The following is a 72089-nucleotide window of genomic DNA, read 5'->3' as shown; positions in this document are numbered from 1 at the left end:
CAGGGAAAAGGAACTTCTTGCAATTCCATAAAAACAGCAGAATAGCGCCATATACGCAGCTACTTCAGAGAGTAACACACGTTGTCCCACGCTAAGATCACTGCGCAACTGGACTGGCGCGTTATGAGAAGAGAGACAATCCTTGAGACTCCTGCAGACACAGCTACACTGCGGTACGGATAGTAACTGCGTCACAGTTTCAGAGTGAAATGGAACGGCGACTGGAAAGCTGCTACAAAGTTGAGCTGCGCGAGGCAGTCCGATTCGTGTGGGCAAAACATCTGAACTGCACACAAACTGACCGTGAATTCTGGCTGTGTGCGTACAAAATACAATGACGCGTCCCGCTGTATTTAAATGGTGTCATCAATTTAACCAATGCTGAACGGCTGTGTATGATGCTGATAGGAAAGGAAGACCATCGATATCGACTTCGACTATAGACGACAATGTCTAGATCATCGAGGAACTGATTCAAAGAAATCGCGGTTTCCTGCGATGAAGACATTCACGTAGCAGTTCTGGAAAGGCTCCGTGACCAACGAGCCGATTTCTGTCATCGAGTAATTGAATGACTGGGAGAAGGCTCCGAGACCTATTTACAGAGATTTGGTAACTATGTTGCTAAACTGTCTCATGTATCTGTGTCAGTTTGAAGTGTAGGAGAGCATTCAATAAAAGTTACTTGGCCTATCATGAGAATCTCTAACTTACTATTTGAGGGCGCCTCGTACGTAAAATTTTCTTCAAATTTAAATGGCTCTGAGCACTACGGAACTTAACATCTGAGGTCATCAGTCCCCTAGAAATTAGAACTACTTAAACCTAACAAAACTAAGGACACCACACACATCCATGCCCGAGGAGTGACCGTAGCAGTCGCGCGATTCCGAACTGAAGCGCCTGCAACCGCTCGGCCACCACATCCGGCTAAAATTATCTTATTGTATCTTCAGATATAATAATAAACTAATAATTTGCTGTGATTGCACATTTATATGTTTCAGTTGCCAGGTTTTTAAGTAAACGTCAGCAAATTAATCCGCGGAAATAAGTCATTATGAGGATGGAAAAACGTGTGGGAGTACTTATGTAAAGTATATGCTATGTGTCCTAATATTTTAGTGAATATCAAGAAGTTTTGTAATTTAATATTTCAGTTTTATTTGGTCACAGAAAAAACTTTGTCCACCGACATAAAATTTTCACTCATGATATCTAAGCTCAAGATCCAGGAGGATACAAAATATTTTTTGATTTACAGGAGGTAAAAACATGATTATACGAAATTTGTGTATTATCTGTGATTACATAATGGTGATAGTGCCCATGTGTATGCTTCGTTTCTCTTTCTCTCCTGAGTTGGGTTTGGTATACTCTGTACGTAGGTGATATGTGAATATTTATTAGCTACAAACCATGGCCCTTCGAGGAAATTATACAATAAATTGAAATCACTGTATGCTCTACTTATATTCTGCTTACTCAGCATATATTATTTTGTATTTGTACCAAGCTTTTTGGAGTGTGGCTCAATAAACTAAAGCCAAATAAAGCAGTAATAAAATTCCTACGAGGTAAAACTATAATGGGTGTTGTCTGTTATATTTATGCCAGTTTCAGATAAATCAACACTTTGTCTACTCTGCGACCCAGTTGGTTTCAGCCTATTTGGCAGATTAATGTACGAGTGCTGTTGTATAACAAAGATCCGATCGGTCGCGAAATGGAAAGCACGGTGATAGTCAAAAATGATTTATTTGGAAGAGGTGGTTGTTTTTGGGGATGGGACCAAACAGCGAGGACATCGCTCCCTTCGGATTATGGAAGGATGGAGAAGGGAGACGACCGTGCCCTGTCAAAAAACCATCCCAGAATTTGCCTTAAGCGATTTAGGGCAATCACGGAAATCCGAAAAATCCGGATAGCCGAACTTGGGTTTGAACCGTCGTCCTCGCGACCGCGAGTCAAGTATGCTAACCATTGCGCAACATCCATCGGTTCGCGAAACATGACTGCACCATCCACCTACTTCTCTACATAGTCGCCGTTCAGCGTTAGACAAATGTCGCATCTTTGTACTACATTTGCAATACCCTAGCCTTAGATGGCAGCTGCCTGCGCTTTCAGAGAATTCTATACGCCGGCCTGCAGTCTTGTCTAGCCGGGACTGCATGGTGAATGACCTGAGACCAGTACAAGGCGCCGATTTGTTGCACGTGTCGCAACGCTAGTCTCTGTTCCATGTGAAACTAACTCTTCCTTATAGAGAGCGGTTCATTTGAGCAGAGACGATACTCAGAGGGAACCATTTTTGGCTGTAGGGCAGGTGATCAAACACTTTTCAGCGAAAACGCTGCAGGAACACCTTCACCGCCGCTGCATTGTATGGCCAGAAATGACATGAAGAAGGAAATGCCTAGCACGTTACGTGAGCTGCATGTGATAAGGCGAAATCTCTCGGCAGGCACTTGTTCTTGGTGGGGGACACTATTTCCTGTGAATTTTCACTTGCTCTCCGTGCTCTGGCAACTGAAAAGAGTCACATGACGCGATCGACGGGCATAACTGGGACCCAGCACACCTTAATAGTGGAATAGCCTTCGTGAGAGAGGACTACCAGTAATTTGCTGAGATTAACGACACCGAAAGAGGAACGGAATGGGTTTCGTTAATGCGTCTATTGCCCAGCGGCCCACATAAATCTTAATCAGCTACGACGTTTATTTTAAATGTGGACGAGTAGGAAGAACCGCGCACGTTGGCGGAGAAGTTAATACACTGGAGTTTCCTAAGTTTCCAGCTTTTCAGCGATCTCAGCTGAAATTTAGCTCATTTCCGTAAGTCACTTCAGGCAGATGCCAGATCGGTACACCTGAGAATAGATGATCCTTACGGTGGCACATCTATGTCTTATCCGCACGTCACCCACGTTTTCCTTTCAACTATATTGTGATACTGTGATCCGCCGCATAAGCTAAAGTCCCATCACAGCTCGAGACATCCTTTTGATCTGTTGGCAAATTTTATTATCGTTAGTCAATAGTTCCACTCCTAGTAATTAAGTCTCCATCTTCCAAATTCGTACCTGGAACTCAAGAAATTCACTCAATATTTCAAGAGGAAAATCAATAACTTCCCACACAATAGACGGTTCACAGGTATCGTCTTTTTTGAGTCTGTGATGTCTCCCAAAGTAGTGAAGCTATTCTATTATCGACAACGCTAAACAATTACCTTCACTGCATTAGTCATAAATTTCAGTAAATGTATCAACAACCAATGCATAGTGGATAAACATTTGAGATTCGGAAAATAACTGCTAGTTGCGTTTACTATGAGTCGTTGCGTTGTCAATGTACACCTCAGCACAAAATGCAGCTGTAGCAAGATGATAAAATACGGTGGCATTGCCACACGTTTTTTATGATAGTAGATCTTTTATTACATATGCACAACACACTTAGAGGCGTTTAACTAATTATATTACATATAAACCTTTTCTGTGACTGATATACCGCTGTGTCCGAATAAAAGACTAAATATGGAGATTTCAGGAACATGCAAATAACATTTACAAACCCTGAATCCTCTTCTTACTCACAGTACTTAGCTATAAAATGCTGTGACAGGAACGAAAATTCTTATGTGTTGTCGACGCGACATCGTACCGACGTGCAAGGTACTGTACCTCGACTTCCCAACAGCTAAAAATGACATTATCACATTTTTCTGAGCATGTCAACCTGTATGAAATATTTCGAATCACTTTCACTAAACAACAATGTTATTGCTATGCTGATCATAAGTTGCTATACGAACGTAGTTTCTTCGCAGTGGGAAAACAAAATTCTGATGTTGTGAGGAAGGAGTGGTAATGATTTATAGCTGTAATATCTTTTATTTTCCATTCAAAGCCATCTTCTTGTGGATTTAACACAATTTTTTTTGTGGTGATTGCACATACAGGTTTTACTAAATGAAAATAAAATTCTTAACTGGAATGCTGATTTTGCTACCACAGTGCTACATTGGGATTACGCGTGATTAAGGAATTAATCAATCGCATTCAGATAGTCTTGGTTATCAAAAAGTTTAATTTGGTTGACACCGGATGAAAGGCAATCTATTTGCATAGCACATACTGCAAAAGACTTATCTTTGATGGCGGTAGGTCGGAGAAGTACTGATGAACCACTGTACCGGACGTAGACTCACTACGCTTGGGAGAAACACGAACACATCAGAGACAGTGAGAGAGAGCTAAAATTTAGCAACCTCTTATTCCCTATTACTGCATCTACTCTGTGGACTGGTGATACTAGTTTCACGTGAATTAGCTCAAGCAGTATACGTTGCTCACATCGACAGTTTTATAGAGACTAAACAGGCCATACTGCGAGTCCCTTAAGTGTTAATTCTTTGCAGAGTTAACAGTCTCCCGAATATCGCCTTAAATAATCGGAATGATTTATTCGGTCTTTCGGTTGACCATACTGTCACCGAAATGGTAGATCATTAGGAGAAAACCAAACTAATGAATTCGATTTTCAGAAAATCTTCCACCACGGATGATCGCAATAGGGTACAGGACAAACGCCGAGGTGGTAGTTTGAGACAAGTTATCACGAAAAAGAAAATCAACTAAAATCGCTCATCAGAGGAAACACATTGGGACCTGATAAGATGCTGGAATATTCTGTAGAGATTACTCTAAGGACTTGTGATCCGTCAAGTAACTCTTTATCGTAGGTCGTCTGAGCAACTGAGGTTGTCAACGTATTGGATAAGAACTGCAGGCCATTCCCGTTTTCGAGAAGGATCGTCGGATAGATGCACATAATTATATCACTGTATTGCCAAGACAATCTTTCGGAAAATAGTGGAATATTTTTTTTATATTTATGCATTATTAAGCTTTTGCAGGAAGAAAGTTCAAAAAGAGACTTCTGGAAACACAGACCTTGATCAGCTTAGTGGTTAACGTCGAACGTTCCTTGAGGATACACGGTGGTGAATCTATCGTCTATAGAAAGGTTGAAATGCCAAAAGACTATAAGCAAAATGGAGAAAGTTTTGCAGTGAATCATTTAGTGGCACAGGAACAGGTAGTACCGTGAAAATTCTTCTCATTGTAACACATTGTGTATAGATAGTTGAAGTCCATTATTGTTCGATTACGGTACTGGCGATATATCAATGGAAACTGAAACAACGATAAAACACGCAGAAGCGGCGTGAAGTCGAGTGATGGTGTACAAATAATTGTAGGAAAAGCAGATCCCAATCTGAGATTCACTAGAAGAGTGTTGAGGAAATGCAATTCATCCACGAAAACAGTTACTTACAAAAGCCTTGTTAGACCAATGCTTCAGTACTGCTGATTACTCTATGCCCTTTATCGTCTTGGAGTAATAAAAGAGTTGCAGGAGATCCATCGGAGAAGGATATGTGTCGTCTCGGGATCGTTTAGCAGGTGCGAGAGCGTTATGCAAATGCTCAACTCCAGTGGGAGACGGTAAAAGAGTTGTTGTGTACCGTGGGGAAGCTACTGTTAAAATTGTGAGAGAGTAAGTTCCGAAGAGAATCGGACAGGATATTATTTTCTCGCTTCCAGCTCTCGCGAAGTCATAATGATGTGAAACCCTGAGTGTTTTAGAGATGTTACGGTAGCGAGCTATTATGTTATCTTCTCAAGCACCTTTCGCGAATACAACAGGAAAGGTGGGAATTCAGAAGCACTCTCGGCCACACGCCGTAAAGTGGCTTGCGGAGTATAGATTTCTATGTACAGTGACAGGCGATTCACGCTGGAGACTGTGAGTCCCACATACGAAGTTCTATATTATTCTGATTAGGACGTATGAGATAATATCATTCAACAGTAACGGTTTTTTTGGTTGATGCACACAGTCGAGGTTTCTCCTTAGACGTTGATGATGGCTCATTGTAAACAGTTATTGGTCACTTACCTCCACTGGCTTCATGGTTTCCTCTGATATCTGCCTCTCTTCAGTAATAAACCTTTTTTCGGTGACGACTTAACTCCTTCTAGCACAGATGTGCACCTCACTTCACTTTTCAGCAGATTCTTTTTCTACAATCAACGATACGCACCCCAATAGCTTAAGTTCACCAGGCAGACAAATGCTAGGCAACGCACGCACGGCGTTCCACGATGTTTCATTGTTGTGAGCCTCGCCTGGACACAATGCTGAAGAGTTGCCATCGTCTGTGACTGTAGAAAACTTTCTAACCATACGCGATTTGTTTGTAACTGTCTGTTATCCATTACAACAATCCTCGTAAGAAAAGAAGAAAACATAAAAAATTTATTTCTTCATCACCGAAAATCCGTAATCTTATTTAAAGTTCGCCCAAAACAACAAACTAAATGGGTAATAGAGACATTCAGCAAAACCCACATTTTTCTCAGTTAGTTTAGCTAGAACCGTTTCTCGGTTTATTTTATTGTGATCAGATCGAAACATTTTCATATTGTGATATTCTGGCGAAAATGAGTACGAAATATGATTGAAAGAAACATTCGCCGTGAAATTTGTAAATTTATGCATTAAAGCAACGCGACAATCTATAGTTCCTTCAGTGTATTGAAATTTATTTCTGATTTTGGAGAAAACAACTGACACTGAATGGCGTGAGCGTCAAAATCACCTGATCGTGAGGGGTAAATGTCGTGTTAAGAAGAGTGAACAGTAGCACACATTGATAATACGTTCAACGTGTTAAGAAATTAACGAAGGAGTAATGCATATAGTTGTTCCTACATTAAGTCAACTGGACACGTTGGGCGTATGAAGTACTAAATAGCAGAGCTCCCTGTGAAGTACTCTAATTGAAAATGGCGTGTACACATTCGATTGCATGAAAAGTATGGGAAACATGAGAAAGAAAGAGAGAAGGAAAGAAGACAGCGTAAACGTTCCAGATGAAAAGGATGGGAACAGAGTAACTGAATGAATAAAGTCGTTTCATAGTAAGGGAAAAGGAATGGACCAGGGCGAAATGTGCAGATACGTTTCACATCAGAAATTATACTTGTACCCAAAAGTTGAGAGTAATAAAGAAATGGCAAAACGCTTTTAACTGGATAACTGAAGAGCTACAGAATAAAATGAACTTAATCATGCGGATGTTTATCTCACAAATATATCCAAAACCTTTAAACAACAACCTTCATAATTCGCAATTACTCATTTAAAAGAAAGAAGTATGTATAGGAAATTTCTTCCTTTAAAAACCTTACATTTAATATGCTACGTGATTATCCTCCTGGGCCTTATAGTGGCGTGTCACGTTTTCGGTCAATACGTTTCAGATTCAGAGACGTAGCTGTCATTTTAGTTTGTGAATACTTTCCATCACGCAAAACTTACGTCCCGTCGCAGTTCGATGTGAGCACTTATTACCACGAATGAGAAGCAACTACGAAAAACCGTCCATTAAGTATGGTCAACTCTACCAAGGAAAAATTATGCTTGTGGTTGCAGTATCTCACGATAGACATCAGTTTCTCTCCGTGGATAACCAATAAAGATGTACAGCCACGGAGAAAATTGCCTTCCCATAACCGGTCTGAATCACAGCAGCCGTTTATCTTGATACCAACGTAGTCTAAGCGCAAATATTTCACGGACATATAGTAATCTTCTGCAAGAGAGACATTAAAATCCTCAATGAAGTAGCAGCAATTGGCCAAAAGGAGTTTTCTGCTGTCACTGAGACCAGAAATAACGCTCCGCAGTGCAATCGTAATCGCTATTGTGGGCTAGAGATCGATAGTTTGGGCTCACAGAGCCACAAAGGTTAGGACAGCCCAGACTCTACGGCGAGCACAGAGAAGCGTACTCCTGCACCGGACAGGTCCGAACAGATCAACACCGTCTGCGCTGCGGTGATCATGGGCTTGCTATCTCTAGACCTAAGCTTAAAAGAGGCAGGTCCACAATTTTGGCTGACAAATGGCGAACATGATAAGTTAAAAGAGATACTGGAAATATGAGCCACATCGAATAAGAAAATGATTGCATGCATTGATAGAGAATGACGTGAAATCTGGGCAGGGCAGCAATAGCTGTAAGGACGTGGTCAATACCTAACTGCTTACTAAGGTACACTTGTTAACGTGGAGTAATCGGCACCCTGACCAAATCGTCTAAGAAAGTGCCATCAGCCTACATGTTACAAACAACGAAAGGAACGTCTTTGTCAGTACTACAGTCTGTAACATAATAAGGAATGAGCAACTGTGGAATCAGCTGAATTCAGTTAAGGATAAAACATCAGTTTATGAACTACAAGCCCACGTAGCAGAGAGGCAATGAAGACAAGGCCACGCATCATGAAAACGATTCACAACACGGCAAAAGATACATCGACGACAACTTTCCAGAAGCAGTCAGGAGATGAGCCTCGAACAGGCCAAGGATGGATTTTCTGAGGCCCCAACAGCCACCTACAACTCACCACACCTTTGGTGACACAGCAGCACAGCCCCTGTGAGTCCTGAGTTGCACCTCAGTGCGGTATGGGATAACTATCCAGACGATAGCTTGGTTCTAATACAAAGTACTGTAGTGTAGTGTAGTATAGTGCAGTGTAGGACGTAGGTTGCAAGTGCTACTCTGAGATGAAGAGGTTGGCACAGGAGAGGAATTCGTGGCGGGCCGCATCAAACCAGTCAGAAGACTGATAATCCAAACAAAAAAAAAAAAAAAGGTTTTCAATCTAGATTGTGGCCTCTGTATGTGTATGGGAGGGGGCAGGTGGTTCAGTCCGATTTCTCACAACTCTTGTGAAGCTTTTGGCGTTACAGGTAGATTCTCAAACCATATCTGTGTCCAGTAAATATTAGTGGGGGAGTGTTTCGTGATTGCTCATATCATGCCTGTCACGCAAGGCAATCGCTTTCCCTTTTCCACATGCCCCAAGGAGATCTAAATCCACTTTATTGCTACCCTTGTCACCTATACCAACTGCCAGACATATGCTCTATACTTCCGGATGCCACTCTTTCACACTCTTTCACTAAATTCCAAGCCTTTTCCAAAGGCTTTGTGCTTAGTGAACTCCGTGAGTTTTTCCCCAGTTTCCTTCTTAGTACCTGCTAATCACCACACAGTCACGTAAATCACAACTCTTAACTAGGAGTACATTACCCCAGGAATATATAGCATAAAGGATAATTGTCAGAACCTCACCCTTTATCCCTAAGCAAATAATGTTAAGTGAACTACACTATAGTTACAAAATTAAACTTGAGAATGCTAAAGTGGAGTTTTAAGTTAATCCATCAGCGTGAAGGGATGATCAACAGCCTGATATCTGCGGTGTTCTGTATGCCTTTCACGGCACCGGTTTCTGGGTCGACAACTAGGTAGCGGTGGTCACCCAGACGTTATATGACTCCGCAGGGACCGTCATACAGCGGACAGATCTTGACTACTTTCTTTTCTGAGAGATCATAAGGGCGATGGTTTCTGACTAGAATCAAATCGCCTTCCTTAAACGCAGGATGCTCGGCTGTCTGATCATGTGCGGCAGTGAGTGTCTGTCTTTCGTCGGAGTGCTAGTATGTCTGTCGTTGGGACCAAACTTTAAGCCAGAAAATGAGAGGCTTGTCAGTCTGCCAGTAACAGATCTCAGCTAATGGTCGCCCAGTCGGGGCTGAGTTCCTGCATCTGAGTCTGCGCGTCAGGCCGCCAGTCTGCTCGAGTTGCTCGGGAAACGGTCATTGGCGGTTGGATCTGTCGGTTGGTCGGTCGCACACTGAGACACAAGATGACTGGTCCGCCTTCGGCGTCGGCGCATGTGAGGTCCCCACTTGAGTCCAGTGGGCCGCGCCGTATAGAAACGGGTAGTGGCTTCGCGGTCGACACGAGAGCAACAGGAGTCAAACCACGACATCGGGCTGGCCGGGGCAAGCTGCGACAGCGTGAGACGGGACCTCTGCGCGCCTTCCTGTGTCCGTTGAAGCGGCTGGCAGCGGACGGTTCGGGAGAGCGTTCTGGAGGTGCTGCGCCAGGTCTTCGCCAGAAATCGCAGTTCATTAGAAGTTAAGGGATTCTTGATATATTGTTTCAGTTTATAAACTGCGTTTAATTGGCCATCAGGATAAGCAAGTCGGTATTTCATTCACCACATACCTTCTGCATCGTCTAGAGCCTTTCAAACATTTGTGAAATAATTGGTCTTTCTACGCTGCTCTGAGACCAGGAATTGTTTCAACTAACCTTAACTAGATTCGTCTAGGTTAAAACATGCTTAAAAATACTGATATCGTCTAAATTTTTAAAACTGAGTATACTGTGGGACGAGGTTTCGGTATATAACGTAGACATTGTCGAAGTTTCATGTTTCCTTTTGCACAATGTTGTTCTGGCGTAACCACAAGCGCTGGAACGGAGCTGAAGAACGCAAGAGACGAGAAGGCGGTGAAATGACGTCGGCCAATGGTGCGCTGATTAGGACCGCACCACGACAACAGCGGCCTCTACAAGAGGAGAACATAAGCGCCACTCCTGCCAACCTTGGCCGCTCAGTATTTGGACAGCATTGACACGGCCCAGCACAGAGTGCTACGGTAGCAGTGACGTGTGATCCATATCAACTGCTTGCATTAACACTGTGTATAGCAAGGGACACTTATATGCATGTCGCCCATCGCTTGCGACCACTTGTTCTAAATACAAGTTAAGTTTCGTCATTCTTCTTATTTGTAGTGAAAACTATTATTATAATTTTGCTTGAATTGCTGTATAGCATTCTGAGAACGCAGAATCCTTTAGGCACCCTATATGAGACGCGTGGGCAGAGCCCCCCCCCCCCCAATGTCTATAATTGTCTAACACCCACTGATCCAAACTGACTGAAGTCACACGATATCTTCATTGAATTTGGTCCTAATTTTTTTTAACATAACGGTGCAGTAGGAATTCTAACTCAAACATCAGAACGGCCGATGAGGGGATAAAATTTAAACATGTGTCTTCTCATTCATTTTGATTTTAGGGCAGTTGGGGCTAATGAGCACAGGAATATTGGATGGTGTGGTGGAATGCACGTTAGGGAGAAGTTTGCCTAAGTAGTCAATTCCAAGTATCATTTGCTCACGAAATGGAATGAAAACTCACCTCCTGTAAACACTTATAATGTACAAAGTCCTTTCACTATATATCTTTGAGGGGTGTCTGCTTTGTTTTAGTCAACAGTATTCTGTAAGGATTAGGTGAATTGAAAAGTACAAAATGGAGACTCAAGTGATACAAAAATCCAGACCTTAAAGAGAGCAGAAGACAAACTTCACCACCTCTAGAATAGATGAGCTGTGAAAACTAGCTTGCAGCCGACAATGGAAAGGACTGGATGAGGAACAAGGCCTTCCCTAATTGAATCTAATTAGGCGACCAGATATTTATCACTCGTGAAGTGCCCAAAAATGCTTCCAACAAATGAATTAACGATCGTACTTACTTCCTAACACGGAATTTAAAGTGAGCACAGCAGTGGCGGTCGCACTCGACAGACTCCGAACAGCGTCTGCTGACTCTGAACAACTTTCAGTCTGCAGCAACTCCGAGGACAGAGACAGATAAAACCTTGGAAGTGGCGAACTGACCAGTCGACAAAGCGACTCTGCAGTGGTGTCGAGCGTCTCCTCCAGTCAGGAGACAGCAGACACAGCACCTGGTTTCTCATTTCAGTATTTCCTAAGCATCAAAAATTGAAGCAATCGTTTTTCTTGCGCAGCGATCTTCAAGGAACCAATCGTGAAGCCACTCGTTAAGAATGAACAAGCAGACCGAGCTTCGCCCCTCTGCTCGCATCCGCTAGACTGCAGACACAACGTAGCCTCTTGGAAAAGATCGAACGGCCATTCCAAGGTCCAAGACGGGACCGTAGAAGACCATCTAAATTTATCGATGTGCGTGCGTTCGTATTTACACAGACATTCTCACAACCAACCAATCATCCATGTTTCGGAAAGGTGGGTAAGGGTACGAAATATGTTGAATATCGAGCGTAATAAAACCGAGCATAAGTCATATCCGTCCCCAGTGTGAATTCTTCCCCTGGTATGATAAAAAAATCTAAGAAAATGCAAGCAGAAAAGAGACAGTCTGCAGAACATAACAAAGTTACTGCACCCTTCCTACGTAAAACATTTGTCTTCCCGAGATACAACAATAATTATAATGGTCAAGGGAAATCTAAAATGGTTATCTCTGATACGCACCTTTCATCAATTAAATTAAGTACAAATTTTGTAGTTAAGCAGAAGTGAACAATCCTGATAGTAATGAAACAAAATATTGTCATTGTAGTATATACTTTTTTCGTATACTAGATGCACCAAAGATAACGATTAGCGTCCTGTCTTTGAGCACGCGTCATACATCTACAGCCCGCATCTCGTGGTCGTGCGGTAGCGTTCTCGCTTCCCACGCCCGGGTTCCCGGGTTCGATTCCCGGCGGGGTCAGGGATTTTCTCTGTCTCGTGATGGCTGGGTGTTGTGTGATGTCCTTAGGTTAGTTAGGTATAAGTAGTTCTAAGTTCTAGGGGACTGACGACCTAAGATGTTAAGTCCCATAGTGCTCAGAGCCATTTGAACCATTTGCCATACATCTACATCATACTCCTCAAGCCACCAAACGGCATGGAAGGTAAATCTGGCGGCACTAAAAGATCAGCCATTCCTTGTTACACGAACGAATAATGTGTGTCTCAGCTTCTTCTAGTTTATAAACACAAGCTCATTTCTTATCATTCTATGTTTCACAGATGGCGAAATGTTGTGTGTTGCATGACACTTGTAACTTCATCTACGTTAATTGAACATGAGAACGACCAATTCTCTATCAATTTGGACCATCTAGATTCATAAATGCTCTAACGTATTGAGCCTTGGTAATTACAACATTAGCTAAGTAACTGCACGTGCCACCTGAGGCAAATTTTTGTGTATCACTAGGCTATACTGGAAACCACTTCATAATCCTTTGCAATAATATCGTTGGTGTGATAAATAATCTGGTCTCGAGTATTAAGATTTGTTTGATCTTTTCTATATAGATTATCTCCATCGACTTAGAGATTTTACACATTTAATGTGTCCTTCATACGACCATGATGAAGTTGCCAAAACAATAATCTTCCGTTTTTTGGTATATACAATTCTACCCCAAAGAAGAGCATGAATGAAATGGGTGCTCAGATTTATAAAATAGTTAAGATAGTACACGTAAATTACATACCTGTAAGTTAGCTATTGAGAGCAACCTTAAGCTTAAGCTTCTTACAGTAATTCTATTGATATGCTAGCTACGTATGTTTCATTTACATCACATCCACAGCGAGGTCTTGAGTTAACATTTTACACTATTTAGTATCATATTTTTGTATCTTGTATTACTTTCACATATTAGCTGTTGATGTTCACTTACATCACGATAACAGTGGGGCCATAGCTTTGACTAAGTCATTTCATTTTTGTGACGATTTACATTTGTCTCTTATGCAAGAGCTTTTTCAATCCAAATATTTTGCACAACTTCTACTGTTAATTGTACATAATTTAAATCATATTACAATCATGTCTTCGTTATGGGTAACATCTTTCAGGTATCATTCCTGGGAACTTCTCGCATTTTACTAAATCAGTGTTGCACGTATAAAAGTATTACTAATGTTGTTAATCAATATCATATAATAAAATTACCCTCACAGACATTGATGATAACTGTGGGAGGAACATGTTGAAATTTATCAAGACTATTCATCAAATAAATTTTCTGTTATTTAGTCGTTATTGAAATATTTTATTTCTGATTGTACTTGCAAATAATTACGACTTCCTAGCAGTAGAGGTTATGAAAAGCGGTCAGCTGGGAATGTGTTCTTCTTTTTAGTTCATAAAAAAGTTTATAGCCTGTTCTCCCGTTTTAAGAGACTCTGATGAAAGTTGTCCATTATATTTGGATATTTGCAAAATTCTATAGATTCGGTATGTTTCTACTCAGTTATCTGCAATTGATTTATTCTCTCGCCTTTGAACCTACTGATTGACTTTCGTTATGTGATCTGCTGTGATAGTGTACATAATAAGGTTAATAAGAGCAAGAGGGCCCCAGCCAACGAGGTAATCAGGGCTAAAGTCATTGGCCATATACACTCCTGGAAATTGAAATAAGAACACCGTGAATTCATTGTCCCAGGAAGGGGAAACTTTATTGACACATTCCTGGGGTCAGATACATCACATGATCACACTGACAGAACCACAGGCACATAGACACAGGCAACAGAGCATGCACAATGTCGGCACTAGTACAGTGTATATCCACCTTTCGCAGCAATGCAGGCTGCTATTCTCCCATGGAGACGATCGTAGAGATGCTGGATGTAGTCCTGTGGAACGGCTTGCCATGCCATTTCCACCTGGCGCCTCAGTTGGACCAGCGTTCGTGCTGCACGTGCAGACCGCGTGAGACGACGCTTCATCCTGTCCCAAACATCCTCAATGGGGGACAGATCCGGAGATCTTGCTGGCCAGGGTAGTTGACTTACACCTTCTAGAGCACGTTGGGTGGCACGGGATACATGCGGACGTGCATTGTCCTGTTGGAACAGCAAGTTCCCTTGCCGGTCTAGGAATGGTAGAACGATGGGTTCGATGACGGTTTGGATGTACCGTGCACTATTCAGTGTCCCCTCGACGATCACCAGTGGTGTACGGCCAGTGTAGGACATCGCTCCCCACACCATGATGCCGGGTGTTGGCCCTGTGTGCCTCGGTCGTATGCAGTCCTGATTGTGGCGCTCACTTGCACGGCGCCAAACACGCATACGACCATCATTGGCACCAAGGCAGAAGCGACTCTCATCGCTGAAGACGACACGTCTCCATTCGTCCCTCCATTCACGCCTGTCGCGACACCACTGGAGGCGGGCTGCACGATGTTGGGGCGTGAGCGGAAGACGGCCTAACGGTGTGCGGGACCGTAGCCCAGCTTCATGGAGACGGTTGCGAATGGTCCTCGCCGATACCCCAGGAGCAACAGTGTCCCTAATTTGCTGGGAAGTGGCAGTGCGGTCCCCTACGGCACTGCGTAGGATCCTACGGGCTTGGCGTGCATCCGTGCGTCGCTGCGGTCCGGTCCCAGGTCAACGGGCACGTGCACCTTCCGCCGACCACTGGCGACAACATCGATGTACTGTGGAGACCTCACGCCCCACGTGTTGAGCAATTCGGCGGTACGTCCACCCGGCCTCCCGCATGCCCACTATAAGCCCTCGCTCAAAGTCCGTCAACTGCACATACGGTTCACGTCCACGCTGTCGCGGCATGCTACCAGTGTTAAAGACTGCGATGGAGCTCCGTATGGCACGGCAAACTGGCTGACACTGACGGCGGCGGTGCACAAATGCTGCGCAGCTAGCGCCATTCGACGGCCAACTCCGCGGTTCCTGGTGTGTCCGCTGTGCCGTGCGTGTGATCATTGCTTGTACAGCCCTCTCGCGGTGTCCGGAGCAAGTATGGTGGGTCTGACACACCGGTGTCAATGTGTTCTTTTTTCCATTTCCAGGAGTGTATATATAGGGCGTTAGAAAAAGGTACGGCCAAACTTTCAGGAAACATTCCTCATACACAAAGAAAGAAAATATGTTATGTGGACATGTGTCCGGAAACGCTTACTTTCCACGTTAGAGCTCATTTTATTACTTCTCTTCAAATCACATAATCACATTAATCATGGAATAGAAACACACAGCAACAGAACGCACCAGCGTGACTTCAAACACTTTGTTACAGGAAATGTTCAAAATGTCCTCCGTTAGCGTGGATACATGCATCCACCCACTGTCGCATGGAATCCCTGATGCGCTGATGCAGCCCTGGAGAATGGCGTATTGTATCACAGCCTTCCACAATACGAGCACGAAGAGTCTCTACATTTGGTACCGGGGTTGCGTAGACAAGAGCTTTCAAATGCCCCCATAAATGAAAGTCAAGAGGGTTGAGGTCAGGAGAGCGTGAAGGCCATGAAATTGGTCCGCCTCTACCAATCCATCGGTCACCGAATATGTTGTTGAGAAGCATACGAACACTTCGACTGAAATGTGCAGGAGATACATCTTTCATGAACCATATGTTGTGTTGTACTTGTAAAGGCACATGTTCTAGCAGCACAGGTAGAGTATCCCGTATGAAATCATGGCGGTGAATCGAGGAAGTACAGTACATACTGACGAAACTAAAATGAGCTCTAACATGGAAATTAAGCGTTTCCGGACACATGTCCACAGAACATCTTTTCTTTATTTGTGTTTGAGGAATGTTTCCTGAAAGTTTGGCCGTAACTTTTTGTAACACTATATATATATACGTGTGTGTGTGTGTGTGTGTGTGTGTGTGTGTGTCAGACACTTTATTAACAACAAAACTCCCCTGGGCAAATCTAACCGTTATGCACTACGAAATGCTGGCAGTGGGCGAGCCACGTTGGCTAGTGCAAATCTGTCTAGCTCAGGGCAGACTGACTCTCAAAGAATACGATTCTTTGAAATAGCTTGCGTTCTGTTTGTGAAATATCTTTATCTTGCTGTCGGTAGTTCATTCACCGAATAAGCTGTACCTGACATGATCTTCTAATATCCGTTGAAAAACTGATATTTGTAAGGGTGTGCTAAGGACAACTTGTGATTCATGTTACTTTAGGTGATGTCATAATGGGGAATTTTGTGTATATGAGGCACAATAATAGCCCAAGTAATAAATTATTTTAGTAACAACAACACCTGTCGGCAGCTGGGGGCACAGGGAAAGTATTTGCAGTTAAAGAGTGGTCCAATACGTCTGTTATAGTGGGCAATAGTGGCTCAATAATAAGCTTCACCATTGGACTGCGATGCCATCGTGTCCGGTAGACACTGACCCGATACTCTTGATTGCATTTTTTACCACACTGCAAGTAACATGCTATAGATACAACTTTTCGTGACTAGAGTCGTTTACTCCCTTGAGATAATCAGTGAGTCTCTGTTTTGTTTGTAGTTCAATTGTGTTTCGAGTTAATGTGAAGTATCGATTCATTTTTTTCGGGTGGGACAGTTGGAACAACTGCAGCTTTTGCTTTGCCTACACCAAGACCACGCAGCTTTTCCTGTAGGTCAACTGGTCTACTTCTGTTGTACGTTAATTTCTGGCCATGCCTGCGTTTTACATCTCTCGCCGCTTGGCCGACTCTTTTCTGCTTCTGCTTGTAAGCGGATGGATTTTCACCTGTGGAGCACTGTTTGTATGCCCGATATGCAGCTTCTCTAGTTCCTCAGTTAGCCAGGGTACAGCCTTCCTGCTTACGTTTCCTATCTTTAGGGGAGTATATTTGTTGTAGAGTTGAATAGCTTTGTTAGTAAATTGATGAAGTTTTCGTTTATGTCCGAGAAGGGAACAGGAGACGTCCCCTAAACTATTTATAGCGCCTCAGTTGAGTTTCAGATAAATTAACGAGTTTGAAGCGTCGGTATGTAGTCAGTTATGATTTCTTTCTGGACCATTCTACCGATTACGTCATGAAAATTATGTACGGGGAGACAAGCCGGGTACAGATATTTGAGAGGTATGAATTACTCTGTTTGGGGATGTTGCTGAAAAATTATTTATGAGATTGTGACTACTGTTCATATGATGGTTAGGAGCAAGCCGAAATAGCGGCGCATTTGAAGAAGAAAGCATCCTCTTAAATTTCACACAGAGAGTGTGCAAGGGCGAAGTCCCTGCAGTCGTGCTGTTCGTCTTTGCCCTCGGTGGCTCAGATAGATAGAGCGTCTGCCATGTAAGCAAGAGAGGACGGGTTCGAATCCTGGTCGTGGTACACATTTTCAGCTGTCCCCATCGAGGTATATCAACAACACCTGTCGGCAGCTGGGGGTTTCAATTAATTATCATTTATTCCAGAGAAAATACACGGTCATTAATGGTAGCTGTTCTTTCGAGAACAGTTACTATGTTCATATATATAATTTTTGATCTTCCTATGCACTTAGCACCTCAGCGAAAAAAGAGGAAATCACCAACTCGGAGAAATGTGCAAGAAGCGTCGTCTAATTCGGAAAATGTTATGTAAGTTGCATTTTGTTTGTACTTTCATCGAAACGATTGCAACGAAACTTGTTGTGCACAAGTCTGACTGACTTACACGTATAATTTGATTCCATCTGAAACTACATTTAGCTCAAGATTGGTTTAGTTTGAATAAAAAGCTGAATAGTATCGTTGAGGAAAATTTTTTGTTAACAGACAATTGGAAGGTTACTCAGATCAAAATGTTTCATTTATTTATTTACCTTTGTTTCCATATCATTACATTATCTACAGTGTGTGTACTTGTAACATAGGACAAGTCAGTGTAATCTAATACTTAAAATACATAGTCTACATATTAAAATATAGAACATAAATTTGGTAATAATGATAGTAGGCTGCATAGATTTTTCTCTCGATTAATATTTAGGTCTTAAAGCTATTCGTATATTCCTTAACGACAGATCATACACCCTACACTATGTGATGCATAAAATTTGCTTCCATTAAATAATCCTTTAGCTCTTTCCGAAATACCTTTTTAACCATCCTGCCCTGTATACTCTTAGGAAGTAAAGTTTTACAACCGAGTACCAGGGAGCTTTCTCAGTAGTTCACAGTTTGTGTGGCATACTTCTACGTTGGCCTTTATTTGTTGTCATGTGAATGAACACATGGTTTTTTTCCTGGCAATACACTGGCAACGATTTACGAAATTCTTCTGTACATGTAAATGGATGGTAACGTTAAAACTTTTAGATTATGGTAGGCAGTTCTGCATGACTCAGTTTTTTTATTGAAGATGGTCTTAGTTTCCTTCTTCTGCAATGAATAAATTATTTTTGTATTATTGCAGCTGGAGTTTTCCCACGCAGAAATTCTCTACTGTAAGTGTGGTTCTAAAGGAGCAAGATATACTGTACACAGAAATAGTCGGTTAGCATAATGTGCAAACTGTTTCATGATAACATAATTAGCTGATTGTGTAATACGTTGTATAACTGTAGTTGTTAGCAGTAAAATGTAAAATTTGTGTTCAAAATCAGTGCAGGAAATTTTGTCATCATATTGCTTCTTCTTAGTCCTGTCACAGATCTACATCAACTAAAATGGCCAACAACTTTCATAAAATCGTATATAGGGGATTACACAAAGGAACCAGTAACTTTATCTCCAAATAAACCGACTAATTTTGTGGAATTTGCGACATGTAGACTTGAAGTGACGAAGAAAAAATTACGTTTAGAGAGACAGAAACGCCGTCATTTAACAAACAAATTCGATACTGCTCCAGTAACTACCCTCATAATTAAAACAGCTGACATGGCGGAGGTAAACCAATACTTGCAAATGCTTTGTCTTATTACCTGTATATCGCTACAAAGATATGTTTACTGTTTTGTATGTTGTACATTTAATCTTTCAAACACAAGTGTTGGAGCTTAAGGGCAGTAGTATACACCTGCCACACTCTTACTAAAATTACTCTAAATGCACATTTTACTACTAATACGTTGTCCACTTGTCTAATTTTAGGCAAATTTGTTATTCAGTTGTTATCACAAGTTGTACCTTTTCTGTTTGTAGAATATTTTCCCGCCAGTTGTTGTCCATCTATTGAGTAGCTTTAAAGGAGAATATGGAAAGGACTACGCTAAAGAGCTATGTAAATTTGCACTCACTTTTAACTTTTTTCAAGCCTAGCCTATGACAACGTTAGAGAAATTTTTGAAAATACGTTACCATATCCTAACGAAAATGGCACCAAGGAGGAAATGGTAAATTATAGTTCTGTGCAGAAGAAAAACTGCACTTACCTTGAAATCACGCCATGTTAAAACTAAGGGCAAACAAAGTTGTGGTGTCTCTCATGATGAAATAAATGCCCATCAGCATGCACACAGAATTTGATGGTCAGTGGTTTGTTGGAAATGCAGATTGTGATGCTGAAGCTAGGTGTGATGACTTATCCGAGGTAAAAGATGGCTTGGTCTTCGAGGCTGTTGCACTGAAAGACTACTGCAAAATTCCAGTGGGGTATTTTCTTTCATGTGGTTTGAGGGGTAGTGAAAGTAACAATTTAGTTCTGGCTTGTCTTGATTTCCTGAAACACATAGATATTAACGTGCTCTTCCTATGATTTGATGTACCGCTGTTAACTTGGCGATGGCTCATTATTTGGGGGATGAACTTAGTGCAGACGATGTGAAACCAAGATTCATAAATCTATCAACAGATATAAAAGAACGTATTCCGTTGGATGCTTGCCACATCACACAACTGGTGAGAGACTGTCTTGCCACAAAGGGTATAATTTTCAAAAATTAACTGAATGTAATGCAGTTATTTTGTGGAATTATGGAACTTACAGAGGCAAGAGGGATTGCATTTGGGGACAGAACTAAAAAGAAGCCGTATTAATTGGCACAAAGAACCCATGAAGGTTAAACTTGCTGAAAAGACATTTAGTGGAAGCGTAGCCAATGCTAATGAATACTGTGACAAAAATTTGTGAATGTCCCAGTTTCAGGGCTGTGAGGCAACAGCACTCAATTTATTCGACATATTAAGCAGTAGGAACCTATATTGCAGGGGATACAAAAGACCTCTAGCCCCAACTACATACAGTGATGTACGCACATAAGTAAAGGATGCGAAATATTGGCTGTTTACATTAAAAGAATTTGTTGGGGGAACATTACTGGTGCATTCCACAAGATGAATTGGGTTTATATGCATGATCATTTGTGTTCATCGCTAGTTGTGTATGACAATATTACGAGTAGATTTGCACAAGGAATTACATTTTTATTGGCACAGAAACCTAGTCGATCACTTGGAAGTACCAGGTGATCAAAAAGCCAGTATAAATTTGAAAACTGAATAAATCACGGAATAATGTAGATAGAGAGGTACAAATTGACACACATTCTTGGAATGACATGGGATTTTCTTAGAATCAAAAAATACAAAAGTTCAAAAAATGTCCGACAGATGGCGCTTCATCTGATCAGAATAGCAATAATTAGCATAACAAAGTAAAACAAAGCAAAGATGATGTTCTTTACAGGAAATGCTCAATATGTCCACCATTGTTCGTCAACAACAGCTGTAGTCAAGGAATAATGTTGTGAACAGCACTGTAAAGCACGCTCAGAGTTATGGTAAGGAATTGGCGTCGGATGTTGTCTGTCAGCAACCCTAGAGACGACGGTCGATCATGATACACTTGCGACTTCAGGTAACCCCAAAGCCAACAATTGCACGGACTGAGGTCTGGGGACCTGGGAGGCCAAGCATGACGAGAGTGGCGGCTGAGCACACGATCATCAACAAACGCCGCGCGCAACAGGTCTTTCACGTGTCTAGAAATATGGGGTGGCGCGAATAAAACCTATGTCATTCCAAGCATGTGTGTCAGTTTTTACCTCTCTATCTACATTATTTCGTGGTTTATTAAGTTTTCAAATTTATACTGACTTTTTGACCACCCAGTATTTAATGGTGGGGGAGGTGGGGGGGGGGGGGGGTCAGAATTATACACCCACAGCTCAGCAATTTGAAGCTACTTTAAAGAGACTTCTGGTCCACTTCCAAACTGGAAAACCTACAACTGCAAATTGTTCTACCAACGATGCCGTTCTCAGCGTAACATAAACTAATCTGTAAATGAAGAAGTTGAATGCAATCAGTTGCCATCTGTTCCAGGGATGGCATTAATAAATAGTGACCATGGTTATATAACGCATCTAGCTATCTCACTTGATATCTGAATAATGTTGTCGGATACATTGCTGGATTTGTGGCCAGGAAATTCGTCAAAAAGTTAAGTGCAGTATTTTCCAATTGGTACTATGTCCAGTGTCCCACTGGCAGAGGTCAGGAAAATTATAACACAGGTACCTTGTCTATTCCATCGAATAACGTTGTTTATATCTGTAAAATGGGTGAGAGTATTAAAGCAAACATCCATTTTAAATGTTAAAAACCCCTTGAAAAAATTGTTCACAGCAGCTTTACAGAACTTAAGCAATGAAGTTTTCCTTAGTTGAATGAACATATCACAAACTGTCCTCCCTTCGCAAGGTAAACAAAGCTGTACTCACTGAGTATTTTAAAATTAGGCTGCATTATGAAATGACACTCTGCAGTGAGAGACCTCGTGACACTAGCATTAGGAGATTCTGCACCAAAAGGTACTGTTTGACTATCAGGGATCGAGTGTTTTGAAAATATGTGTATGTTCTGGTATTGATAGAAGTCCAATTCCTACAGATAAATTGTAGTTTGTATTACTTTCACATATTAGCTGTTGATGTTCACTTACATCACGACAACAATGAGGCCATAGCTTTGACTAAGTCTTGTACAGTCTTAGACATAAAAACTGACCGCCGGCCGGCCGCCACAGAAACTAAGTCCGAGTCGTTCACTTAAGGTGGCCAATAAAACTGACCGCCCCTGACAATCCGGCCATCTGCACAATCTGGCAACACTGTAAGATGCCGAAGTGTTAGGAGGAAGTGTCGTCTACTTCCGAGTTCATATCGAGGGAGTGAGCCCGTGGTCTTGCGGTAACTGTCGTGCATTCTAAACTTAAAATAGCATGTTCGCGTCCAACTGTATTTTTTTTTTTACCACATTTCGGTCTAAAGTTATGAGTCTGATTGAACATCGAAGACAATTCGCTTAACATTCTACCCACCCGCAATAACAAGTACTCCAGAAACAATTCCGCAGGACAGCTCGTGTCTGCGTCGCGATCATAACAGCTTACGCTCGAGCGTTTCCTCACCCTGCACTGGCTACCGGCCACCGGCCAGACGCCACCCGCCGCCTGAAATCCGGCGCCGCCCATGTGAAGCCGGCGCCACGCTGTCAGTGTATGTATCAATGCCATTTTTGAATTTGAAGTTCTGGTTATCATCGTGCAGCTGAGCATTGGATTTTGCATACTTGAATATCATGAACGACAGTTAAGCATTGTAAAATTGAGTCGCAAGTGAAAAAAGGTGTAAAATGTGCAACACGACGTTTACTTTTGGTATAACAGAGGGGTGAATGTAGAGGAGGCAGCTAGAAAGATTTGAACTGTGCGTGGAGTGAGAGCTTTTGGGAAAAATACGCCAGAAAAAGATATACTTGTTTCAACAAAGATCGTTCTGGCATGAATGATTTTCTACACTAAGGAAGTCTCGACTATTGGTATATGTGACAGATTGCCACTTTACCATCATGCGACATTTGCATTCAACAGGCAAAGTTGAGAATTCTGGTGTAGGAGTACTGCATGTTCTAATTCGAATCAACAAAAATCAATGGAGTGACTATTGTTGAACGTCATCAGGTCGATCATTGAGTATTCCTATGCAATACTGTTACTGGTGACGTGTTATGATGCCTTTATCGTTAACTTCCTCAGAAGAAATGTAAGGTTGAGCCCCACCAAAAGACGTAGACTAGAGTAAAGTGTAGTGTGAACATAATATTTTATATCTGATAGCTCCAAAAGTGTGTTTTGGGCTACGAATTCTGCCCCAAGGGGTGTGTGCAACACAGCTGGAAGTCCTCTCTCAAGCACTTGTCCCTCTCGTCATATATTCGTAAAATTTTACCTTTCCCGCTCTTGATCGATCAACTGTCAAGGCAATTCATTTCTAGACGAAAATACTCTTAAAGCTACACTTATTTAATGCCATCGTTAGAAACAGTGGGTTTCTCCAGGCGTAGAATTGGCAAACAACTTTAGCATAGTCAGATTGTTGTAGATATCATGAAAGAAAATTCGGCTGCTGATTAATTTCTCTTTGATGATTAATGTTGAGATTAGTAAACTAATGGAAAATGCAATTAAAATATTCCCTGTACTAATACAAATTAAATTCAGCTTACTACAGAAACATCACGACGGCAATCTATCTTAGTTAAATGGACACCCCAGCTGCAAACAGGCGTTGATGTACTTCATTGGCGACATGTTGAAAATGTGTGCCCCGACCGGCGTTGCCAGATTGTGCAGATGGCCGGATTGTCAGGGACGGTCAGTTTTATTGGCCACCTTAAGTGAACGACTCGGACTTAGTCTCTGTGGCGGCCAGCCGGCGGTCAGTTTTTATGTCTAACACTGTACATTTTCATTTTTGTGAGGATTTACATTTGCCTCTTATGCAAGAGCTTTTTCAATCTAAGTGTTTTGCACAACTTCTATTATTAATTGTAAATAATGTAAATCATATTGCAATCATGCCTTCGATATGGGTAACATCCTTCAGGTATCATTTCTAGAAATTTGTTACATTTTACTAGATCAGTGTTACGTGTGTAAAATTGTTACTAATGTTGTTACTCAGGAGTATAGAATACAATTGCTCTCACAGACATTGATGATAATTACAGGATGAACATGTAGAAATTTGTCAAGACTATTTATCAAACAAATTAACTACTATATAGTGGATAGTGAAATATTTTAATTCTGATTCTACTTGCGAATAAGTACGATTTCCTAGCGGTAGAAGTTGTGAAAAGCGATCAGGTTGGAATGTGTTCTTCTATTTACTTGTTAAAAATGTTTGAAGCCTGCTCTCCAGTTTTAAGAGCGTCTGATGAAAGTTGTTCATTGCATTTTGATATTTGCCAAATTCTATAGATTCGGTTTGTTTCATCTCAGTTATCTGCAAGGGATTTTTTCTCTCGCCTTTCAACCCACAGATTGACTTTTCTTATGTGATCTGCTGTGACAGTGCACATGATAAGATTAACAAGAGCAGGAGTGCCCCAGCCAACCAGGTAATCAACTTCAAAGTCATTGGCCATATAAAAGCAGAACAATAATGAAGGCTGCTTATTCATCTGCCCATGACTATGGTATGGATATGTTGTTCTATCATATAGCGTGAAATAATGTGTTGTTGCAAGTGCCTGCATTTACACATGCTGAGGAATATATATTACACATGGAAATTATTGCTGCTTTCACATACACACAGGAACAGGTTTGTGCCTTTATACACACACACACACACACACACACACACACTTACACACACACACACACACACACACACACACACACACACACACACACAACTGGGCAATAAATGCAGGCGAGGCACTTTCAAGAACACAAAGGGTTTTGTGAAGACAGAGATTCGAATCAAGACGAACACGATCTGGTCGCCCGTCTACAGCACATAGCGATGCAAACGAGGAGCGTGTAAGGCTTTCATTGCAAGCGGCTTGCAGCTGTGTGTGGGACATCAGGAGAACTCAATTTGAATCTTGATGTGTCTTGAGATTTTATGCGAAGATTTAGGCAAACGGAAAAATACTGCAAACTCGTCCCTCAAACACTAACAGACGAACAGAAAGAGGGAAGACGAAGAGATTCTGCTAAAGTACTGGATAGAGTCATTCCACATTTCGGTCAAAAATTATTGTTAGTGATTAAGTTTGGTGCTACCGGTAGGAAACGACAATCTTCGAGAACAAAGACAATGTTGAACACATTCTTTGATACTAAAGGATAAGTTCGCCTGTAGTATGTTCCTCCAGGTCAAACAGTGAACAAAACTGCTTACATCGAAGTCTTGAAAGGTTTGCGACAAGCAATTCGACATCGCCGCCCTACTTTGCGGCATTCACAAGACTGCTTCTTACTGCATGACAACGCAAGACACCTCACTGCTTCATCTGTTATCGAGTATCTGTTCAGTCATTCTATTATTGACATCCCACATCCACCATATTCTCCCGATCTCTCGACTTCAAATTTTTTCCTTGTTTCCGCGAATGAAGAGGTTACTGAATGGAAAGTTGCATCAAGATATCGCAGACATCCTATTAGCTTTGAGAAATGAACTTAGAAGCACCACAACTGGAAATTTCCCTGCTTGCTTCCAAGACCTCCAGCAACGTTAGTAACCGTTAGTAGGTAGACAAGGGGACTACTTAGTTCGGAGCTAGGATCATGACTTGCCAAGCGCAGTTTTCTATTCTTTAAAAACCTTATCCTAAGCATTTCTGACAAACTGACTATTTTAAACATCAAATATAAAGTACACTGCTCGTTTTTAGTGTCGGGGTCTGAGAATCGTCACTGAGAGTAGCCCGACCTCATTATAATAGTTGAGAATTATTCATTTTCGCAGGAGGGCAAACTTTATGCAGGACTTACCCAACACTAACTGTAGCAATTTAAAGTACAAGAAAAATATTGACTATACAGAAATCATACAGTCTCTAATAACATGAGAACAACATTTAATTGCAAGACACATCTTTGTTTCAGTGAATATAAAAATATATCAGCTCAACAATTGTTCTTTTGGATAACATTCCCGCCGGCCGAAGTGGCCGCGCGGTTCTGGCGCTGCAGTCTGGAACCGCGAGACCGCTACGGTCGCAGGTTCGAATCCTACCTCGGGCATGGACGTGTGTGATGTCCTTAGGTTAGTTAGGTTTAACTAGTTCTAAGTTCTAGGGGACTAATGACCTCAGCAGTTGAGTCCCATAGTGCTCAGAGCCATTTGATAACATTCCCTAACCTTCAAAGTCTTTCTGGTGGCCGAGCGGTTCTGGCGCTACAGTCTGGAACCGCGCGACCGCTACGGTCGCAGGTTCGAATCCTGCCTCGGGCATGGATGTGTGTGTTGTCCTTAGGTTAGTTAGGTTTAAGTAGTTCTAAGTTCTAGGGGACTTATGACCTCAGCAGTTGAGTCCCATAGTGCTCAGGGCCATTTGAACCATTCAATGTCTTTTAAATGTCTCTAACTATAATTAACGTCTGCACAAAATATGTGTTGAGGAACACTCTTCAAATAATGTTTGCTTTGGTCCTTATTACAGGTAATTTTTTAATAGACAGTCAATTCTCAGACCAAATTCTATAAACATGGTAGGCCGCTAAACAGTCACTTTTCACAACACCATCCACATTAGCATTGACGTTGATAGTTTTCCCTCAATGAAAATAAAGCTGATAACTATTCAGTGTACTCAGCCTCGGCAAATTCACTGTACGCTAGCGTTCTGTGATGACTGCTAGTTCTTCTCATTCTTCTGATGGCTTGATTTTTCTTTTCTCATGCATTTAGTCACCGTCTAATTTTACAGTCTTGAATCGCCTTTTTTGATATTTTTTCTTTCTATCTTTTTGCTTGAAATAGTCTTGTGTTGCATATCCTCTTCTTCGTTTATATCGTTAACATCGGTGTCTATTCTTAAAACTCTGTTCGTCTCTGCAAGGTCAAACAGCATTCTTCTACTCGTTACGATAATTCTAAGCTCTACATAAAAACTAGTGACTTTCGTCACAAAGAAACTCCCTCACTTTCCTCGAAACTACACTACTGGAAATGGAAAAAAGAACACATTGACACCGGTGTGTCAGACCCACCATACTTGCTCCGGGCACTGCGAGAGGGCTGTACAAGCAATGATCACACGCACCGCACAGCGGACACACCAGGAACCGCGGTGTTGGCCGTCGAATGGCGCTAGCTGCGCAGCATTTGTGCACCGCCGCCGTCAGTGTCAGCCAGTTTGCCGTGCCATACGGAGCTCCATCGCAGTCTTTAACACTGGTAGCATGCTGCGACAGCGTGGACGTGAACCGTATGTGCAGTTGACGGACTTTGAGCGAGGGCTTATAGTGGGCATGCGGGAGGCCGGGTGGACGTACTGCCGAATTGCTCAACACGTGGGGCGTGAGGTCTCCACAGTACATCGATGTTGTCGCCAGTGGTCGGCGGAAGGTGCACGTGCCCGTCGACCTGGGACCGGACCGCAGCGACGCACGGATGCACGCCAAGACCGTAGGATCCTACGCAGTGCCGTAGGAGACCGCAACGCCACTTCCCAGCAAATTAGGGACACTGTTGCTCCTGGGGTATCGGCGAGGACCATTCGCAACCGTCTCCATGAAGCTGGGCTACGGTCCCGCACACCGTTAGGCCGTCTTCCGCTCACGCCCCAACATCGTGCAGCCCGCCTCCAGTGGTGTCGCGACAGGCGTGAATGGAGGGACGAATGGAGACGTGTCGTCTTCAGCGATGAGAGTCGCTTCTGCCTTGGTGCCAATGATGGTCGTATGCGTGTTTGGCGCCGTGCAGGTGAGCGCCACAATCAGGACTGCATACGACCGAAGCACACAGGGCCAACACCCGGCATCATGGTGTGGGGAGCGATCTCCTACACTGGCCGTACACCACTGGTGATCGTCGAGGGGACACTGAATAGTGCACGGTACATCCAAACCGTCATCGAACCCATCGTTCTACCATTCCTAGACCGGCAAAGGAACTTGCTGTTCCAACAGGACAATGCACGTCCGCATGTATCCCGTGCCACCCAACATGCTCTAGAAGGTGTAAGTCAACTACCCTGGCCAGCAAGATCTCCGGATCTGTCCCGCATTGAGCATGTTTGAGACTTGATGAAGCGTCGTCTCACGCGGTCTGCACGTCCAGCACGAACGCTGGTCCAACTGAGGCGCCAGGTGGAAATGGCATGGCAAGCCGTTCCACAGGACTACATCCAGTATCTCTACGATCGTCTCCATGGGAGAATAGCAGCCTGCATTGCTGCGAAATGTGAATATACACTGTACTAGTGCCGACATTATGCATGCTCTGTTGCCTGTGTCTATGTGCCTGTGGTTCTGTCAGTGTGATCATGTGATGTATCTGACCCCAGGAATGTGTCAATAAAGTTTCCCCTTCCTGGGACAATGAATTCACGGTGTTCTTATTTCAATTTCCAGGAGTGTATCACTCTTTCGCACTGGGTTGAATTTCTTGTCCTGTCTGTTCGTCATTAGGTTACCGAGTCCCATCAGCGACTGACCCCTTCCATTTTTCGATTCCTCCTTATTAAAATTTTGCACAGATAAAAGTTTTCCTGCTAGACGAAAGCGATCTCTATAATTGTAAACTGCATACAGTCCAAAGTGCTTGTAACATTAGAATATCTAAAATACTTAAATTTAATTTACACTTAAATACAAAATAACAAAAAACTAGTGGTATAACTTATATCACATTATCGTTACATATTTAATGAATCATGAAAATGCACTTCGTTATTTGGCGGAGAAAATGTCCATTACAGTATCACCATGGAATAAGGAAAGAAGCAATCAGCGGGAATTTGTAGTTAACAGAGGAGATATAAAGCAAACAGAAATTACATACATACCCAACTGACTGGCAAATATTTCTTTACGGACTGCCTTGCTTCTTGAATGTCTTTTACACAAGAAGAATCTATTTGATGATTTATGTAAGGGATGTCTGACACGATAACTGTTTGCTACCTCACTATACTCACATTCACTGCCAGAGTTTCAAATGTTTCAGTTTGTTCCTGTAAACATCATACGCATCACCAAGTATTGGAATCTATTGATTTTTTGATGCATTGCGTTTCATTAAAATTTCGCGCATACAACCACCATGATTTGCTTGTAATGTTTGTCATTCTCTTTGCGTGGTTGTCTGAACATAGGGTATTTTATTATGATTCATAACAGAAGGCTTTATTTCGGTTCCAATATATTGGCTAATTGCAGGCACTTTTTCTATAGTTGGTTACTGAAGCACATTTCACTGTAAGACAAATAGTCAGCCTCATGACATAATTGGAGCTGTTAGTTTTTTCTCTGAAGTAGGGCATTAATATTTACTGTGAGATAGAGACTGATTTCTTGTGATATTTGATCTTTTATTTATTTACTGCGGTTATTTATACATTGCGAAGTGTCAGAAGCGCTTGTTATTCGTTGAGTTACTCGAGAATGGCATTCAAATTGAATCGACGAATAATTTAAGAAAGCATTTAACTACCGTACTTTTTCTTGTGCTTTCAAACACTTGCGGACCGACGAAACGGACGACTCCTTACAATTTTATCTTATGTAGCGTATTTATTTCTGTCTTCTATTCCACCAGGAAAATTATTCTTACATCACATAGCTATGTAGTCTGTGTTTTGATAGCTTAGTAGTTTGTCTGATGGATTAGTTTCCCATCAGGAATGTACCGAAATAGTTTTTACATTCACTCTATGCATTCCGTGTATTTCGAGTAGCAAAAGTGAGACGTGTCTATCAACAAACCAATAGTGCAAAGAACGTTCATCGCAGTCTTCCTCCAAATTTTATTTTCTATTTTTATTTCAGCGACAGAGATACTTTTGTGAACTTTGCGCTCTGCTATGGTCCATTCATACGTTCCACCGCAGTGCGGACGAAACATATCGGCTCAAGAGGCGTTGGCCTTTTCATCTCTCTATTAGGTTGCCAGTTTTCGGATGTCATATATGCCGAGCGACATTACCTCTCCTCCGAAGGTTCTGATCGCATTCAATTGATGCTGTATAAGTAGGGTGAGGATAGCAGAACAGGTTTACGAAAATGACCTCACTCAAAGTTATGAATAAGGTGAGATCAGTGCAGCTGGCGTACACAACGAATAACAAAGATCAAGCAGAGCCAGGATTAACAGAGCTAAAATCATTTTGTGCCGACCTATCACCCAGTTCTGCACTAGGGGATATTCATGGCTGCATACACAGGATAAAATCGCAATTTTGGTATGATCTTGGCAAGATGCAGTACAATTAATTAAACTGACGTTAAAGAGCCAACACTTTCCATGTCTATAGGGAATAAAAATTGTACTCTTACATTAACGCGTATGTATTATGCACACTGAACCATACAGCTATCCATACCTGACAATAATGGGAGACAAACCTCTTCCCTGAGAGCTTGCCATTTATTAACAGTTTTTGTTCTAAATGTCTTTCCTGAAGTAGCTACCCCGTATATCAACGGAAGATGGAGGTGAGAAATTCGTATAGAGCATGTATACAATATTCCTAAACAAACTACGAGTAGAAAGGTACGGTACTCTTGGAAGGCGTAAGGAGAATCACAGAAAATATATTACAAATCTCTTAAACATCAGATTGAGGGCGCCGATTTATATCGGTACGAACGCGCAATCTTCAGATATGTACGCATCTGCTACATGGAAGTAAGCTTCGTAGGAGAAAGTAGATTATGAGAGTTCTTCGCAAAGTTCCATCAATGTTTTATCTAAGGGAGTCCTAAACATCTTATGGCTGGTATATACCCCCATATAAGTTGTTCACAAGTGTGGACAAATTTCCAGGACATGATTTTACCCACAGTCATTGGAGATATGGTACTACATCTCATTACACACACTCATCGAACCCACTCTAAAAATTATAAAATTAAATTGAGCTTCTCAGCATCTTATGAAGTGTGTCATTATGAAGTGAATGTGGTATAGTAAACTAAGCTAAAATATGCGCCACTGTCGGAGGTACATGTTTACCCTATTTATGGCACTGTACTCAGGTTTTCAAGTGTCTTAGACTGTCTTGAACGCACATCGTAGTGGTTGGTGGTAATACAGCTGCATATGGTGATCAATTACAAGTAATGTATCCTGTGGCAACAAGGATACATATATATATATATATATATATATATATATATATATATATATATATATATATTATTTCTCTGAATGGCATCTGGCTGTGTACGAAATGAGAAGTGTACTATACCCACGTCTATAAGACTACATGAAATGGCCCAGCCGTGAGGTGACAATGTATTTGGTGCTGTGGACGAGGGGCTTACGTGTTTGGCATTCGGTTGACAGCCGGCTGTGTTGTTTTATTTTAAATAGCTATCATTGATTAGTTTCCAGGATGTAAAGCGTCTACTATTGCTTGCTATTAAATACAGGAAAATGAACTTCTTAGAAACTATGTTCGTGAACTCTCATTTTACAGCAACACACTTAAAGAACTAGACAACAGTTGACGAAAAACAAAAGATTTATTTTTTGTCTATAAATGAGAAAAAGATTGGTAATGAAAATTCAAAACTCAACAAAAATAAAACTCGAACACAAGAACAAAGAACAAAACTGAACAAATAACTCAAAGAGAACAAAAAACTCGAAACAAACAAGAACTATTGGAACAAATAAATCTTTTCTTCAGTTGCTGGAAGCAGCAACCGAAGCATGGCTGCTGAGATCCTCGGCTGCCCCTTCCTCCACTACCTTACGAGGTTTTTCATTATCAGCAGCGTCCACCTAGGCAAACAGCATAGCTATAGTTGGGACAAAATCAGTCTTCACCTAGGACTTACGTAATAAAATAATAGTAGCAAAGTATAACCAGACACTGTGACGAACAAACAGTTAATATGGAATACCATTCTTGTTATTACGCGTGTATTGCAAAGAAGAGAAGAAATAAAAAGAAGCTTTAACGATATTCATAACAGCTGATAGCTAATAAATAATACACTTTTACATGTCGTCTCCGGTCTGTTACAATTTATAAACTTGTAATTGGGGTATTTAGCAAACGATGTTGAGGCAGAGTGAATGCAGCCATAGGCCGCCTTTAGAGGCATCTGACTGTCACAGAGCAGCGGACAAAATATAACATGGAGCGTCTAAGTGCTGATAAGAAACGCTTAGTCCTGTTCTCCACAAGAAGACAAGACCTGGGTGGCCGACTGAAAATCAATAACACAAAGATACAGGGGACCAACCACGTCAAATATCCAGGTGTATTATTAGACAATAAATTTATATTCAACTTACACATACAAGTTAAGAAAGGGAAGACGATCAGACTAATTGATGCCCTACATGACTTACTAGACAGCGAAAACGTGATCGTCAATATAAAAATTAGACGTTATAAGGCACTTACGATTAAGGCCATGACATAAAGAAGTTCGTTTTGAGGCACAGTACACCAGACAAATATAAATTTTTTTTAAATCATATGAAAGAGATGCTTGAGACTCATTTTCAAAGAACTCCGATGGTCTAGAGCCAGAGACTTACATAATGAACTTAATGAAGTCATTCATGATAGGCTAGTTGGTTGAACAAAGCAGCATTAAACTGCTTGAGAAAATTGAAAATCTTAGACCAATCTCACAACATTTATAATATACGAGCACATTCAATCGCCAAAGATGGCCTCATGTACGAGTTCCACGAGTAATGATAGAAGATTTCGAGTTGTAGCAGCAGAGTATAATCAAATCCAGGAAAGGAGCACAACGTCGTGTTGACGTCAGAGAAGCACTAAAATGACACTAAGAAGTCCAGCCTTCAGAGAATACCGTAGGGCTGCTAACCGTTAAAAAATATAAAAGAGAAGTAAATTGTTTACAAACAAGAGTCTTCTTCTATCGCACAATGTTCAATGGGATACCGCTGAAGATCTCTCTATTAGCAACGGGACTTTAACTAGATACACACTGATACGATTTCTGGCAGGTTATTAATTAAGTTGTCCTTTCAATGTAATTCCTTGCTTGTAAGTCAGTCTGATGTGGGTGTTGTTACTGTTATCGAATTATCTGTTCTGAATTTGTTGATGTTAATCTAAAACGGATAGTTCAACTGCTTGCGAGCAGTCTTGTAACTGGGAATTACCCAACTCGGTGGTTTACTTTTCTTCAATGAAGATCTGTGTGTGAGTTATAAGCATCTTTTGATTTCAGCTGTTACGAGTCTTCCAAAATTACCCATTTCCTCTCCTTCCCCTAGTGCACATTTGCTTATTCAGTGCATTTTGCGGTTTCTGGACACCCAACATAACTTAAAGTAAATGCGGAAATATGTGATATTGTGCTGGGCGTCAGGGTATGAGGGAATCTGTTGCAATGAAACGAAAAAGTGTAAAGTGCCACTGTATGCAGCTGCCTCACTCCTGGGCTACAGAGCCCCGTGTCACTGGGAGGAGGACCAGCTGGGTGAGGTTGGTGAAGCCTGATACCTGGCTGAGGCGTGCCCCATTGCAACCTGCGAGACGAAGTAAGTTCCTCGTCTGCATCCTGATTAGGCACCTTCCTCTAAAGCCCGTATTCCTGCTAAAGGGAGCTAAGTTGGTGAGTGAGGTGGGGTTTGTTGTGTGGGTACTTCCAACAGATGGAAGCAAAAGGAAATTTCTCAGGAGATGATTTATTTATGAACAAGAAAATAGAAATGCGGCCGAACAACTTACTAGCCAGATGAACATGAGTAGCGAGATAAACATCAGTCCTACACTTACATGAGGTTAGTACCATAGGCTGCTAGCTTGTACATAATTATAAGGTGGAAATAAATAAAGTATAAATAGAAAAACATATTCCTTGCATGTAAGGAGAAAACAAGTAATTGTGATGCAAGGCAGGAATTCGAGAGCAAGACAATATAAAATAAACCAGAGCACCATGAGCTGTGGGCAAGTAATTGTAAAGAAAGGTGCCTGGAAAAATGTGCACAGAAATCAGTTTAATTTGGGTTTCTTTTTTTTAAAGTGAAAGGAAGCTATGTATCTTTTGGAAACCTGGAGATACCAGAAGACTTCAGAAGACTTCAGAAGACTTTCGAGTGTTTCAAAGGGAGGTTTAGGCAACCGCTGATTCAGAAAGGGATATGTATTGCAAAAGATGACGAACGGTTGGTTTCAAGAGATGTGATAATGAAAGATGCATAGGATCAAATGGAGGAAAAGACAACTCATCAGTAATGAATTTTATTCACGAAAGAAGGAAATACCTAAATACAGAAAATTAAGCCAGCAGATGTGAATACACAAGTTTAAAAATAATGGAGAAGAAACTCTAAACTTGACTGTGGGAATAATAGACACAGGAAAATTTAAGAAAACTTTGGAAAAAACTCAATCACATAAATCAATACCTAGGGCTCAGATTGCAAGACAGTATGAAGCAAGAAAGGAAAAACTGCAACTGGGATACAGTGCACGGACAGGTTCAACAAAGAGCACCAGCTTGAAGTAATTAGTATCGAAAGGAAAGAGGAATTAGACGAGGCTAAGAAGAAACACATTATACTTTGAAACGAATTTCACAGACCACTGAAAGACATGTCGAAGAAGGACACCTCGAGTAGCCAAATTTCTTTACTGTTATTGGGATCATAGTGAGAAGCAAGAAAAAAAGAGTTCACCAGACATGTAACATGTGCAAGGTTGGATACATACTCTCAGTCTTCGAACACATGTAGTGATCCCACTTCGAATGTGGGAAAATTCCAAAGGAGCGTGAATGTTAATGGATTGATTGGAAAAGAACTAACACGAAATTATGATTAGACTGGCAAAATATGAATTTAGGTTCAAGAGGGATGTAGAGATGCACGAACCATTACTGACTCAATTCTACGACTTGGGAGATACACTGAAGCAAAGCAAACCGACGTTCATACCAGCTGCACTTCTGAAGGTAACAAGGATGAAATGCGAGTCACGAATTAGACAGGCTTTTAGCCTATTCCACATGTTATTCAGTGTGGACATTCAGCAAGCAATACGGAAAGGAAACCGAAACTTGGAATGAATATTTTAGTTCTGGAAGAAAAGAAATAAAACTTTAGTTTAGTCGATGACAGTGGAATTATATCAGAGACGGTACTTTACTTGAATTATCAGCTGAACGAAATGGGTAACCTAACCTATTGAAAATATGTTGTTAGTCGAACGTTAAAAAAGTGAAAGTAAGGTAGTAAAATGCATTGAAAGTATCAAATGGGTTTCGCTACTTGGGTGGAAAAATTTGAGATGTATGCTGAAGTGCAGAAGATGTAAAACTGAGAACGCTTATAGCAAAATTTTTTAACATAGAAGACAAATTCCAATGTCACATGGTCTTTTCTGAAGGTATTTGTCTGTATTCTAGCCTTGTACATGAATGAAACGTGAACTGTAAGCAGTTCAGGGCAGAAAAGAGCAGATGGTTTTTAAGGGGAGTGTTGCATGAGAGTTCTGAAGACGAAGTGGACCTAGGGAGTGCCTTACATGTGGCAACTCAATCGAGCTGGGGAGGAATATATTGTTATGACAGAAAGTGAATAAAAGATGGAATCTGTTGATAGGATGCATCATAAAGCCTGAGGGGGTTATCAGGTTGGTGAAAAAGGACTGAGGGAGTGTGTGTGGTCGTGGAACGTGGGATGTTTGTCAAATTATGCTGATAGATGAAGAATTGAACACGTAAAGTGGACTCATGAATCACGCTTGCCATAGTTATGAAGAAACCAAGAGGCTCTCACTCGATGGAATACTGTGGCGAGCTGCATAATGCCATTCTTCAGACTGGAGACCACAATAGCAACGGTTATGCCTCGGGTTGATATTCTAATAGTTGGCTGTTCCGTGTGTACCAAGGGTTATAGCTGTACTGATGCTATTCACAGCAAAATAGTGGATGAGGCTAAACAGACGGATCCTTACACGAAAAATATTCTGTCATGGTATATTCTGGTAGCAGTGGCGACTGAACTTATGTAACATAGGAGTTGTCCTTGTACCTTCACATGCAGTAGCTTTATTAACCTCCTGACATTCAACACACTTCATCATACCATTCTCCTTTAAACTCGTCGTTGTTCATTCTTATTGTCATATCACATGATAAAACGTTCACCGTTATTTTGTGTGTTAGGTTATCCTCATTCTTTGGTGTAACATTCAGTGAATTATCACTCTGTCACAGCAGAAAGGCTCAGTATCATTGTTCGTCATAAATATTTCAATGAATCTTACATCTGTTCCCGACATGTCCTTAGATGTAACTTTGGATGAAACGAAAGTCCTCGTTACCAAACTTACTGCATTAATGTCATAATTCCGTCGGTTCCTAAAAGCTGCGTTACATGGGACGTCAAATTCTCGTGGGTATCACTCACTGTAGTAATGTAATTGTTTTTCACTGCTATATCGATGATATTATACTTCATAACATGTTCATCTGTGGTATTCAGGCGACATCTCATTCTGCCTCCCGGTTTCATATCCTATTACACTAGCATACCCTACTATGGCGCCCAGTTCAGGTAATAGGTTTTCTTACGTCGTATAGACATGTGAGTACATCGCAATCTTTTCCTTTGATAATGATACGTCTTCGCTTTAATATTTCTGTTTGGTGCGAAATCGAGCAGACGAACCGATGCTACTGCGGTCAATGTTTACATTACTGTCCAGCAGGTAGGTAATTTGCTCTGTTTTTTCCAGCAAATAGCTACGGATGCAATCTCGTTGAAGCAAGAGGTACTTGAGATCATTTGAAACTAGTGGAACAGTTCATCTCTGAAGGAGTCGACTTCGGCGAAGTCTTACATCTCCGGAAGAAACAAACCAGATAGAGACGGTATTCCAAAGAAAACTACAATGTATAGAAGTTGTGAGTTGGCTAAGACACAATACTGGAAATCAGTACGTGCCCTTTTAAATGTTCACCGACTATCCAGATTTAGATTGTTCACATTTCCAAAAATTACGTAAAACATTGATAGATGCGTTGAAAGTGAGTCAACCGATTTGAGTATCCGTCATTTCCCAATCAGAAATCACGCTACGTAAATAACGTCTGTGTCGCGGAATAAAAGTTAACTGCTTATCTTACACCACTACCTCGAACCTGCCATGTAGACGGAAGGAGGTTACTCCAGCCAGCAGTGACATACCGTCACTTGTGACTCGCAAGAACTATGGTCTACAACTGACACGCCTCAAGTCGTTGCAGGGTGCCATGTAACCATACCGAACCCGAGACAATTGTGCAGTGGAAACTTATAATTTCTAGTGATACCATAGCGTTAGACCTTGGATTCAGTTTAGTGTCTAGTAATTGAAGGACGTGAGTACACTCTAAATAACCAAGTGATGTACATAGACAAACAAATTACTACAGTTTCAGGTAAACTGAATTATTTATGTAAGAGAAAGGGCTTCACAAATTGAGGGAGTCAATAATGCGCTGTTCCTCCTCCGGGCTTTATACCAGCAGTTTTTCGACGCGGCACAGATTACTGCAGTTACTGGATGTCCTGCTGGCATCGTGGCATATTCTGCCAATCGGAGTGTTAGAGCATCAAAATCTCGAACTGGACGGAGGAGCCTACGCATAACACTCCGAACGCTCTGAATTGCGGAGAGAGCCGACGAACTGAACGGCCATGGTAGGATCTGACAAGCAAGAAAGGAGGCAGTATAAACTCTCGCCTTGCTGAAATATAAGCCCTTAATAGCAACAAAGCGTTGCGTGGAATATCGTCGACGTACTGCTGTGCTGAAAAGGAGCGGCGAATGGAATCCAAGTAGTTCCAGTTGTGAAAAATAATGGCGCCCCAGACCGTCACTCCTGGCTGTCAGACTGTACGGAGGGCGGCGCCCAGGGGCTTCCTGAGACACGTCTTCTTTGGTCACCGGTGCTCAACTCGAAGAGAGCTTCTTCGCTGAAGACAATTCTACTCGTGTCAAAGAGATACATAGCTGAAAACGCATATATACACCCCAGACATCGGTGAGATACCAATTTGAATGTCGCCCGACGTATGGACCGACAACCAGAAATAATGCTTAGTGCGCCTTTTCCTTTCATAGCAGGACTCGGTTGGTTGTCATCCGTGGCAATCTTACAGCACAGTGGTGCGTCGAACGTATTCTGCACCCCGTTTTATTGCCCTTTATGACAAACCATCCTCGAATTAAATTTCAGCAAGATAATGCTTTTCCGCACAGGACGAGAGTTTCTGCTGATTGTCTTCGTTCTTGCCAAACCTTAACTTGACCAGCAAAGTCGCCGGATCTCTTCTCAATTGAAAACGTCTGCAGCATTGTGGAAGGGAACCTTCAACCAACTGAGGATTTTGAGCTGCTAACGCGCCAACTGGACAGAATGTAGCACGATATCTCAGGAGGACATCCAACAATGATGTCAAACAATGCCAAGGCCAACAACTGCTTGGAGAAGGTCCAGAGGTGTACCAACGCGTTTCTCACTTGCTCAGTTTGTTAAGATCATCCAATTTTTTTGAAAGCATAGTCATTTGTTTGTCTGTACCTGTACATCACGTCTACCGATATCCTTCCCATTCTCATAATTCGTTTGTGGTGCGTCGTTCTTTTGTCTTAGAGTGTAATGTAGGATTTAATATAGTGAATCTCTCGTTTAGTCGTTCATCTAAACGAGACACTCGACTACATTTTACATTCGTGAAAGGTAACCGGATTGTGAGGGGTTCGCGAAAATTATCGTCCGGCAGGGTGGCTGTTTCTGCAATACAGACAGTCTGAGATGTATTTGCCTTTTCGTCGCTCCAAACAGAGTGGCCATGTATTCCTGCTAGCTCTTCATTGTACTAATAACACTAAGTTACCTCAGCGGGATCCTCCTTCGCAATATCAACGAATTCCACCTCTGCTTTCTTGCAAATAGTCTCGGCGTTCACAGTCAGTTTACAGGCATCGTCTTCGAGCGGTGGAATATCTTCTAGCACATTGGTCACGTCGAAACGCCCAATGACGCGGACCTGTGGATGGTTTGACTTCATCATCACTGACTCTGCTGTAAAGGCAAGCGTCTAACCTACAGAGAACCTTACACACTGACTTAACTTTCTAAAATGGGTTATACGAGATCTCTATGTGTAGGTTGTAATAAAGCTGAAGAACAGTGCTACAGATGCCTGTTAAAAAGTGAGATAGAGGTAGAGAACTGACAGGTACAGGAATGTAATGGAGGGGGAACACTTTTATGGGCCAGACTGATGAGAAAGGCTAACGTGAATACTGGTAAGGCAAGGAGGAATAGTTAATCGGGCGCTTGAAAGTAAGAATTGTTAAGATACGTTCAGGTTCGAACATAAGAAGCAGGTTATTGCCCATGCAGTGCTTCGTGCAATCCATAATACAAAATGATCACGCAGAAGAATGAAACTTGCTAAGAGAACGAGGATCTAAAACTTCAGACATTCTCTGTGGTCTACATGGCATGTAATGTTTGTGATGGTTTTTGTTTACTTCTTACAATAGGACACATAAAGACGTACAGAAACTACGTAGCAAAACATGCACTCAACTCTAAAGAAGAGAGCTAGCTAAAGAAAATGTCGATATATATGTCTTTTATTACTACTCTGAATCATGTGTAAAGTTAAGTAATACATCCAATAATCGTGATATCGTTGGAGTTAAAAGGAAGCATATTTCTCAGTTGTCCAGATAATTAATTTCATTTACAATAAAAGTGTTTAGTCAAGTATAAAACGTACACACGTCTTTCACGTTCATCTGTCATATACCAGAACTTGTATGATTGCTCTGATGTTGTTAAAGATTTATGTTTTAATTCACTCCAATAAAGTTACATCCGTGGACGAACAGATGGGATGGCACTGTTACAGTTCTCGTGGTACGTCTGTCAGAACCTGTACCGAATATGCCTCGGCCACCCTTCATTCGCCCTTTCCTTACGGCTTGTGCCGTTGATTCCATGTGGTCTATGCCAACTGCTCGTATGCTCTTACAATTTTTATACTCTTACAGTCTACTTATCCAGATAGTTTTCATCAAGAACGTAATTAAAAGATCACGTGAGCTTCAGCATTAGAATAACCGTTGGCAGTATCACAATAAGACAAAACAGACGCCACTAAAGTTTAGCTGGAGCAATTAGGTGTGAACTATGTTAGAAGGTAGATAAAAGAGTCCCAGTAGAGCACCTTTGTGGATGTTATAGATTATTCCATAAGTTCACCATCTAGTCGGCTACAATCATTGAGATGTTGTGATTCCTTGTCTTCTTTATCTATCCCCTACTGCCAGGCAACATGTTAATTAGTGGCGTTCATAGTCATTTATTTCCAGCTCTTGGTTTCAAATCCCCTGACATCTGGATGTCGGATCCGAGACATCATTTCAACTAATAGGTCTGCCTAATGTCACACAATTACAGAACTGCATCGTAGCTTTTCCGTTTACTATTAATACGTCTTCGCAATGATACTCTGTCCTTGGAGTGGATCATGTTCACTATCCTTCGCTGTGTAATTCGCCAAATAGTGCATTGACAAAGTTTCTACGGACTTTCAACGGTATTTGGATGACACTCTTCTCCTCACTGAACAGTTCAAATAATTATTCCAGCTCCGTGACCTAAAGCAATGGCCGGAAGTACAACGTCGTCTTGAGCCAGAAGGACCCTTAGTTTATTAAGACCCACTCAGAGTGGTAGCTGCGATAGAAGTATTTGCATTCAGAAAACCAGGTGGGGTTTCCGAAGGAAAACAGAAACTATACGTTCTTCGTATTATACATTTTGAAATTTTTCTAACGTTCAACACTAGGCAAGATTTTTGCATTAGCGTTTATCGACGTAAAAGTGCGCACGACAATGTTTAAATTTCACTTCTACTACAAAAATTAAGCGATAAGTGTATTCCAGATACGTTTTTGTTTGGTATTCAAACCTTCCTAAGATACAGTGCTCTGACTGCAGAACAAATTGCTCGTACAACCTAGAGAGGACTGCCTCAGTGCTCCATGCCCAGCCCTTATATGTATTAAACGTACACACGAGATACGGACCACGTAAAACATCATTTCACCCGGCATTGAAACTATCCGGTTTGCAGATGATTTATACCTTTCTCCTATACACCACGATCTTGAAGCCTATTCAGCGTCTTGAATCCTACACGGAATGATCTTGAATATCTTTGTATGGCTTTAGACAAAGTAGTTTACGCATTAACACGCTGTTTTGATGTCAACAATCTAAGAATTTCAACCCAGAAATATTCCATAATTCTCTTCAACCGGAGATGGTTGCGACGGTGTAATTCAACCATTTTATTACAGAGTCTCTCCTTCCCATAGGGGACTGAAGCCTGTGGTGTTTGGAACGCGCTTCAAATGGGGTGATCACATAACTCTTGTAATCAGGAAACAGCATTAACATTGTGATATCTGTAGCTGTAACTTGGTAGCGTGTGGAGCCCACCATTCTCTTGAACATGCCCTAGGGCTTCCTCCGCTCAGTCATCGATTATGGATACCGAAGGTGCACCTCATAAACTTGAAGCAGTACATTTCGGTTGACAGCGACTTTGCCTTGGAACAATACGATCAACTTCGACAAATACATTACCAGTAGAAACTCTTGAATCTCCGTCGTATAAACTACTATTTCGCCTCACACCCCGTTACACATGCATATCTTACTTGTTCAAGTAGGGTAAATTTCGAACTTCGTCTCACGGAAACGGATAAAGATATGAAAACAACTTTCAAGGTTATCTGGGCTCGGCATTGTAGGAGTATATCGTGGGAAATCCAGTCATATGCTATTAAAATCCGTCTTGGAATCCGCGGCTCGGTTTTGGTAGAAAGCATACATGAAAAAACAATTTTGAGTGGTTCTGTGACAACCACCCATAAATTAATGGTGCCTCCACAAGACACTTATGACTCATCGTACACCATATCAAACGCAAAAGGCACCAAACAATTGCGTCCGTTTACCGCAGCAAGAGATAGCGTGAAATATTCATATTTTGAGCCTGCACTGTAGCACAATGACACTAAGACGATGCTCCTGTTGGGTATACAATATAGGAGAACAAAGCACTTGACGAACAAATCTGTTCGTCAACAGCCATGTTCTTCTATATTGATCCCAACTTGTCCGGCCTTGGTGGACGAGCGGTTCTAGGCGCTTCAGTCTGGAATCGCGCGACCGCTACGGTCGCAGATTCGAATCCTGCCTCGGGCATGGATGTGTGTGATGTCCTTGGTTAGTTAGGTTTAAGTAGTTCTAAGTTCTACGGGACTGATGACCTCAGATGTTGAGTCCCTTAGTGCTCAGAGCAATTTGATCCCAACTTGAAGTTGTAATATTTGCTATTATTACATGTGTCTTCAAGTCTTTAATATCAACTCACTGTCTAAAATCGATTTTCTGTAACAAATGCTTTCACACTCTTACTACCGATGCTGTTGTTTACATACTGTCAAATGACAACGATGGCTGTCCTTTCTTGATGTGTCTTCCCCACAAAAGCACCTCTGTTGACGATCCACGTTACGCTCGTTACCAGATGATAGGGTTTCTCCTTAATATGGCATGACGCATTAGGATCAGATCATTTCCCTAATGTTCTGATGACAAACCGACAGCAAGAACGTGGAATTCTGTCCTAACTCTTCTTGAACGTTAACAAAGGAAATTGCCACTCTTTCAAACAATCGTGGAGAATACAGTAGCTGTTGTGCCTCAGACGGATCCAGAGCACGTATCCTGCTACACATTCTGCAGTGTATTAAATATGACAGATCTGTCCATCCCAAAAACGACATGCTACTTCGTTACAGATTAACAGCTCTGTGGCATGGAATACGGATTCCTCACAATTACTGCGCATGCGCAACGTGGACTGGCCTTTAAGCAATATAAGATCTCCTTATCTTCAGCAGACAACCTCACTGCTAGAAGACGGATGCGAAACTAACGGGTTGTAAAAAATAACTCAAAACGTCTTGTGTAGAATTGTGAAACGTTGAATAGAGATATTAAGATATCTGATCTGTGGAGTACAACGAGGAAACTCAGAAATCGTAACTGGAACCCAGACCAGAGAAAATTCGTTAGATTTTGTGCTTGACAACCAAGTACTTCGCGAGAAGATATATTGGCTTAGAGAGGCAGCAGTCCAACAGTAGGCTAATCACCCTCATACGGGATGTAAGAGAAATTCTTACGCATATAAGACCGAAATCGGATATGTGGCGTCTTTATTCCTTACTAGTTTAAGCATTAGATCCGGTCTGCAACACCTGCGGTTGAATTCAATCTGATATCTACAATGGCCCATGTGTTATTCCATTCCTACATCTGTTTGTAAACCTCGAAATTCTCTACTACGGTTTTACGAAAAATTGTTTTGGCACAATCAGTTCAACTGTCTTATTCGACGATCAGTGTTCATGTTTATACTGGTGGCTTGTGCTTTCAAGAGATTTCAGCAGTACGACGTGTATTTCTTGTCCAGAAGCTGAAATATTCCAAGCAATTTCGTCTCCCATGACATTTCCTAATTTCTACAGCGCAAGCTATAACGATTCGAGAGACTCTCAAATCTGGTTGATCCGCGGGGCTCCGGAACGTTCTGTAGCGTAACAATCCAAATGTGTGTGTATACGAATGTGTTCAGCACTGACTATGGATCAGTAAAATGAATATTCGGGTACTGCAAATAGGCGAAGAGGTACGAGAATCTTCTGTCCATGGGACCGAGGTCACTTGGGTGGGATTAGTTTGCAATGACTAGGACGAACAGATGGCGAACGAGGGCGGTGTTTCTAGCCCTGTAATTAATGTCATATACCATCCTCATATTTCACGTTGCAGAAGACGAAACTGATCAAGGAAGAATGGGTAGAGGATTGGGGCGTTTTAGTGTACCATAGAAGTCAATACTACACTCCAATACAAGGACCTATTAGAAGGTCCAGCAGGTTTCGAAAATTTCAGAAGAGGAGGAGGCTGGTAACTGTTTTTCTACAGATACATCGAAAACACAGAGAAACTATTTCCTGCAAGATCTTGAAAGTCTCCCTTCCGACAAGTGCTACTGTTTCATTGCATCATGAAGATCCTGAAATAGCCTTCACAGTCTTCACGAAATATCCAAATTTTATTTTTTTTGGTCTAGGTCAGGTAATTAACTGAACTTCTTTTGCCTGATTGTAGGTTGTACTTTGCACCATGTGTTTTCTGTTCATCACTTGGTTCCGTTTCTGCAATCGCCCAATAAGTTTCAGTATCTGATTCCAGAAAGCTGTTTATCGCAGTGTTAGTGTTGTTTGGATAAAGAAAGGTAATTTCAGGTTGTATATGTGTATATATTCCTCTATAGAATAAGAGGCGCTTTATTTGCTGAAAACAATGTAAAGATAAACTTTTTCGATGTACGAGAGCGTGCTGAAAAGTAATGCCTCCAAATTTTTTATTCTTTTCTCAATATCGGTTGAGGTATTACATGTCATACAAATTACTCGGTTGTATTTTCCGCTTCGCAGACGCAAGTTGAATTACACTGGCGCTACAGTGCTCCGAGTTTTAGCGTGTAACGTGTGTGTGTGTAACGCAACGATGTCGTTGCGTGAGAAACAGAGTCGCAGAAAACAGAAAATACGAATTCGGAGAGTTTGTCTGCAAATGGAACACAGACGAGTCTGCGACACTTGCAACAATCCGTCTGTTGTGTTCACTGTCATCGATCATAGCCCATACATTCCCGACTAGGTCTCTTTTGTTTTCCATCTGTTTCCAGAACTTTAAGATTACCTTCGAGAACTTCGCTTTGATAGTAATGAAAGGGTGCAAGCAGAGGTGATGCAGGCATGAAGATAAAGATGTAGAATGTTAATAACGTATGCTCTATTTAAAAAGCCTTAAGAATTTCACTTAAAAATTTCGGATTCATTAGTATTGAGCAAGATGTCGTAGCACTGGGTACACATTCGGCAACGACATATACATTCACATTCACAGCAGACAATACAAGGCGCAGAAGAGAGTGAGGAAGAAGAGGTGACATGTGATGACAAAAGCGATACATTTCGAATGAGGAAATGCTCTAGAAAACCAAATCTTACAGTAAAGATGCTCCATGGCACGTGTCGTGTCCAACGAGATATTGAATACAACCGAGAGAGGTCGATTCAGATGTGCGTTTCTGGATTTAAGGGTTTCATGTTATGCAGTGCACTAAATACATTTGTCTCACAGGGAAAAGGAACTTCTTGCAATTCCATAAAAACAGCAGAATAGCGCCATATACGCAGCTACTTCAGAGAGTAACACACGTTGTCCCACGCTAAGATCACTGCGCAACTGGACTGGCGCGTTATGAGAAGAGAGACAATCCTTGAGACTCCTGCAGACACAGCTACACTGCGGTACGGATAGTAACTGCGTCACAGTTTCAGAGTGAAATGGAACGGCGACTGGAAAGCTGCTACAAAGTTGAGCTGCGCGAGGCAGTCCGATTCGTGTGGGCAAAACATCTGAACTGCACACAAACTGACCGTGAATTCTGGCTGTGTGCGTACAAAATACAATGACGCGTCCCGCTGTATTTAAATGGTGTCATCAATTTAACCAATGCTGAACGGCTGTGTATGATGCTGATAGGAAAGGAAGACCATCGATATCGACTTCGACTATAGACGACAATGTCTAGATCATCGAGGAACTGATTCAAAGAAATCGCGGTTTCCTGCGATGAAGACATTCACGTAGCAGTTCTGGAAAGGCTCCGTGACCAACGAGCCGATTTCTGTCATCGAGTAATTGAATGACTGGGAGAAGGCTCCGAGACCTGTTTACAGAGATTTGTTAACTATGTTGCTAAACTGACTCATGTATCTGTGTCAGTTTGAAGTGTAGGAGAGCATTCAATAAAAGTTACTTGGCCTATCATGAGAATCTCTAACTTACTATTTGAGGGCGCCTCGTACGTAACATTTTCTTCAAATTTAAATGGCTCTGAGCACTACGGAACTTAACATCTGAGGTTATCAGTCCCCTAGAAATTAGAACTACTTAAACCTAACAAAACTAAGGACACCACACACATCCATGCCCGAGGAATGACCGTAGCAGTCGCGCGATTCCGAACTAAAGCGCCTGCAACCGCTCGGCCACCACATCCGGCTAAAATTATCTTATTGTATCTTCAGATATAATAATAAACTAATAATTTGCTGTGATTGCACATTTATATGTTTCAGTTGCCAGGTTTTTAAGTAAACGTCAGCAAATTAATCCGCGGAAATAAGTCATGAGGATGAAAAACGTGTGAGAGTACTTATGTAAAGTATATGCTATGTGTCCTAATATTTTAGTGAATATTAAGAAGTTATGTAATTTAATATTTCAGTTTTATTTGGTCACAGAAAAAACTTCGTCCACCGACATAAAATTTTCACTCATGATATCTAAGCTCAAGATCCAGGAGGATACAAAATATTTTTTGATTTACAGGAGGTAAAAACATGATAATACGAAATTTGTGTATTATCTGTGATTACATAATGGTGATAATGCCCATGTGTATGCTTCGCTTCTCTTTCTCTCCTGAGTTGGGTTTGGTATACTCTGTATGTAGGTGATATGTGAATATTTATTAGCTACAAACCATGGCCCTTCGAGGAAATTATACAATAAATTGAAATCACTGTATGCTCTACTTATATTCTGCTTACTCATCATATATTATTTTGTATTTGTACCAAGCTTTTTGGAGTGTGGCTCAATAAACTAAAGCCAAATAAAGCAGTAATAAAATTCCTACGAGGTAAAACTATAATGGGTGTTGTCTGTTATATTTATGCCAGTTTCAGATAAATCAACACTTTGTCTACTCTGCGACCCAGTTGGTTTCAGCCTATTTGTCAGATTAATGTACGAGTGCTGTTGTATTATAAAGATCCGATCGGTCGCGAAATGGAAAGCACGGTGATAGTCAAAAATGATTTATTTGGAAGAGCCGAAGTGGCCGAGCGGTCGCAGGTTCTAATCCTGCCTCGGGCATGGATGTGTGTGATGTCCGTAGGTTAGTTAGGTTTAAGTAGTTCTAAGTTCTAGGGGACTGATGACCTCAGAAGTTAAGTCCCATAGTGCTCAGAGCCATTTGAGCCATATACAGTCGTATCGGTACAGTCCACTGTAGTGCGGAACTGACCATTAGAAGCCACAAGACACCGACCTGGCAGTATAAAACGAGATAGGGAGAACTGGATCGTCATCAGAAAACGTAGTAACTGTAGACTGAGTCTATTAGTAGAAGTCAGCAAGTTTGAACGTGAAGTAGTCACTAGATGTCAACTGCGTACAAAGGAAATAGTGGTACGGTATGAGGGTGCTTTTTATATTTAGGTGTGGTCCCGTTACTACGCTTAAGATAACGCTAAAAGCTCAAGGGTGTGAACCCATAGTACAGTACTGAGAAGTGCATATAGTGGAGGGTCATTGTGGAGACGATGATTGTTCATTATAATATGACATTCTAACCTGTCATAAAGCAGCATCTTACAACCAATCGTCTGCGGACTACAACGCTGCAGAAATGGATTAAGTTTCCCAGAGCACCGACATCAAACCGTTGTAATGCTCCTGGGATTACTTAGAACGAGAACTTCACCCCAGATTCCATCGTCTAAGCTTGCCACCTTCCCTGGAATGTAATGGTCAATTTCATTTCTTAGTTACTGAGAAAACTAAACAGGTACAAAATGATTTTCAATATTTGAGGGTGGAATATGAAAGAAACAAAAGAGGTTTCTTAAAAAACTCGAGAGGGTGTCTGACGAGGAAGCGGTAACTCAAATTCAACATCAAATTTCAAGTCATGTCGCATTACTACAGAGATTGTCACCAATTAAAGAAAAAGCGAAGCGAACAATCAAGAAGGCTGGTGGTTGTTTTTTGTACAGTTGTGAAGGATTATCTGGTGTTGATTAGAATGATTTCGTATCCATCAAAAAGATTTATGTACTTAGAATTTCAGTAAATGACATTCATCGTCACGCTTGCTTAGCGCAGTTTGATTTCCCACGCCCATCACCACGGCCTGGCAATCGTAAGATTGAATTTGTGTGTGGTTACCTTGGGGGGGTAACTGCAATGCAGATGTATGCCTTAGAGGACAATTGCGACTAATATGACGAATTTCGATGTTTCTTTTCTACATACTGGTCTCAGGAAGCACTAGACAGAGTAAAGCATGGTACACTAATGATGAAAATCTCCTTCAGTCTGGCTTTAAAACTCCCGCTTGGTTCCATGACAGTGCAGAGTCAGGAAATCAGTTTTTCCAAACTTCCTACAGTCCTGCTGAACGAACTTGCATTTGGATTATGAAATTTCTCTCAGAGCTCCACCAAATCATTGTGTTCGGTGTAAAGGTAATCTCTAAAGACTACCAAGGTTTACTACAAGAGGTTGGTCGTGCTGAAGAGGACAGTGCTAGCCGGAATGATAATGTTTTCTCCGCTTCATCTGAGGTCACAGCAAAACGCAAAGTATGCTTTCAGGTAACACAACTCGTTTATGCGTCGACATGGCGTTGACGGTTGAAGTGGTTGCGTGGATGAACTCCCTGAGAGAAATGAGGAGGATAACTTTAACAATGAGAGAAGTCACTGCAAAGTCAGGGATGTGTGGCAGCAGTAAACATCATTTGCTGTTACACTGTGGTGTAAATGATATTTCTATATTTTAGTTAACAGTTTTCTTTTCTGTGCAACAGAGTAACGAATGTATATTGTTTTAAGGAGTATTTTGTGAGCCATGATTCATTCCCTTGATGAGATCTTCTATGTGCTATTACTTTTTAGGCAACTATGTGTGACATTACGTGGAGTCATGTTTTTGGTATGATAATTTGGATGGATTACAGTAGAATATTTCTTTGTGTGCCACATTTTACTAGTATTTCTTATGATGCAGATTTTGAATGTAATGTTATGGAAGCTACAGTTTGTGCAAAGCAACTGCAACGACTGAAAACAAATAAATATACACATGCAATGTTAAAAAGCACACAAAATATCACGTCATTCAGTAGATAGTGTACCATCATCAGAACCTCAGTAACGTGATTTGATAAGCGAATTTGAACGAAATCAATTTTTATCTCCAGGTAGCGTCAACCGAAGTTATACGTCAGAAGTTTGCAAACATTAAAGTAATCTATGAGAGTCATTACACCTGAAATCTCTGTGCGAAAAAAATGCTGTGTCCGTGTTCATGAATATCTGTTATGAACAAACAAAGTGTTGCAAAATCGGCTTCAAAATCAAGTCCCACTTGCTGAAAGATGAAACTTGGAAAAGTGACACGGCTCACAATGCTTAGTCATTGACAATGGTAAAATATGCTTCATTATATACAATGGAAAACAAAACATTAGGGGCACTGTCTTAACAGCGTGTTGGCCCACACTGGAACGCAGTACAGCCACTGCTCTGATGGCACCGACTCGACAGCCCTCCAAGGGTATGTGGTATGAGATGTCCATGCACAGGTCACAAAATTCTCATAAATTATGCTCCGTGTCTGAATGTGAGGAGTTCACGGCCGATAAGATCCATATGTTTGTCATTCGCATCAGAGCAAACAAATTTGTTGGCCAATACATCAATGTGAGTGGATGCTCCTAAAGAAACTGTAACAAAAATGTGGGCTTATGACACAGACAGATATCCTTCTGAAAGATGCCAATGCTATCGGAAAGACATAATATTCACGTAGTTCACAGCTGCCTCGGTGCTTTTCACTACTACCTTAAATCTCACGAAATCTCAGATGAATGTCGCCTCAGAGGATAATACTGACGCAGGGGCTTACGTCCCTAGGGGAGAGCATGTTTTTACCATCAATTGACCTGGATGACGGCGTATCCAGACATGACCTTCGACCGAGTGTAACAATAGAAACAATAAACGTGATTCATCCGATGAAGTGACACGATTCCACTGATGGTGAGGACGATCTCAATCCTCCTATGCCCATTTCAACTGGAACCGCTGGTGTCGTTTCATCAACATTGGAATAGGTAAGGTTCATCTGCTGCTTTTAAAGAGAATTTTGTGTGCCATGATTCATTCCCTTGATGAGATCTTCTATGCGCTATCACTTTTTAGAGTGCGATGAAAGGTATGCTCCGAAACGTGTCTTGAGCCTTGCAGAGCAGGAAAGCCCCTCTACTCTACATTCTGTGATGATGCCTACTCGTGGCTAGATATTGTGTCAAGGGGACCTGATCGTAAAAAATGAAAAAAATATTAAAAATATCTTCTTCTGTATACAAGAGCACTTCTTGGTATGTTACAAAAATGTGTAATTTATCGACATTTTAATTTTCATTGTGTTTGTAAATATAGTTTGAACGTTATTTTGCACAGGTAGTACACTCATCTGTCATTTTAAAGTCCGTTAGAATATGTAATGTAGCCTTCTTTTGCTTCTTCTGGCTTGCAGACTTGGATCGTAAACACAGATGTATTCTGTAAGGCTCTGACTACCGGAACATAAGTACAGGTGGATATAGAAGGCTGTGGCTTAGATGCAACAAAAGATCTAGATACGTTGTTTAGTACTTCCTTTCGGAATCTGAAGCACGCATACTTCGTAGTTACTGCCATGTTGTACTATTTCAGTGTATGGTTTGCTGTGCTAGAAATGCTGAGACTAAAGAAATTTGACACTAAACAGAGGTTTCGAGGCAATCAGTTCAAAGCAACGTCGAATAATAAGCTGCATATCATTTGGGGTGTGTTGTCACTTACAGAAATAGGGTGTACAAGCATATAATACTCTCACAAGTACACTGAGAGAAGTCAGGCGATTCCTCTTAGTATCGTGTCTGACCTCCATTTGCCTGGTGTAGTGCAGCAACTGGCTTTGGAAGTCCCCTCCAGAAATACTGAGCTATAAGGCATCTGTAGCCGCCCACAATTACGCAAGTGTTGTCGGTACAGGATTTTGTGGACCAACTGACCTGTCAATTAACTCCTATAAATGTTCTATGGGATTTCATGTCGCGAGATCAGGATGGCCAAACCATTCGCTCGAATTGTCCACAGTGCTCTTCAAACCAACCATGAACAACTGAAGCCCAGTGACGTAGAGCACTATCATCCACAAAGATTCCATCGCTTTTCTCCAACGTGAGTCCATAAATTACTGAAAATGGTCTCCAAGTAGCCGAACATCCGTAGGGCACAGTCCACTCCATGTAAACACAGCTCATGCCGTTATGGAGTCACCACTAGCTCGCGCAGTGCCTTATTGACAACCTGGTTCCATGGCTCAGTGAGGTGTGCGGCACACTCGAACCATGTCTTCAGCTCTTACGAAGTGAAATCTATCTCATCTAATAAGGCCACCGGTTTCCAGCCTTCTAGGTTCCTACCAATGTGGTGACGAGCCCAATACAGGCGGTGCAGGCGATGTCGTGCTGTTGGCATAGGAACTCGTGTCGATCGTCCGCTGCCACAGCCCATAACGCCAAATGTCGCCGCACTGTCCAAGCGCATACGTTCGTCTTACGTCCAACTTTGATTTCTGCTGTTATTTCATGCAGTGTTGCTCAGCTTTAGCGTTGACATAGCTGCTCCCGGTCGTTAAATAAAGGCCATCGGCCACTGCATTGTCCATGGTGAGCGGTAATGCCTATAATTTGGTATTCTCGGCGCACACTTAACACTGTGGATCTCAGAATGTTGAATCCCCTAACAATTTGTGAAATGGAATTTCTCACCCGCCTAGCCTCAACTACGATTTGCGATCAGAGTCCGTTTATTCGTGTCGTGCGGCAGTAATCACGTGGCACACCTTTCCGTATCTTCGCCAGTGCACTCACTGCCCATCTACACGTCTTGTGCGCCATACTACCGCCATCTGTTTATGTGCGTATCGCAATCTCGTGGTTTCTGTCACCTCAGTCTGTTCTTCTGTTTGAGTTCAGCAGAGAGGTGACAGCAGAGGAGGCAGCCAGAAACATTTGGACCGTCTATATAGGAATACAATCGGACAGAGATTGGCAAGGAAATCGGTTTCTAGTTTTAAGGAGTATGGTTTTGACATTAGGGACTCTCCACGTTCAAGAAGACCTTCGAGGTTTGATGAAGATCCTTTAAATGCATTAATCCTCAATGACCCACTTCAGCATACTCGAAAAATCCCATACGTGAGGAACTGTGATCATTGCACCCTCGTGTGACATTCGCAAATAGGAAACGTAAACGCAAAACAGTTACAAACAGTGATAGTTTTGACGAGGCCGTTGTGAGGAGAATTGTTTACAACTTTTATCTGACCCAAAAACGAGTGGCTACAGTGGAAGGAATTAAAAAGAAATTAAAAGAAGCTGTATACTTTGAAGGTAGCAATACTAGTATAAGGTGGTTGTTAAAGAAAGGTAGCAATATTAGTGTAAGGTGGTTATTAAAGAAAAAATGAAGCAGACTCATATTGTTAGACAGAGACAACGTCCTAGAAAAAAGAATTGTATATCTGAAACGATAAATACACTCAAGAGCAAGAGCCAAAGAAATTGGTTCACCTGCCCAATATCGTGTAGGGCCCCCGCTAGCACGCAGAAGTGCCGCAACACGATATGGCGTGTACTCGGATAATAAATGAAGTAGTGCTGGAGGCAACTGGCCCCATGATTCCTCCAGGGCTGTCCATAAATTCGTAAGTGTTCGAGGGGACGGATATCTCTCCTGAACAGCACGTTGTAAGACATCCCACACATCCTCAATAATCTTGATGTCTGGGGAGTTTGGTGGCCAGTGGAAGTGTCTAAAGTGCTCCTGGAGGCACTCTGTAGCAATTGTGGACGTGTCGAGTGTCGCATTGTCCTACTGGAATTGCCCAGGCCCGTCGGAATGCACAATGGGCATGGATGGATGCAAGAGATCAGACAGGACGCTTACGTACGTGTCATCTGTCAGAATCGTATCTAGACGTATCAGGGGTCCCATATCACTCGAACTGCGGACACCCCACACCATTACAGATCCTCCACCAGCTTCAACAGTCCCCTGCTGACATGCAGGGTACGTGGATGGATTCATGAGATTGTCTCCATACCCGTACGCGTCCATCCACTCGATAAAATTTGAAACGAGACTCGTCCGACCAGGCAGCATATTTCCAGTCATCAACAGTCCTAATCCGGTGATAACGGGCCCAGCCGAGGCGTAAAGGTTTGTGTCGTGCAGTCATCAAGGGTACACGAAAGCCCATGATGTTTAGTTGAATGGTTCACACGCTGACACTTGCTGATGGCCCAGCATTGAAATCAGCAGCAATTTGCGGAAGGGTTGCACTTCCGTCACGTTGAACGATTCTCTTCAGTCGTTGTTGTTCCCGTTCTTGCAGGATGTTTTTCCGGCCACACCCATGTCTGGGATTTGCTATTTTACCGGACTCCTGATATTCACGGTACACTCATGAAATGATCGTACGAGAAAATCCCTACTTCATCGCTACTTCGGAGATGCCATGTCCCATCACTCTTTTCCCGACTATAACACCACGTTCAAACTCACTTAAATCTTGATAACCTACTACTGTAGTGGCAGTAACCGAGCTAACAGCTGCGCCAGACGTTTGTCTTACGTAGGTGTTGCCGACCGGAGCGCCCGCTTACATATTTCTGTATTTGAATGCTCGTTTGGCGCTTTGGCGCTTCAGTGTAGAATTTATGGAGGAAAAAGAAGACATTGTTTACGTTTATGAAAGTTTCATTTTATCATCACGCATAAGTGGGAAATCATGATCTAATAACACAACTCACTGTCTCCTCAAACCGGAATCGAGGGACAGAGCCTAATAATTACACATATATACGATGAAAATGGGTTGAATCCTAATGCGCTTGTTATGTATAAGTCAAATCAAGCAATAGGAGATTACCACAACCACATGAACGAACAAAATTGTGGAAAAATAGATGACGGAAAAGGTGATTCCCAATTCAAATCGTAACTCTATACTAATTCCTGACAATACTCTATATCACAACTGTAAAATAAATATATCTCCAACGTCTAATTCTACTAAAATGGCCAACAAAGGAACTTACCCAAGTCTCGGATGACATGCTGAAACCTTTTCAACACGATCTTGTTCGAAGAACCAAGCGAAGAACGGTCGAGTATTTCCGTCAGTAGGTTTCTGCACAATGTGGGTCACGTTGTTTTGCTCCATCCTGCCTACCACCCGGACTTAAATACAGTAGAAATGTTTTGCCATTTCTGAAAGTTTGGGTAGCTTCTAGCAACATCCTTCACAACGTAACAGCTGTGAAACATTTATGAGAGGAGAAATTTAGTTCAGTAGTCAACGAAGATTGTATTCCGTTGTGCGAACACGCAAAAAAATTGAACGAGCATACTAGCAGTAAGACATCTTTTTTGACGATGAAACTGTTAAAACAGTAATACGCTTAGGTGGCATAGATAGTAATAGCGAAAGCGATCACTGTGATTGGAGTAACTGCGCTCCATGATAGTGCCTGAAGGTGAGTTTCCTGTTTGACGAGCACATGCTTGTGCCCAGGGTCTATAAAGGACACGTCTGGTCAAGCTGCCGTGATCCTTTGCGATCGCGGCCATTTTGGGTCTAGCGTATCACGCGACTGTAGCGGATTGTTTTTGTACTAGGTATACTGTTTGTCACTAGAATGTGAGTGTATTTAGCAATGGGTTGCTGTGCTGCACCGAATTGCAGCAGCAATTCGTCTAAAGAGGTCACTTTATTCACATTTCCTACAGAGAAAGATCAGAGAGTTAAATGGTTACAGAACTGTAGGAGAGACAAATAGCAGCCAACAACACATTCCAAGTTGTGTGAAGTAAGTAAATTACCGGTTAAAAGATTTAGAATTGAAGTATCGTATGTTTTCTAAATAACTTATATGTTTACGATTTTTTAAAGCTTCACTTTGAGGATTCACAGTTCGAGTTAAGGAGAGCTGATGGAAGAAGACTGCTAATATGGACTGGCATTCAAACATAATTTGACGTCCCAAATGCACCCAACTGTCAATGAAGGTGAGATGTTCATCAACGTTTTTCAGTTTTCATATGTAATCATGTTTCCGACGGAACGCAATTGTTTACTTTATTTTAGATTTATGAACGTAATCTTCCAATCTATAACCAGTTACCAGCACTTGTGTAACCTGAAAGGAATTTAGCTTATGAGAGGATCAAATCAGTGGCGAGTAAATTCTTCCCGAAATTAAATTGTAGACGCACATAAATTTATATGAAGCATTTATGTTTAAAACTCTCCTTTGGCCCTACTGCAGTTTCTGTTGAGTGTCAGTACTGTACTGGCATGCATTCTGCCGACAACACGGGTTTGTACAGTTTGTTACTGTGTAGTGTGGTTAGTGGAATCTGTTATATTAAGAATAAATCGTAAATCGGAAGACAGCAATTGTCGCACTTGACACACTAATTGTGTTATGCCAGTAATGTAGCTGCAAATGCAATGTTTGGATTGGGGAACTTGGTTTCATAGCTGAATGCATGCCAGTCTTCGTTTAAAGGCGCAATGCTGGTAAGATGGTTACTGAAAAGGATGTTTCAAATTTTGTCTTTATTTTAATATTTTTTCCTGTGAAATAATGGAGTTTCGTAATTACATTTCCAGCCACTGAAGCGTTTGAGGAAGAAACGCATGAACAGAAACAGGGAACATGCTGTACAGATGGAGATACTGTTGCAAACTTGCAGTTGCAAAACAAGAGACTGAAAGCAGATGTGAGTTTTTATAGTGAAGCCACTTGCTTCATTCATAAAATTTCACTAGTGAGAAAAGTGTTATAATAATTATCATTTACATATTTTTGATAGTAGGTCCATATTAAATATTCTTCTATCTTCACAGATGAAGAAAGTGATAGAGAAGATGGCTGAAATGGAGAGCAACCCCAGCAAATTTTTACACTCAGATCAGAAAAAGTAATATAACGGAGTTTCTGAGTCAAACCCGTACAAATGGTCTAACAGAACTATAAGATTTGCTCTAAAAGTTAAATGTGTTGTTGGTACAAAGAGGTATGGAAATGTGAGGTGCACCAACTACCCATTATCATCATCAAGGACCCTGAGTAGGAGGACTGAGACCTGCAAATTTGCACCTGGCATTCAGCATGATACTATTCAGTAGTTAGGTGAGAACCTGGAGTCTGAAGATGTGCGAGGAAAACTGTGTGTACTTTCATTGGATGAAATCTCCATAAGGCCATTTGTTGAATATGACAAAGGTTTAAAAAGATATATAGGATTTGTTAGTGAAGAGTTAAGCAATTCATCAGAGGCGCAGATTGCCAGCCATGCCTTAGTTTTTGTGGTGCGAGGGTTAACACTGCACTGGAAGAAGATTGTGGCATATTTTTTAACTGGGAACTCTACAACCCCAAACAAACTTTGGACCACTCTCAACAAAGTAATTGAATGTTTGTATGCCCAAGGTGTAACAGTGAAGTGTATTTCAAAGTGTCATGTGTGCTAGCAATCTTGGCATGTGGGGAATTCTAGGAATTCATTCAATTCGTAGCCAGGTGAACCCAGTGAGGTTAGCAAACTGGACTCGCATTCGGGAGGACGACGGTTCAAACCCGCATCCGGCCATCCTGATTTAGGTTTCCCGTGATTTCCCAAAATCGCTTCAGGCAAATGCCTGGAACGTTCCTATGAAAGGGCACGGCCGATTTCCTTCCCCATCCTTACCTAATCTGGGCTTGTGCTCCGTCTCTAATGACCTCGTTGTAGACGGGACGTTAAACACTACTCTCCTCCTCCTCCTCCTCCTCCTCTGTAGCCAGGTGAAACGTAAAATTAAGCACCCGTGCTTGTTTGACGAGAGCTTCTATTTTGCTGCAGATTAGCCCCACATTTTAGAGAACATTAGAAATTGTTTGCTGCACAAAACATAATATTGTCTGTGGCCACAGTAAAAGAAAATACCCTGAGTCACAATAAAGTTCCACTGAAGTATGTAGAATCTTTACTTAAACTTCAAGGGAGGGTGTACCTATACTTGTTCCAAGTTTGTCAGCTACAGAGATTAATCCGAGTACATTTGAAAGATGAAAGTTCCAGTGGCTAGAAACTTGTTGAATCATAATGTAGCTTCTGCTTTACAGTTTGCTGCGTTAGCAGGGGGGCTTCTTTCAAAAGAGGCTCTAACAACAAGCTGGTTTATTAATAAAGTTAATAAGTGGTATGAAATAATGGTAAGTTGAAATAAATCAGAATCAATCTGTAAGAACAATGCCGATTGGATGATGCATTTGAGACAGGTGCGGGAAGTGGTTTACAACATTGAGTTTCAGCAGCAAAATGCAGTGGAAACCAATACAAGCTGGACTTCAGCTGTCTACTGCAACTGTTCTGTACTTGTTTGAGGAACTATCTTCCAAGCAGAAAATTGACTATCTACAAACTAGTAGGCTGTCCACAGACTATGTAGAATACATTAACATTGCACAGTATTCACGAGTACCAGGGTCATGACGAGTACTACGTCGACTTTCTTCCAAACCAAAACAGTCAGAGGCTGTGACTGAGTTAGAGCCTCATCCATCAGACCCTTAAGTATGAACACTGTTCAGCTAGCAGGTCTTGTCTGGGTGGGTGGTGCGTAAACTTATCAGAACTTCCAAGTCAGTTACATGTGACACGTCTTAAATCAATATATTCTCCACAACCTTCAGAGAACCTTCCCTACGTGTGTACATGGACTGTGAATCAAGGGGCATTGATGCATCCAATACAGGCTACACTTAATGTTATAAGCTATGGTGAAGAGGTCTTCCAAAAATGTATTTACGAACTGTTGAAATATGAGATTGTTCCTCACAATTTGGTTAGAATGTGTCTCAGTTGTACTGAATGTGTCAGTGGTTCTTTTTGTCCTAAGCATAATGTAGTGGAATTTCTTTTAAAGACTTTTTTCTCTATGAGACCACACACTTTTGTCGAAGACTTAAACATGCGTTTCACTAGTAAATCAAAAGGCTATACCCGTATAAGTTCGTTATGCGAACGAGAGCTGATATTCAGAAATAATGTTTTGCTACTGTAAGTAGAACGTTACGTTTTACCTGATCATTTCCTTTTTTGTGCTAAGCAAACCATCAACAAATCTCTTATGTTCATTTTTATTTTACAATTGTACACATTTTGTTTGTAGCATTTACCTTCCGGAAATTGATTTGTTTTATCTGTCTCTTCTGCTTGTGGTGGACTCTTTTGGCCATAATTATAATATTTCTGTAATTGATACAGTATACAGTATACACTGAGGCTCAGCTATTTCCGGATTTGAAAGATAGCTGGTTGGTACATAAAGATGAAGGAAACTGCTATCAAGTCAGCAAGTTTGTAGTACGCTTTCAATGGCTGAAACATAGCAGAAAAGTTACTGCTTTTCAGTGACCTAACGATTTTTGCAATACATCTAACACTTATGTCTACAAATCTGATATCTACTGCTGGATTAGGTATTGCCTGTAAAAGAAAATCCACTGAGCCTGTTTTTCAAGCTCCATTTTTGTCATTGTTCAGGCACAAGATACTTCTATCCTAGACGTTAGCTGCATTTACTCTATCCTTCCACTGAAATTGTGTCTTACTTGTTGTAAAAGTGAACTGTGTTCATAGTGATGTAAAAATCATTTTCAAGAGATAACTGTATTTCGCATGTATTGTGTTAACTTGGTAAGCTATTGACTGTTGAAAATACTGCTCAGGTAACTAGCAGTCTAAAGCCTTATGTTATTATGATCTGCGAATAATGTGCACTGTTAGACAACATATTAGTTTGCCATAACTAATGGATTTTTATCTGATCAACATTTGAAACTAAAACTGTCACACAGCAACAGTTACATTACTGATTTCCAGGAAATGTAAATCTGATAGCACCCTGTTATTTGGGTCTGTGTGTAAATAACCTTCTGTGTAAATATGAGTTTACAAAAAAAAATCTTCCAGTTGTACTAAGTACATCACACTCATTACTCTCATTTATCAAAATAAATATTTGTACATTATTGGAATTTTCTTCATCGTTTCTCTTTTCTATAATCGTGATCCCTCAGTCAGTTGCAATATTGATTTGGTTTGAAGCAGTGAAACCAAAATTTTTGTGAGGCAGTCTGGTTATACAGAATGTGCCCATATTCATTCTCACTGCAATACTTGTATACTGACCAAAGATACAATTAGTAAATTCAATTACCTTGCAAGGAAAATTACCTTTTCATTAACAAAATTTTGCTTTCCCCCAAAGATATCTGGGGAACATAAAGCTATGTGTTATGCTTCAAATAGTCTGTAATTGTTCTTTGTGTTCCAGTCACTGAAGCACAATGTTATTATTAAAGAAAGTCTGAGGGGTGTTGTCGGTAGAATGGAATGCCTAGTGAGCTTTTCTGGCCGGATTTGTTTCGCCTGCTAGCGTTGTTTTTAGTCAGTATCTTGTTTTTAGGCACATGAAACGGTCCACTTTGCGGGTAACGAGTTACTAGTGATTCTCCCATGATACATTGCACAGCTTCTCTGACTCGTTTGTTCAGTCAGACTACAGCACAGATATAAATGTCCTAAACGCTAAATTGAACTTTATATTTTTATATCCTCAATACTAATCGTTTGCAAATGGTGCTGTTTTCATATTCCCATGCCTACACAACTTTCTCTGTGTAAAGATAGCATCAGTAATAACGCACAACATTTGTAACGATGCATCCAGCGACTTCCGTAGCAGACGTCACAGTCACGGCTTGCTTGTGATAATGCTGCATCAGATTTCCTTGTCAAGTGTTTACACTGAGCAGGTACAAACATTCATGAAGGCACATTGATTTAGTCAAACGAAATGAGCAATATTGTTCTTTCACATAGCCGGAATTTTATTTTTAAACTTAAACATATAATTTCCGACACAAAAGACAGGCAAACTGTTTTCAGAAGGATAATAATTTTGCTGGCCGCGGTGGCCGTGCGGTTTTGGCGCTGCAGTCCGGAACCGCGGGACTGCTACGGTCGCAGGTTCGAATCCTGCCTCGGGCATGGGTGAGTGTGATGTCCTTAGGTTAGTTAGGTTTAAGTAGTTCTAAGTTCTAGGGGACTTATGACCTAAGATGTTGAGTCCCATAGTGCTCAGAGCCATTTTTTTGATAATAATTTTCTGAAGGAACCGCTCTCTTCCCTAGCGTCTGTGTCGTCTGCTCTAGTCCCGATATGACGGCTCCATAAGGAACCAGACTTTCCCTATATAAACCTTGCTTGTGCCGAGCTTCGCGGCAGTTCTCTCCGTGACGTCGCCCAGGCTCGAAGACATCTGGCACTGAATGTAACGCCGCTCGTGAGACAGGTGGCTGGCTGTGAAGGCAGCCCACAGCAGCGTGGCGAATGAGGAGCAGCCGCCAGAGCCGCTTATAGTTAGCGGAGGCCGCCACCGGCTGCCGGGAAAGGCGACCGGGCCTCCCAAAAGCCGTGAGCAGCACAGAAGGCACTTGAGACACCCTCCTCTTTCTCAAGCGGCCATAAACCTGGAAGAGTGGGTTGCATATTTCTAACAGATGCGAAGATTCTAGACACGTGACTTACAATGCTGGAACAGATGTTATCCAACGTAAGAGTCCATAACTGTACCGTTGTAAGTAGGCTGATTAGGTTTTTATGTTGGTAACGCCACGTAGTGCTCTATATGAAAAAATCACTGACTGTGCTGTGTGAAGTCTGGCTGGTTTGGGATGTTAGAATATTCGCTATTGTAGTGTTGGGAAGCTGTATGTGAACAGCACGTAGCGTTGCGCAGTTGGAGGTGAGCAGCCAGCAGTGGTGGATGTGGGGGGAGAGATGGCAGAATTTTAAGAGCGGACGATCTGCACGTGTGTCCGCCAGAAAGAGTAAATTTATGATACTGGATATCGTGATATATATATATATATATATATATATATATATATATATATATATATATATATATATAATGACTTTTGAACATTATTAAGGTAAATACATTGTTTGTTCTGTATCAAAATCGTTCATTTGCTGACTATGACTATCAGTAGTTAGTGCCTTCAGTAGCTAGAATTTTTTATTTAGCTGGCAGTAGTGGCGCTCGCTGTATTGCAGTAGTTCGAGTAACGAAGATTTTTGTGAGGTAAGTCATTCATGAAAGGTATAGGTTATTGTTAGTGAGGGTCATCCTTTTGTAGGGATTATTGAAAGTCAGATTGCGTTGCACTAAAATTTTGTGTGTCAGTTTAGTGATGATCGGAATAAGTAAAGAGTGAACTGTCTGAGTACGTTAAGTTTTGCTCAGCTGTTTGAAAATCAAAAAACGTAGAGGCTTTTCCAGCACAGTAATTCATTAATTTTTCAAATGGAATGTTTCACCGTTTAAAGGATGTGAAGTATGGTGCTAAAAATGGCGATTATAAATTAAGACATCAAATAAGGTAGAGAACTAAGAGCTACAAGAATGAAAACGTGAGGTAAGCTTTTAATGGAAAACACTAGACAAAACTGTGGCACGGTAATATGGCTACTGGTAAGGCATCCTGGCGATTGAAAAGAGAAAAATTGTATGTACAATGAAGGTTTAGAATATGTGAAGCAAATGTGGATAGATATATACAATAAACATGTAGTGAAATATGAAGACCGGACTGGAACTCGAGTACGAGGCCTTTGCCTTTCTGTGAAGTTTGGAAGTCGAGAAATGAGGCATTGGTGGAAGTACAGCCGTGAAGACAGGTCGTGTGTCGTACTTGGTTAGTATAGTCGACAGAGAACGTGCCCGTAAAAGGCAGATTCATTCTGCTGCCATCATCCCACTGTGATCTCTATGCTACTGACGAATGAGATGAATTTGAAAATTCGTTAAGAACATGTAGATTGCGAGCCACACTAGGTTGCAGAGTAAGACTGGGACATCAAATATCATTTAAGCAACACACATCTGCGTAGATTAAACGCATATCCTTATTGAAGGCGTAATGAAAATAATGTTCTGTCATATAGCTCTGCTTAAGGTCATGATGCCAGAAATGGGAAAACACGTGACATTCCTCTCAGATGCACGCTGGGAAGAGTATTGATGACGTAAATAACTGTAGACGCATTACAATCTACTGTGCACCTATTTTAAAAAGCGTGCAGTCTGTGATGGTGTGACATGTCTGGGTTACATCTACTAAGGGAAATGAACTTATCCATTAAAAGATATAAAGTTTTCCTAAATATATGAACCATTCATCGATTGCTACACCTACATTTTCTCAAAAGGAACGGTGTTTCATAATACCAGGCATGTTTTTACGATTTGACCCACATATCTGTAACAATATCGACTGAATGTAATTTTCGGTTGCCTTCATGCGTACTTCACTTTACTATTTATTAAAGACAGCATGCTGCTGTCCGCAGCGTTGCGACTGATTGTTACATTATTTATAGAAATTGCCTCCTAGTAGGACGAACGTAAGTACGCGGTCTTCTTTTCTCAAACCGTTAATGACTGCAAACTTGACTGAAGGAAATTATAATATAATATACAGACACCGTACAGACTGTGTAAATGATTATTATATTGGCGTCGATGGGCTAAAATGACGGTTGAAATAGTCTCTCCTTCTGCGTGCACAACAAAATGCGAACATAGAAAATATGGGCAGTATGTGATATACTGAAATTTTTGTCGGTCCGGTATGCGTACAAGTATAACCGAAATGATTGGGGCGACCACTCGCGAAGAACAATAAATCTGGGATCGAGCGCCGTTCGGTTACAGATTTCAGTGCGTCACAAATAAAATGTAGAGCTGACGGCAAACAGTATTCGAAATTTGTAAATCTAGTTCATAATTTCAGCGTTCTGTTTTCTTCAGTTCACTAGCTTACTTCCAACCATTAGTGTTGTTACCGTTGTCACCAGTTATTACGAGTTCTTATGCAAGAGGGTATAGCTATGACGCTGATTCGAAGTTCATAGGAAAGTGAGCGGCTAGTGTTATGGGGGTGATGGATACGAAGACGTGTGGCTGCAATTGGGTTACTTGGCTCGATCCACATTTATTTCACTGTCTTTAAAAATGCACTTTTAAAACGCTGGGGTCAGTGTGCACTGTAGAAGGAGATGTCGTTTACTGATGGCTTGTTTATGACGAATAGTTGAGAGAGTTTAGCCGAGTCCAGAAGCTGATTCCGTGAGATGCTGTATGGTGCTGTATCAGTGGCTATATTAACTGTAATGTAACTGGGCGTTGGCTTCATTGTGGAATTTTTGATACACCTTATACTTGCTCAGTGCTTACCTTCTCCATGTCCACATTTCTGTAGTCATAGACTTCCGTCGAACGTGCTTTCTTTGATTTCTGCCCCAAATCACGTCTCTTCTTCCTGCAGGGAAGACACAGACAGCACAAAATGCTGTAAAGCACCTGCGAAGACAAGAGAACATTAGAACACGTGAGATTCAGAGTTTATGTATTTTGACAGCAAAATGACACCGCCTCAAACTCTTGCTGCAGAGCAGTCAGTAAGTTACGAATTTTTTGTGGACTAGCTCTCACATGGACTTGACCCTTTCCTCAATTTGTTTGAAAAATACCCTAAAACTACAAAATATCACATGAAGAGTGCCGGAAACTCAGAGACTATCCCCCTGCTTCCTCTATCCCAGGAAAGAACGACTTGTCACGAAGCAGGAACGCAAGTAACCTTCACGACGTTCACGAAGAATGGCAGCCACTATCAGTACACGTGTAACACCAGCAGCATCACATTAACAACCGAGGTGCTCTTCCCCACCAAAGTAGAGGTACACATGAGAGATTTAAGAAATTGAATTGTATGTGCCATCACCTATCACGGTTTTCGGGGTCGTTCAGTGGAGCTTTCGGTCAGCCAAAGAAAATGAAGAAAGTCTTCCGAGAGATTTCATATCCAAATATATCTGCAGCTTGCGTTTCCGAAACCTTTTTGGCACAAGACAGACGTGTATCATTTCTAGAGAGTTCTTTATTATCAGGTCGAGCAGGCCAGAGTGGAAAGGCGGTGTCCCTGTCCTGCTGTGGGAAGAAGATACTTTTCGGACCGACAGATCAGTTCCCTTACTATAAGACTGTAGATACCAGTAGCACAGATATAATTACGTTTTGTATCATACTCCCTGTTATCGGTACGTTTCTCCCCGTAAAACAATGTAAGCGAAGTGGAGTGGAATGCACTGTTGGTAAAAGTTGAACAATCTCTGGTGCTCTGTGGGGATCTCAACGCTAACATCACAAGATAGGTAAATTCGTTCCGGAGAAAACGAATCCTATCGGAGCACAAAATTCGAATATTCTCCTGTTTGAAATGACTCTGACTGAAGTATGGTCTATCAGCTGCCTCATTATAGTTCCCTCAGCACCTTTAAAATTATCCCAAATGTTTTTTTGCACGCAAACATATTCGCACTCTATTTAAGCCGCAACTCATCTCTCATTCTTACAGACTCCCCTCCCAGTAACCCACACCCCTACTACTGCTGCATCCCCTCACTGTCATTGCCTCCCTCTTGCTCTCTCTTACTGCTACTATTTCATTCACCCCATCAAACTACCGCCGCCTTCTCACTGTCACCATCTCTCTCGTCCTCGATGTCACTGTCATAGACGCTGTCTCTCTTTATCACTGGCTTTCACTCACCTCCAACTGCACCTTCCCTTCACTCCTGTCTCACTAGCATAGTCTCCTTCACTCTTTTCCTAGCACTGTCAACTACGATCCTATGCCACTGTTTCACTCTTTTTCTCTCACATTACTAATGTCTCCTTCGATCTTTCTATGCCACAACCACTTTTTACTATCTTCCAGTATATCTGTGTCTTTTCCACTGCCGCTTAACATTCTCTCTCTGCATAAAAAAGCGCGAGAATTTGCCTGCATGCCAAAACCTTTGCGAACATTTTTATAGGTGCTGTGGAAAGTAAGATGAGGGAGCTGGTACTTCAATTTTCACTCAGATTATATTAAACAAGAGCGTGTTCACCTTTTTTGTCCTTCGGTAGGATCATTTTTCCGCTACTTCCCCACTTTTGCCAGCTACAGTAAGGCACATCACTCATATGGATAGAAATTATGGGTCAGTAAAATTTTGATACATCATGTGGTGTCACCGCCAGACACCACACTTGCTAGGTGGTAGCTTTAAATCGGCCGCGGTCCATTAGTACATGTCGGACCCGCGTGTCGCTACTTCAGTGATCGCAGACCGAGCGCCACCACACGGCAGGTCTCGAGAGACGTACTAGCACTCGCCCCAGTTGTACGACGACGTTGCTAGCGACTGCACTGACGAAGCCTTTCTCTCATTTGCCGAGAGACAGTTAGAATAGCCTTCAGCTAAGTCCATGGCTACGAACTAGCAAGGCGCCATTAGTTACTTCATGAATCTAAAGTGTCTCACTTGTATCATCAAGAATGCTGTATACAAATGATGGATTAAAGTTAAGTATTTTCGCAGCTACGTACTTTTCTTTATAGCATTCATTACGAATCCTGTTTCAGACTTCACGCCATCCTTCGTGCGCTTATAGCGTGCATTTCGGCCCCCTCAAACACACTGTGTCGGCATCTCTTGTCGACACAACACATCACTTATATGAAACAAATATTTCGCATCTAATTTCACACCTCACAGAAGATTTAACGCGCACACAACTTTCCCTGTGCTTCAGTACTACAACGTGGACTTCCCAGAACGCTTCTGATGTTAATGAAGACACTTTACAACTTGTTCATCGGTGCTATGCCACTTCATAAACTACGTTTTCGCCTCACAACGTATTACACTTCTTCGTTACACGTTAACATCCCTGTGATATTATGGAATCGGGATGTTCACAAATGATTGCGTAGCGTTGACTAGCACGTAATTAATATAAGATCTCCATATCTTGAAAAGACAACGCGCAATGCTGGAAGACAGATGCTACAACTAACAGATTGTAAAAATAAAAAAAAGTCAGGAAAGTCTGAAACAAATAGTTACTCTGAAACGTTGAATAGTGTTATTAAGCTGTCTGATGTGTTGAATACAGTATGAAAACTCATAAATCGCAAAATGGAGCCCGGACTAAATGTTTGTCTTACGACAGCAGTCCCGTTATTCCACCAGTAGCCGCAGAATCTGGCCATATCCTGTGATCACCTTTTCAGCTAAAAGAGCTGAAGAAAATGCTGCAGTCCTCGACGAACTCTGTCCTTCTAGTGGATAATGTTCACCATCCTTCGCTGTGTAATTCGCCAACTAGTGCATTGACAAAGTTTCTACGAACTTTGAACGGTATTTGGATGACACTCTTCTCCTCACTGAACAGTTCAAATAATTATTCCAGCTCCGTGACCTGAAGCAAAGGCCGGAAGTACAACGTCGTCTTGAGCCAGAAGGACCCTTAGACAGTTTATTAAGACCCACTCAGAGTGGTAGCTGCGATAGAAGTATTTGCATTCAGAAAACCAGGTGGGGTTTCCGAAGGAAAACAGAAACTATACGTTCTTCGTATTATACAATTTGAAATTTTTCGAACGTTCAACACTAGGCAAAATTTTTGCATTAGCGTTTATCGACGTAAAAGTGCTCACGACAATGTTTAAAATTCACTTCTATTACAAAAATTAAGGGATATGTGTATACCAGAGACGTTTTTGTTTGGTATTCAAACCTTCCTAACACACAGTGCTCAGACTGCAGAACAAATTGCTCGTACAACCTAGAGAGGACTGCCTCAGTGCTCCATGCCCAGCCCTTATATATTTTAAACGAACACACGAGATACGGGCCACGGACAACATCATTTCACCCGGCTCTGAAACTCTCCGGGTTCAAATGAGTTATACCTTTCTCCTATACACCACGGTCTTGAAGCCAATTCAGCGTCTTGAATCCTGTGCAGCATGATCTTGAATATCTTTGCATGGCTTTACACAGAGTCGTTTACGCATTAACACGCTATTACAATGTCAACGAACTAACAATTTCAACTCAGAAATGTTCGATAGTTCTCTTCAACCGGATATGGTTGCGACGGTGTAATTCATCCATTTTATTACATAGCGTCTCCATCCCATAGGTAACTGAAGCCTGTGGTGTTTGGAACGCGCTTCATTTGTGATGATGACATATCTCTTCTAATCAGGAAACAGCATTAACATTACGATATCTGTAGATGTTACTTGGTAGGGTGTGGAGCCCACCATTCTCTTGAACATACACTAGGGCTTCCTCCGCTCAGTCATCGATTATGGATACCAAAGGTGCACCTCATCAACTTGAAGCAGTACATCTTGGTTGCCAGCGACTCTGCCTTGCAACAATGCGATAACTTCGACAAATACATTACCAGTAGAAACGCTTGAATCTCCACCGTATAAACTACTGTTTCGCCTCACACCCCGTTACACATGCATACCTTACTTGTTCAAGTAGGGTAACTTTCGACCTTCGTCTCACGGAAGCGGATAAAGATATGAAAACAACTTTCAAGTTTATCAGGGCTCGGTATTGTAGGAGTATATCGTAGGAAATCCAGTCATATGCTATTAAAATCCGTCTTGGAATCCGCGGCTCGGTTTTGGTAGAAACAATACATGAAAAAAGTTTTGGGTGGTTTTCTGACAACCGCCCATAAATTAATGGTGCCTCCACAAGTCTCTTAAGACACACCATACACCATATCAAACGCAAAAAACACCAAACGATTGTGTCCGTTTGCCACAGCAAGACATATTGTGAAATGTTCATATTTTGAGCCTGCACTGTGGGACAGTGACACTAAGACGATGCTCCTTTTGGGTATACAATATAGAAGAGCAGTCTGTTCGTCAACAGCCATGTTCTTCTATATTGATCCCAACTTGGCCGGCCTTGGTGGACGAGCGGTTCTAGGCGCTTCAGTCTGGAACCGCGCGACCGCTACGGTCGCAGTTTCGAATCCTGCCTCGGGCATGGATGTGTGTGATGTCCTTAGGTTAGTTAGGTTTAAGTAGCTCTAAGTTCTACGGGACTGATGACCTCAGATGTTGAGTTCCTTAGTGCTCAGAGCCATTTGATCCCAACTTGAAGTTGTAATATTTGCTATTATTACATGTGTCTTCAATATTAACTCACTGTCTAAAATCGATTTTCTGTAACAAATGCTTTCACACTCTTACTACCGATGCTGTTGTTTACATACTGTCAAATGACAACGATGGCTGTCATTTCTTGATGTGTCTTCCCCACAAAAGCACCTCTGTTGACGATCTCACGTTACGCTCGTTACCAGATGATAGGGTTTCTCCTTAATATGGCATGACGCATTAGGATCAGATCATTTCCCTAATGTTCTGATGACAAACCGACAGCAAGAACGTGGAATTCTGTCCTAACTCTCCTTGAACGTTAACAAAGGAAATTGCCACTCTTTCAAACAATCGTGGAGAATACAGTAGCTGTTGTGCCTCAGACGGATCCAGAGCACGTATCCTGCTACATATTCTGCAGTGTATTAAATATGACAGATCTGTCCATTCCAAAAACGACATGCTACCTCGTTACAGATTAACAGCTCTGTGGCATGGAATACGGATTCCTCACAATTAATGCGCATGCGCAACGTGGACTGGCCTTTAAGCAATATAAGATCTCCTTATCTTCAGCAGACAACCTCACTGCTAGAAGACGGATGCGAAACTAACGGGTTGTAAAAAATAACTAAAATCGTCTTGTGTAGAATTGTGAAACGCTGAATAGAGATATTAAGATATCTGATCTGTGGAGTACAACGAGGAAACTCAGAAATCGTAACTGGAACCCAGACCAGAGAAAATTCGTTAGATTTTGTGCTTGACAACCAAGTACTTCGCGAGAAGATATATTGGCTTAGAGAGGCAACAGTCCAACAGTAGGCTAATCACCCTCATACGGGATGTAAGAGAAATTCTTACGCATATAAGACCGAAATCGGATATGTGGCGTCTTTATTCCTTACTAGTTTAAGCATTAGATCCGGTCTGCAACACCTGCGGTTGAATTCAATCTGATATCTACAATGGCCCATGTGTTATTCCATTCCTACATCTGTTTGTAAACCTCGAAATTCTCTACTACGGTTTTACGAAAAATTGTTTTGGCACAATCAGTTCAACTGTCTTATTCGACGATCAGTGTTCATGTTTATACTGGTGGCTTGTGCTTTCAAGAGATTTCAGCAGTACGACGTGTATTTCTTGTCCAGAAGCTGAAATATTCCAAGCAATTTCGTCTCCCATGACATTTCCTAATTTCTACAGCGCAAGCTATAACGATTCGAGGGACTCTCAAATCTGGTTGTTCCGCGGGGCTCCGGAACATTCTGTAGCGTAACAATCCAAATGTGTGTGTATACGAATGTGTTCAGCACTGACTATGGATCAGTAAAATGAATATTCGGGTACTGCAAATAGGCGAAGAGGTACGAGAATCTTCTGTCCATGGGACCGAGGTCACTTGGGTGGGATTAGTTTGCAATGACTAGGACGAACAGATGGCGAACGAGGGCGGTGTTTCTAGCCCTGTAATTAATGTCATATACCATCCTCATATTTCACGTTGCAGAAGACGAAACTGGTCAAGGAAGAATGGGTAGAGGATTGGGGCGTTTTAGTGTACCATAGAAGTCAATACTACACTCCAATACAAGGACCTATTAGAAGGTCCAGCAGGTTTCGAAAATTTCAGAAGAGGAGGAGGCTGGTAACTGTTTTTCTACAGATACATCGAAAACGCAGAGAAACTATTTCCTGCAAGATCTTGAAAGTCTCCCTTCCGTCAAGTGCTACTGTTTCATTGCATCATGAAGATTCTGAAATATCCTTCACAGTCTTCACGAAACAACCAAATTTAATTTTTTTTGGTCTAGGTCAGGTAATTAACTGAACTTGTTGTGCCTGATTGTAGGTTGTACTTTGCACCATGTGTTTTCTGTTCATCACTTGGTTCCGTTTCTGCAATCGCCTAATAAGTTTCAGTATCTGATTCCAGAAAGCTGTTTATCGCAGTGTTACTGTTGTTTGGATAAAGAAAGGTAATTTCAGGTTGTATATGTGTATATATTCCTCTATAGAATAAGAGGCGCTTTATTTGCTGAAAACAATGTAATGATAAACTTTTTCGATGTACGAGAGCGTGCTGAAAAGTAATGCCTCCAAATTTTTTATTCTTTTCTCAATATCGGTTGAGGTATTACATGTCATACAAATTACTCGGTTGTATTTTCCGCTTCGCAGACGCAAGTTGAATTACACTGGCGCTACAGTGCTCCGAGTTTTAGCGTGTAACGTGTGTGTGTGTAACGCTACGATGTCGTTGCGTGAGAAACAGAGTCGCAGAAAACAGAAAATACGAATTCGGAGAGTTTGTCTACAAATGGAACACAGACGAGTCTGCGACACTTGCAACAATCCGCCTGTTGTGTCCACTGTCATCGATCATCGCCCATACATTCCCGACTAGGTCTTTTTTTTTCCATCTGTTTCCAGAACTTTAAGATTACCTTCGAGAACTTCGCTTTGATAGTAATGAAAGGGTGCAAGCAGAGGTGATGCAGGCATGAAGATAAAGGTGTAGAATGTTAATAACGTATGCTCTATTTAAAAAGCCTTAAGAAATTCACTTAAAAATTTCGGATTCATTAGTATTGAGCAAGACGTCGTAGCACTGGGTACACATTCGGCAACGACATATACATTCACATTCACAGCAGACAATACAAGGCGCAGAAGAGAGTGAGGAAGAAGAGGTGACATGTGATGACAAAAGCGATATATTTCGAATGAGGAAATGCTCTAGAAAAGCAAACCCTGAGCCAACACTAACAGGAAAGACGCTCCCTGTCATGTGTCATGTCCAACGAGATATTGAATACAACCGAGAGAAGTCGATTCAGATGTGCGTTTCTGGATGTAAGGGTTTCATGTTATGCAGTGCACTAAATACATTTGTCTCACAGGGAAAAGGAACTTCTTGCAATTCCATAAAAATAGCAGAATAGCGCCATATACGCAGCTACTTCAGAGAGTAACACACGTTGTCCCACGCTAAGATCACTGCGCAACTGGACTGGCGCTTTAGGAGAAGAGAGACAATCCTTGAGACTCCTGCAGACACAGCTACACTGCGGTACGTATAGTAACTGCGTCACAGTTTCAGAGTGAAATGGAACGGCGACTGGAAAGCTGCTACAAAGTTGATCTGCGCGAGGCAGTCTGATTCGTGTGGGCAAAACATCTGAATTGCACACAAACTGACCGTGAATTCTGGCTGTGTGCGTACAAAATACAATGACGCGTCCCGCTGTATTTAAATGGTGTCATCAATTTAACCAATGCTGAACGGCTGTGTATGATGCTGATAGGAAAGGAAGACCATCGATATCGACTTCGACTATAGACGACAATGTCTAGATCATCGAGGAACTGATTCAAAGAAATCGCGGTTTCCTGCGAT

The sequence above is a fragment of the Schistocerca nitens genome, chromosome 2 (assembly GCF_023898315.1).
Source record: "Schistocerca nitens isolate TAMUIC-IGC-003100 chromosome 2, iqSchNite1.1, whole genome shotgun sequence".
In the NCBI taxonomy this organism is placed as follows: Eukaryota; Metazoa; Arthropoda; class Insecta; order Orthoptera; family Acrididae; genus Schistocerca; species Schistocerca nitens.
The sequence above is the reverse complement of the archived record's forward strand: the minus strand, read 5'-3'. Positions refer to the sequence as shown.